The sequence below is a fragment of the Ictalurus punctatus genome, chromosome 27, assembly GCF_001660625.3.
Source record: "Ictalurus punctatus breed USDA103 chromosome 27, Coco_2.0, whole genome shotgun sequence".
Lineage (NCBI taxonomy): Eukaryota > Metazoa > Chordata > Actinopteri > Siluriformes > Ictaluridae > Ictalurus > Ictalurus punctatus.
Window position 1 is genome coordinate 3,266,455 of NC_030442.2, and position 72,089 is coordinate 3,338,543.

The 72,089-nt window shown below is 40.1% G+C and overlaps 2 protein-coding genes and 1 long non-coding RNA gene across 14 annotated transcripts in view; 1 reads left to right on the top strand and 2 right to left on the bottom strand.

Annotated features, from left to right (window-relative positions):
• The first annotated feature begins 3,274 nt into the window (after positions 1–3,274).
• On the top strand, positions 3,275–37,888 carry LOC108259458 (uncharacterized). The gene is made up of 3 exons (XR_008393658.1): positions 3,275–3,834; positions 37,594–37,682; positions 37,756–37,888. It is a non-coding gene; the product is annotated as an uncharacterized LOC108259458 (long non-coding RNA).
• Positions 11,337–37,813, bottom strand: abi3bpb (ABI family, member 3 (NESH) binding protein b). 12 transcript variants are annotated; one of them, XM_017458871.3, is made up of 22 exons: positions 37,576–37,813; positions 33,459–33,638; positions 30,792–30,860; positions 30,565–30,697; positions 28,742–28,923; positions 28,338–28,384; positions 27,835–27,880; positions 27,537–27,617; positions 27,291–27,377; positions 26,102–26,296; positions 24,434–24,610; positions 23,128–23,193; positions 19,954–20,022; positions 18,724–18,831; positions 18,496–18,585; positions 18,092–18,301; positions 17,228–17,333; positions 16,613–16,692; positions 15,647–15,676; positions 14,514–14,672; positions 13,829–13,951; positions 11,337–12,565 (listed from the first exon to the last, which is right to left on the bottom strand). In XM_017458871.3, exons 1-22 carry the CDS (start codon positions 37,664–37,666, stop codon positions 12,450–12,452), a joined length of 2,445 nt encoding a protein of 814 aa, XP_017314360.1. In that variant the 5' UTR covers positions 37,667–37,813; the 3' UTR covers positions 11,337–12,449. The 12 variants fall into 12 exon arrangements, with proteins under 12 accessions (XP_017314360.1, XP_017314359.1, XP_053532724.1 ...); XM_017458870.3 differs by having other exon boundaries at positions 26,093–26,296; XM_053676749.1 differs by having other exon boundaries at positions 26,093–26,296; positions 33,459–33,634; positions 37,572–37,813.
• Positions 37,889–62,353: 24,465 nt separating the features above from the next.
• The window catches only part of impg2b (interphotoreceptor matrix proteoglycan 2b), a 21,094-nt gene continuing 11,358 nt past the window's right edge, over positions 62,354–72,089 (bottom strand). Inside the window, exons 10-16 of the mRNA XM_053676455.1 lie at positions 71,026–71,287; positions 69,072–70,858; positions 68,432–68,651; positions 66,203–66,413; positions 65,565–65,753; positions 64,631–64,778; positions 62,354–63,876 (exon numbers count right to left, since the gene is read on the bottom strand). Of these exons, the coding sequence (XP_053532430.1) occupies positions 63,793–63,876; positions 64,631–64,778; positions 65,565–65,753; positions 66,203–66,413; positions 68,432–68,651; positions 69,072–70,858; positions 71,026–71,287 (2,901 nt within the window). The 3' untranslated portion in view covers positions 62,354–63,792. The remainder of the gene's footprint in view (positions 63,877–64,630; positions 64,779–65,564; positions 65,754–66,202; positions 66,414–68,431; positions 68,652–69,071; positions 70,859–71,025; positions 71,288–72,089) is intronic.

The window sequence follows — 72,089 nt, forward strand, 5'->3', positions numbered from 1 at the left end:
ACAAAGCCCTCTAGTCCATCTACCTCTCCATTGACGTTGGCGTGAACATATCTCAAAGGCCCGTTCCTGCAGTAAAAAAAGAAGACATTTTTCAGGACCTCTGGCCATATTTAGTCCCAAAATATGAAAAACGGTTCAGCTTGCCCAAGAAGAATTCTCTTCAGCGCATGCCATGTGTATTGCTAGCACAGATGTATTATCTTATAGTGCCAATATTCACCAGTAGAATGAGGCTTTGGTAGACCATTTGATTTATAGGTTTTCATCTTCTCTGACTTTTTCAGCAATTTTTGCACCTGTTACCTGAAAACCTTTTTTTCTTTTTTTTTTTTTTTTTTTTTTTTTTTTTTTTTTTTTTTTTTTACGAGAGCCCATGAGAGGATCTGGAAGGTCTGCTGTTTTTCTAACAAGAGCGCAGCACGCTTCCAGGATCGTGGGCTGTCAACACGCCGTTCATCTCCACGCACAAAACATATTTGTCATCTTTAAGCACGCCAGAACTCCTGCTGGGATACTCATCATGTGTGTGTGTGTGTGTGTGTGTGATGGCTTTTAGGGGGGAAAACCACCGTGCCAATTTAATTGAAAGCCCCGAACCACCGCCATTAGCTCATCCCCTAGTCACCTCCAGTTAAACCACCATTCGGGAATGTACGAAAAGTTCTCGGGCTCCATCTCGACATCTCTTCTTTTTAACATTCTAACCATGACGTCTCGACAGTTCTTTCTTTTGCGGTACGATGCCGTGGCCATTGGGCCCAAGACCGAAGTAAGTAAGGCTCACTGGCAGGAGGGGGAAAAAAAGGGACTGGAAAGTGTTCTGTTTAGATTTACACAAAAGGCTCAGTCATGTCCTGGATGGATTTTTTTCTTTTTTTTATCCTGATTTCCTTACAGGCTGCTTGATTTGAAATGCAACCAATGCTAATTTTCTCTACGCAAGTCTACTAAAAGCATTATAAATATTGTCCTTGTCAACAACAACAACAACAACAACAACAACAAAAAAAACACACTGGTAATGCTTTACATTCAAGATCCTTTAACTAACCATTTAATATGTTAATTAATTGCTATGAGTTGTTATTAATAATATAACTGTTTAGAAATATAATCAACACCACCTGACCAATCAGAATCCGTCAAATGATGGACAGTATTCCAGACCAGGAGCAGATTTGGCGGAGTGAAACATGTTTCCCAGTGGGATCTCAGGGTGTTCCTCAGGAATCGGCGTTCTCCTCCATGAACTTGATGCTCCATGTGGTCTGTGCTGGTAAAGCTGAGTCGAGGCCTTGGCCCATCGCAGCCTGCCAGTCGGGCTGCCCAGACAACGCGGTTAAATTCCTGACTGATTATAATTGCTTCCATCTTGAACCATCACTATTTTCATCTCTCTCCTTAGCCATCAGGGCTCAGGTTCTGCGCAAACTCCATTACACAAACAGCTGGGTGAAAGAATGCCTAGACGTAAATCGGTTATAAATCAGATCACAGCTGCTCGGGTTAATACGAAGGGACTTAATCACATCTGCCTCTTTTTTTTGCGGTTTTGAATCGTGTACCTATTACAGAATCCATTAACGCCGAGCCAGTTTAGTATTATATTTGTTCTTGGAGTCTTCAGCTCAGCGCTCACTTTATATTTTGGTTGACGAGTGCAAAAAAGGACACAACTACTGCACACACGGTCATCCTACAACCAGGAAAAAACAAGTACAGTCAGAGGTAAAACTGTAAACGTTACGTTTTCCAACGTCTCCAGGATGGAGAAGTTTACACTTTGCGGTTCTAAGGAACATGACAAGCCGTTTATAGCTGCTATAACGTACCGTAAGCAAGAACAGGAACTAGCTTCTTCAGCAAGAAATGGATAAAAAGTATGAAGTGTCTTAATTCTTTAATAATTGTTGGCGAATTGCTGCGGCAAAAGAGGAATCAAATAGTTCGTGACACGCCGTTATAGGAAAAGAATCGACTTCAGGGAGGCAGCTCTTAAAGCCTGCGAAAGCGTTTTCCCCGTCGATGGAGCATGTGTTTTGGTGCTTAGCTGAATTTTTCAGTTTCCTGTTTGGCCTCGGAAATAGAACGCCTATCAGTACAGCCTTATTACCCACAAGCCCCGGTCCTCTCTTCTCTCCCTAGGTGTTATCACGATGAACGGGTGTTATTCTGCATTTATGCAGTCCTTTATTGTGCGTGAGTCCTTTCCCAGCACACTGAACTTGTCACGTGACCCTCTGGAGTGTCCCAAGGGTTTGGGGTTTCGTCGAGCGGTATGAAAACCCAAGGAAGAAGGCGCGCTCTGCGCCGCAGCCGCTTTACCAAGCCGCGTTTCTGTCGTTAATCTCGATTGCGCTCTCGGTTCGTGACATTTCGGGTCGTAAACCGAACGCCATGGAGAAACATTAAGTCTAGTGGAAAATATGCAAATACCACAAAGCGCACTACATCATCTGTAAGAGATATTGTTTGAGAAAGTTGGTTTTAATATCTGTCCTGATACTGACACGCTTTATAGAAAATATTATTACAAAATAATTAAAAAAAAAACTCTAATCAGAGAATGCGCATCGCTGACAATTATTTGCTTTAATCATCGTTTACATGCCATCAAACATGTTGTATATAATTGCTAGCAGCTATATGCAGGCTGGAATCTGGACTTGAACCAGTCATATGGGTTTTTCAGTGGAAGGGTGGGGGGGGGACAGTACAGCTGTTGAAAATAGCAGAAACATGACTCATGAGACCATATCATACCCTCACACCACACCACACAGCGAGTCTACCTGAATATGTTCTGTAACATTAGCTTTGGATATGAATGGCTAATAAATGTACCGCGTATTACACATTCTCATGTTTTTGTTTCTTAATCACTCAAAACCAGTGTGCTGCCATTAAGTGTGAATTAATTTCTTTCATGATGACATATGTGTGTGTGCAACCTGTTCTCCAGATGTGGAATATTTAATTGAAAGGTCCAGATCCATCTCTCCTGGAGTGAAGCTGGAGGCAGGCTGCACCCCCTGTGGATTTATCCTTGGCTTGGACGAACAGTCATACTGGCATGTTAGCCAGGTTGCAACATCTTCATGGCGTTTCTTCTTTACGTCCGAGAAAAGCCGCTAGGACAGTAAGGAAGGAAGAAACAAGCAAACAAATATACATCCTGTGTTGGCTTTATCTCACGAGAAATCCTCGCACAATGCCTCATATTAAGTGGTTGAAGCAATTGAACTTGGTACATGGTGAAATGTCTAGAGAGTAGGAACCGTTCCTATTAACCCTAACGTTAACTTTATTACCGTACTTGCAAATTTATTACTGTTTATATTGCCATGAATTCAATCCCGATGCATGTTCATGCATTTGCAATGTGTTTTCGTTCCTGTTTTTGAACCCGTCACCGCGTCCCCCATTCCGTCATTGGTTTGTTACCCGACTGTGTTCACCTGTTCCATGTTAGCCCATGTTTGTCCACTTATATCTTGGTGTTTTAGCTTATAATTCCAAAGACTTCTTGTGCATTTATATCTTGTCAGTTTTGTTTTGTATATTCTTCTTCTTCTGTCTTGGATTACGATCATAGAGTATTTTTCACTCTAATTTGCCTGTTGCTTGACCCCTGCTAAAGACAATGAAAATGATTCCTGGATTGCTCCAAAGCAAAAAACAAAAACAAAAGCAGCACTGAGTTCTTGCATTTGTGTCTTGTCACCCGCTGCATGTTATGCATGTGATCTTCTTGATCGCTAACCCAGTCATTTTTCTGTCATTTGCCAGGAAACCATCTGAACATCAATGATCAAGCTGGAGTTCCTCCATTTGGTGTGTACTTTTGCAGTATTCAACCTTCCCTCTCCCTCTGTTTTCAGTACTACTCAACACTAACATGAGCAAAAAAACATATTTTCTTATCCCTTTGACTTTCCACCCAAAGCCATTTTCGGAATAATTACATTTTTTATTTATCACATTAAGTATACTCACCCAATTTTGTTGTCACTGAGTAACAAGGAAGACTAAAGACCAGTCTCTTTACCAAGGCTTTTAAAAAATAAATAAATAAATAAATAAAAATATATTATTTTAATCGTTTTTTAAAAATTCCCTTGACTTACATTTCTTTTCGTGCCTCCCATTCTAACCACTCTCTGTAACCATAATATTGCAGTTTTTTAAATATTTATTTATAATTTATCTATAAACACATTATGAATTTTACCATAATTAAAGTTGACGGAGTTTTATTATTGTTATTTTGTGGTTTTAGTTTTTTTGCTCTGCAGAACAGCAGTGACTGGTTTTTCAGGTCCAAGCACCGCATTCCCTTTAGGTCTGCTATGAGCTAAGACACTTTCAATCATTTGACTCCTTCTTTTGAGGGAACCAATCACTGTCATCTCAAATGACCAGAGAAATGTTGGAGACCTGTTTGCAGTGTTTGGGAACTGTTTCTATGTATGCATAGTCAAGGGTTTTTATCATTTTTTCCTATGATTAGTGCCCAGTAGAGTACAGCTCAGCTCAGTTTCTACTTGGGAGTCCCACATTGAATTGGCCAGAACTATTATTGTATCAGCTCCTACTTTATTTGACACATTGTTGCTGCTGGACTCATAAAGGGACCCCACGGACCTGCTTACGCAAATCTATATCTCCGTGCCATCTGTAGATATGATTCCGAGTTTCCTGACATTAGATACTACATTGTGGAGTATGTGAGAGAGTGTTGGGTCTACACATGCTGCCAAAGTCCTTTTAGCATCTGGGACCTGCTTCTTTTTGAAGCATGTATCAGGTTTTTACTAGTTTTCTTGTTTAAAGTTCAAGGTTTGGGAGATCCCCTGCATCATTGGTTCCCCATCGCTCCACTGGCCAGTGCTTCTGTGGATACAGCTGTGCATGCACGTAGTTTGGTCTTTTATATAAATCTGTAGCTAGAACTGCACAAAGGCAAGCAAATAAAAGTATTTTTATCGGGAATATTTTTCTGACCAAATTCGGCTTCCAGACCTAATTCGTCTATGTAATATCTCCATATCTGATTACTCAAAATAACTCAGGGGTATTTTAGTAAATGATGTGATTATTATACCTAATTTTGGAGATGCATGCATTAGCCCTTTATCACAATTAATCAAGTCTATCAAGCTGCTAGGCCCTTCACTGTTATGTAAGCTGTACACATTTTTTTGTTCTTTTCTTGTACTGTTCTTAATAAGATGCCAGTACTTTTATGTGCAAATAAGTATAGAAGCAATGGCTGCAGTTTTTCTCATTGTGATTCTAATACGTACCTCTTGAGTTGCTGGGTTTCACAGGAACAAGCCCCTATTGGTTAGTGAGTTTTGAAATTTTTTCAACTCGAAGTACTGGTAGATGTCATGAGTTGGTAGCCACACTCTTTCACCCGGTTGGTATTATGGTGCCTCCTTGTAGTAGTGATGACCTGTTGGTCCTCTGATGACTCCACATGTACATGGGCTTAGGCAAATATCTCCTCACTGCATATGTTCCACTTGTCTATCCCCAGAACTTCATCTTTAAAGGTAATCCGTGGAAACAAGTAAGGCTGGTTACTGAGGAGCTACATGAAGGGCTATAGAATGGTGGATGAGAGGACTAAAGGGTTTTGGGCATACGGTATTTTGATCCATTGGGGAAGGCACCCCTGCCCATAAGGTGAGACTTCCATAAAGACCCTCCATAGCGGTGAGGTGAACTGCATACCTTGGTCAGACACAATGCCATCATGAAGACATGCTTGAACGTAGTTTATCCTCAGTTTGTTATATAGTAGGAAGACCTGGGAAGGGTTCAAGAAAAAATACTGTAAAGAACCAGTAGGTCACCACTGGCATTGTGGTGTTATCTTCAGATTCTGGAATCAGTGACTGACAAGAGAGACCAGGGCCTTTGGGCAGCTCTGGGCAGCATTTATAACATAATGGTAGGTAGCTGGTGAGGGGGTCATGGCTTGAACAGAAACAAGACATGACTGTACATACTTATATACATCAGTTTGAATAGTGGGCCATTATAACACTGATGTTAACAACTCTTGGGTGATACCATGGTGCGTAGCAGCTGTCTGGAACATTGCTGAGGAGTTTGATACAGATGGTACAGGGTCACCAGCTGCAGTGATTTATTGATCTACGTACCAGAGAATTTGTTTATATATATATATATATATATATATATATATATATATATATATATATATATATATATATATATATATATATATATATAATCCTGTAGTGAATAAAAAAACACTCTTGGCAAGGAGAAAGACATTGGGCTCTCTGGATCTACTCTACTTTTCAGTGATCTGTGACTGTTGTAAAGGGATGGCAAGCCCACTCCAGTCAGTGTCTCTGGTCCTCCAGGGCCAGTCATAGAAGACTTCATTAAGATGGATTGGAACATTGATGGGGTATTGGCTGAGCCAAATAGCATGACAAGATATTCCTAGTGCCTCTCATAGTAGAAGCCAGCGTTCTACTTGCCATCTAGTCTCTCTGAAATCTTAACAGTGGCTCCTCAAAATACTACAGCAACAACCTTCCTTGCTTGTTCATCCGGCAGGCTATAATTTCAAATATAAATACCCAAGCTCTTGCAATGATTTGAGATTACCCCAGCAAGCCAGGCATTTTGATGACCGGTCTTAAGATCCCATCAGGTAGGACTAAGCCAGAAGATTCACTTGCCCTGGCTTTTGGCTACTACTATCCTACTCCAGTCTGGATTAAGTGTTGTCTTTTGAAATGAGAGTTGGATTTACTACTGTCCTTTACTGTAAATGTAATGAAGCAGGTCGGAGGATATGTCAATGGTAGAAATCTGAGAACTATGACAGTCTTTGACCGGTTTGGCCTGGATGATCCTTTTTGTTGTCACACAAATCAATCATCAGTGAACTTCATTTAGCTATAAGTTGTGATCCTGTCTCTCGCTCTTTTCTGTGCTACCAGACCGTTCTTTATTTTACTGTGCTATCAAGACACTCTGTTTTTAGGGTGACTTTTCATTCTTTTGTTTTATCAAGCTTCCAGACACATATGATGGTTATTTGAGTAGTGTTACACGAAACCTCCTCTGAGTAATTCCAGACTGCCGTTGTTCAAATACATGGCGAGTTTTGTATTTTTGTCTTTTGTAGCAGCGGCTAAACAAAAGCAGAGCAGCTCGGAGCCAGGAAGTGTCTCTTAAATTGCTTCCCAAGAGTATGGACTTTCAACAGGAACTCACTCTGTCTGAACTCGCTCTTTGTTTTCTTTCATTTACATGTTTATCTTAAATGACAAGAATGCTAAACCTCATGTTATTAAACCCAGATTGAAGATGTCCTGTTCAGTTCTGTCAAAAACAAACCAGATGGACATTCATTATATATATATATATATATATATATATATATATATATATATATATATATATATATATATATATATATATATATATATATTTATAAGATTGGGCATCTTGTCTTGAATGTCACATTTGTACATTGGAGACACTTTGCGAATCCTCTAGTAGCCCAAATATCAGCGACTGCGCACTTATTCCATTCATGTATACAGTACATTCCCTTTGCACACATATTCACCATGTCAGTTGTTTCCACTGACGGTTTTTCTCATTAAGAGCACTGTGCAAAAACACCTAACAGAGCCAGAACAAAAAATCTAACATGAGCACATAAAGGTAGTTGCCAAAGAACCTTATAGGATCTTTTGAGAACTCTAATTCAGGTGAAGGTTTATCAGAATTAGCAAAAAAATCTGTTCAGGACATATGCTTAGTGAACTTTTGCTCCCATCTCTGTAAAAGTCTTTATTTGTTTGAACCCCCCTGTGTCCTGCTCCTGGAAAGTTGTTTGGTTTAAACACCGGATGAAAAATTTGTGAAGGAACTATTTGGCCAGTACTTGCTTTTTTTTTTTTTTTTTTTTTTTTTTAAATCTCCTTTAACATTTGCTGGTTTGAAGGGCAGTGTTCCTTTTATAGTGGTGTGTGCTAGAAGCTCAGTGGTATTCAGGGGTCTTGATGCTTGCCAAGTGTTGATTATTTAATCCCGCTTTTGGCTTGTGTTCAGTTCCTGACCACCTTAAGGTCCCTGGACCAAGTCGTTTCTCATTACTTAATATTTGTCACTGTGAGTGAATTTGGGGTAGTTTACATTTTCAGCCACAGAGCAGGGCTAATGCGATTAGCATTAGATTTACTTTGGAATATTTATTAACAGGGAAGCATGTCTCCCAAAACAGATAGCGAAAACTCAATTTTTTCCTTCGTCTTGAAACAGTTTTCCCTCTTGGGGAACAGAATCAACAAAATGCTAATGCAAAAACTTCATGATGGTCTTCTCTCTCATTCTCTTCCTTATTGATTCTGCAAAAAAAAAATTTATGTCTCCTTTCTTGATGATTAATGACTTATTGGACCACATGCTTTGGACTGTTTTCTGGAAAAATGTTCTGTCCAAAATAGAAATGTGTGTGTGTGAGTTGCTGAATAGAGAAACAGTGTTTTTGATTACATCCCAGAGAGGCTCTGTTTTGGAAATCTAAGGTTTGTTAAGGTCTTTTCAGTCTTGTTGTCATGTTTCTTTGGCTGCTTTAGGTTGAATAGAGAAGACGGAACATTCCAGAGGAATCCCCCATCATAAATCCTTAGGAGAATGGGATAGCCCAAGCAAGGGAACTCTGGAGATATCTCATCGCTAGGACACATCATCCAAAAAAAAATGGAAATATTAACAAATAAAATGTGTCAAAGTTACTGAGAAACAATTCGCATGATTTCACAGGTATAATGCTATCTAGTTTATTATTTGGACATCACAAGTGCCACAATCTATTAGGAGGGAAATGGTTTTGTCGGCCATAAAGCATCTAAGAGGTTCAAACATCTGGATTTGAAAGCCGCTGGCAACACAGATTCATGTGTTAAAAAAACTCTTTTTGATGCTAAATATCTGTGATTAATTAAGCATTAACTATGATGAAAAGCTATGAGAACAACATGGGTGTATCAGATCACACAATAATTGACAGTGGTGTCTCCATGGCAACAAAAAACAACTCCTATAGTGCTAGAAAAGTGTGTAGGAATGACAGACTGAAGCTTTCTCAATGCAGTTGTGAGTTTCTGAAAAAAGTGAGGATTTTGTCCATATTTTGTAACATCATGATCCTTAGTGATTTGTGTTCACTCTGGTGCTTTCAGCTTCCTGCTTTCAGCTAGTTGAAAAAGTTACACTGATCTGCAGTCTTCGGCACTGTGACACGGCACATGTCACATCCGGTTTAATCAAATAGACTAGCATGAGTGTTGCTGTCCTCTCATTTGAATGTCTTATTAATCATTTATTAGGGTCGTGAGTTTTGGAGGTGAAAATAGGGTGGTCGTTTGTGACAATTACAGAAAATTGTCGTGACAGTTGAAAAACTGGGACAGTTCTGCCAAGGTGCTTTCTCTAACTCAAGCCCAGCCACCTGCCACTTCATCAGTCTGGCCCTTTCGTTTTGCGCATGATGTAATGAAAGCTTTGAAATCCAATTCCAGGCAAACTTTTCTTTTGGGAATAAACTGAAGATGATTTGTATGAACATCCTCTATTGCATCGATTACACAGTTGCTAACTGTAATAATTGACCTTTTAATACGTGCTACATTAGAAAACGCACAGGCCGGGGGGGGGGTTTCTACTAAATGACACAGTAAATAATTCTCTGGATGTGACTTGAGATCGGTGGTCCTAGAACACATAACATGATCTTTAATTTGACCGAGATTTGATTGGGATCTTGTACAGTGTGACAATTAATATTCTTAAGACTGCTGAAATCACACCGTCTAAAACGGCATTTATGCTTTAAATCTGTATTCGTGAGGGCAACAGACAGAAGACAGAACTATGAATATTGGACAAATGGTTGGGTAAATTACGTCTACAAGTTTTCTGGGCTGTACAGCACATGCAAAAACTCATTACTAAGAGAAACAAACCACACAACACAGACCAAGTCAGACACACACCCCAGCTGGTTTTCCATTCGGTAAACACAGGCAGCTTTCAACACTTCTGATTTTATAATAGATTATTCAAGGGCTCATGGTCACTGGATGCCAAAACAAGCAAGTGTGCGTGTGTGTTAATGACAGACAGACCAACAATTAGTTGAAGATCCATCCATCCATCCATCTTCTATACCGCTTAATCCTTTTCAGGTTCACGGGGAACCTGGAGTGTATCCCAGGGAGCATGGGACACGAGACGGGGTACACCCCGGACAGGGTGCCAATCCATCACAGGGCACAATCACATACACACATTCACACACCCAATCATACACTACGGACACTTTGGACATGGCAATCAGCCTACCATGCATGTCTTTGGACTGGGGGAGGAAACCGGAGTACCCGGAGGAAACCCCCGCAGCACGGGGAGAACATGCAAACTCCGCACACAGGGGCACGGTGGGAGTCGAACCCCCGACCCTGGAGGTGTGAGGCGAACGTGATAACCATTAAGCCACCGTGCGCCCATTTAGTTGAAGATATTCATATTAAATAGATATTCATATTAAATTCATGTGAGAAACTTCTCTGTGCCGTCAGGTACCCATGTGGTATATGCGTAGATCTCCTGTACTATTCCAGACGGACTTATAAACTGTGTCTGATACATGGCCCTATTCGCTTTTACCCACCTGTGATCTTTTCTAATGATAGTAGTTTGATCTATTACCTAAAATATAAAATTTAAAGCACATTGACCTTGGCTAAGATCACTGAAGCATTGCTGAAGGTGATTGAACGATTGTGTGAATGAAGGCATTTCCTAGGTTGATGAAAGTGGCCCTTCTTTGTTTGGGGAATTTCATATCAGACCACCCACATGAGAGTTAAAACTTTTTTATAGGGTGCCATGGGATCCCAGTTTCAATGCCCACCCTCCAGTTCCATGTTAATAATAGTCACACTGAGGTGTTCTGAAGTTTTCATATAATGTTTTTAAAAATGTATTTTTTCCTGGCTATGTGGTTTTCTCTGAGAACATCATTGTCTTAGGTTTGGCAATACTTCTTGTCTCTCCCTCTCTCTCTTTCTTTCTCTGGGGCTGGAAAAGTGCAGTAATGTGTGCATTTCAGTTGACGTTTCTAATTGGCAGGCTCCAACGTTGTAGGAGAGAAGTGAAGTGAAGCAAAGGCTGAAATTCCTCGAGAGGCCTGGGCTTTTACTGTTATTCTTCAAGCAAGCTTTCAAAATGTGTGCGGTACAAAGAGCCAAAAAAAGAAAAAGAAACAATCATCAAAGAATTGGGGTTTTTTTATTTAAAAAAATGGAGAAACAATATGTTCTGGTTTTTATTACTGAAAAATAAAAATAAAAATACACTGAAACATTGCATTCAAATCAACAATGCAATTTCATCTTTTACAGCGTAATTATTTTTTTTTATAGATATATACACTTTAATTGACCATTGGGCCTGGGTAGAAGAATTTACTGTACAAAACATACTTGTCACCGTGAGCCATGAGTTCCTGTTGTTTTCATTGGCCTAAAACCCATTTGATGGCCTTTGCACTGATAGAGACGTTACTGCGTAGTTCAAAAACTCCTTTTTGTTTAATATGTTTAATGAAAAAATACTCTCTCCATATACATATAAATAGATTTATGTTGTGCAAATTGCAAGTGTAAGGTCTTTACAGTCTGGAGCCCCCCCCGCCCCCACCCCCACCCCCACCCCCAACCACCCACACCCCCACACCCCCAGTATAGCAGGGCTCAGGAAGAAAAGGTGATAAATGAATGTAATATGTGTGAGTGAATGAAGGGATGAATGAATGAATGAATGAGGTGAGGAATGGATGGATGGATGGATGGATGGATGGATGGATGGATGGATGAACAAATGGATGGATAGATGGATGGATGAATCTCACTGGTTTGATCAGAATGGAAAACATTGTGTCTTCTCTCACTCAGAAACAAGGCACCGCAGACTTTACACAATAATTATAATAAAAATAATATTACACAAAATACCAAAATACTTTTAGGGAGCCAGCTTCCCAAAATTTAAACCAAAGTCATATTTTGAAACATCCATGACTTACACGAAGTTGATGTCATTTTTAGTATGTTTCTTTATTCTATTTTTTGATGTTTTTTTCCCCTTTGCTTGTTGTTTAATAATGATAAATAAGACAGCAAGGCATGGTTCGTTCATATACAACACAAACCTGCTAATAAGTCCCTGACTCTTCAATACTGTACACCTTTATACATGTTTTGGACTTTGGTGCCGGACGCTGAGGTATCACACACCACCAAGTCATTGGTGAACAATAACCAGCATGTGACCATCTCAGTCAATGAAAGTTACTTCTCTCACTTCAGACATATTTTGGGGCTCTACCACTTTCCCGGGATTGGTGTACCACACTCGTACCATGCTACATAAGTGATGTGTGAATTTCCTCCGATCTGGCCGAAGTGAACTGGTTCTTGCCTCACAGCTCTGAAGTAACCTGAGAAAGACAAAACAAATGTTATTGTTCTGAGTTCACTAGAGAGATGTTCCTTCCAAAAGTAAATTGAACTGGACGCTGTTTTATGTGAGCCAATGATCCAATGTGCACATCAGAGGCCTAGTTAGCAGGGTGGGTTAAAAATCATTGTTCTCATCAGTGTGGTGTGGTTGCTTGGTAACCATATTCACATGCAGTACGGTGCAAGCAGTAAGTGACTGGCGTGTTTCAACTAGGTTGTTACCGAGAGGAAAAAAACACCATGGTACTAACTGTGGCAGCAGCACTTGCATCAGTAACACAACAGTGGCAGCAGGACTAAATGAACAGAGGCAGCAACACTAACTGAAGAGTGGCAGCAGCACTAACTGTGAACAGTGACAAGGCTGCTACGTCTCTGATAGCATAACTAACTGAACAGTGGCAGCTATAACTGAACTGTGGCAACAGAAGGACTAACTGTATAGTGGCAGCAGCAGTAAATGAGTATTGGTGGCATGACAAACTGAACAGTGGCATCAGAACTAACTGAACAGAGGCAGCAACAGCACTAACTGAACAGTGGCAGCGTCATGCTATGTGGACATCCTTTTGAAGGTTTAGCGCATAAAACTGAGCAGACTGAGTGACTTTCATGAACTTTTTTACTGGAAATTTGCACCCACCCCTGATTTCCTCCTTTGTTTACACAGTGCAATGTTAGTGGCTGTCCGTCGAGTTTAGACAGACTGGCATTAGTGGCGGTATTGCATAACAGTTTATCTGACCATGTTCTCTGTGGTAGATAGAATAAAACGTGAATGTTAGCAATTGAAGTTACAGCTTATCAATATTTGGGTGGGGATGGTTCTGTGTTTGATGACTATTAAAAAACCCATTATGATCAATTTTGTAAAACAAGTTTCCTTGATTTGATAGATCAATTGTCTTCGCAAGCAATGTTCTTCATTTGAATTTCAGCTGGTTTAGAAACACATATAAAAGCATAATTTTCCAATGCAGTCTTTTGCATTTTTAGTGCCACGATTCCAGCTACATTTTTTCAAATTTCCCTTGGTTTGGCACAGTGTGGTTTCCCCACACTTGGACAACTTTAAACAAATCAGGGCCGACCCAAAAGTTGAAGGGGTAAGTGTTTTTTTTGTTTTGTTTTGCTTTGTTTTTTTATTTCACTTGTGCACTAAGATTTCTGATTGATATGTCTGAAGGCTGTATGTATTAAGTTGTCAGATTCGCTGAGATGCTGTTGCAAGATGTTGGTACCTGGTCGAGATTCAAGCTGGTCTGCAGGCAGCTGTGTCCCGGTCCTTCCATCCAGGAAGGAGTCTACAAACTGACAGTGGTCCTCTCCATGGCCTGTCTGGTCCCCAATGTTGTAGAATTTACCTGAGTACAGATTGTGAGCTGTTAGCTAAAATTTTCCTAGCTCTCATACAGTTTAGTTACATTTTTTTGTTCCGACCATTGTACATTGTATCTGGAAATATATAACCTTTTCTGCCAATCTGCAAAGTGCAACGTAGACAAGGACACTTCTGCAGAACTGTTACTGGTGACCTAACTTCTTTCAAAGTTAAATTACAACAACGTTCCTAATATGTTACTTCCCCAGAAACAGGGTTTGCGCCCAGTCTGAAGGTATACCTCCCTCCAGAGTTCAGTTTTAGCCTTGTTCTTCCAAGATTCTACTATGGCCCTAATCTTGGAGATCTGCCCTTCAGCAGAGTTCAGTCCCAACCATGTTCCTGGAGAATCTATCACCCAGTAGAATTTACATCCAACAATAATCTAAAAGTCCAACTAAATTAGATGGGCCAGCTGGATCAAATTAGATTCGGAACTAAACCCTGACACATAGTAGACCCCCAGGAACAGAGTTATGCACACCTAATCTAGTGTTGGACTCTCCTAATATAAATATCTTGTAAACTATTTATGGAGTACTGACCGTTAAGAGAGTCGCTCAGGTAGATCTTATATCGAAGTGAGTTGCAGAGCTGAATGCCGACAAACTTGCGATACCATGTTCTCTTAACATACTGCTTGCCATTGCACTCAGAGTATGAGTCCGTCTTGAATGGGAACTGAGTCCAGATAGCGTCTTTGCCTGAGGCAACCACAGAAAGAACCAATTGATTACATTTAAATGCATTCAGTTCATTTGTACTGGCATTATATTATATTCATTGCACTGAAGAAGAAAAAAAAAACCTTTGTCAGTAGTTCCAAAGTATTGCACAGTATACTGGACAATTTAGAACCCTTAAGGATTCTTTACTTACCTCTTTTTTTTTTTTTTTTTGCTTTTTTTTTTTTTGCTTTAATGGTTCTACAGTATCATACATTGAATCCTAAAACAAAGTGTTCCTCTATCTGTTCCAAGTCGAGTCTTTTTTGGAAGCCAAGAAGCCTTGTTTCTTCAATAAACAGAACTTTTTTCTATGGGTTCTGTAGAAATGGGTCTAGGGGAAACCCATAAAGGTTCTATGTAGAACCTTAGATCACAGTGTTACCCTATCAAAAGGGTTCCTAGTAGAAAGGCAGCCTTTCGACTGGAGAATCGTGGGTTCTAGACAGAGGTGTTTTAGTCTAGAATCAAAAGTTCTATGTAAAGTTAAAGCCTATAACACGCTTTAACTTTAACTATAACTTTAACTTCCTATAACAGTTTCCCTTCTGGAAATAAGGGAAAGAACCCTACAACAGAGTGTTCCTTATCAGAAAGGCTTCCAAGTAGAACAGCAGTCTGTTCTTCAGTGTTTTTAAATAGCATTTGTCAGTGGAATCTATGTGCTTACATTTCTACAGCGGGGTCTTTATGTTCTGCAGTAAGGTCTCTCTGTTCTCATGTAGGTTCTCTGGCATGTTGGAGTGTGAATTTTTTTCTGATCTAGAGTCTGACTTTTTCAGTTTAGATGAGGGCAAAAGGCAGTTCTCACATGCTCTCAAATGTTTTGCCTGGACTTGAGACACATTTTAAAGGAAGAATGTGTTTTTGTTTGAAGCGAGTTTCCAAATGCTTTAACATTCACTGTTCTCTCTCAATCTCTCTTCACATCGAATTGTGCTCCAGAGACTTACCTGAAACGTACTCGCTCACTCTGGGATCCGCTACAGAACAAAAAAAAACAAAAAAAAACAGATGAGATATTTGCGTTCACTGGTTCATTTGAAAGCAACCACGTGACCGAAGCCATCAAAATGATGTGTAGGCTATAGGAAAGTTAGCAAGACTAGCGTTCCAGCTCTATGTTGGCTAAGCAGAGGTGGGCAGTGTGCCTCAAGTATTAAACTACAATAAATTCCATCTACTATAAAGCAGGGTAATTTTTTCCCCAAGATATTCTTTGAATCTCCCTGTTGAGGACAGATCCACTGGCATGGACAAGTCAACTGGGTTTTCCAAAGCTTTAGGAGACACTGATTCAGGTGCAGTAAGGGCTGAAGGTAGAAATACATCACTCCTGTCTTCATGAAGTCTCTTTCAACATCTCCTTACACATAGGGACAATTGATCATTCTGTTTATTCCTCTCTTTTGGTCTCTAGCTGGCACTGATATTTCTTCTCTCCTCACTTCCACTCCATCCCCTCCCTAATTCCTTTCCTCCTTTTTGCAGAACCAAGAGCTAGAGTTCTCCAAGGTTGCCATAAGTCATTTGCAATGAAGTTATGTTTTGTTGTTAATAAGCTTGGAAGGTTTTGAGTCAGGATTGAGTATCTCAGCATGATAACGGGGGGGTCCAGTGGGGTCTGAGGTTATAACTAAAGCAGGGTTTTGTTTATTGTTGTTTTTTTTAAATTTTTTTTTACGGTTTTAAATATTTAGGATATTTGATTTTCTGACAAATCCCTTAAAGATGCATATAACACCTGGAATCGCATAAGTCTGTTTTAAAAGTGCATTACATCATCTAGATCGTTTAATTAAAAGGAGAAAAGACTCATAAGTGACATGAGTGTTAGTATCGGAAAAGAATGCCCGGTCATAGCTTGATTTGCCTTTATGGTGTAAGTGGTGCGTTGTCCCGTAGTTTAATACACATACCCGACTCTGTGTTAAAGGTCACTGGTTCGCTGGGTGGCCCCTCGCCCAGTTCATTCTTTGGCTTCACTTTGAACTCATAACTATGTGGTAAGATGAACAGAAATGTTATGAAGAATGGTAGATGAGCAAATATAATCTTGTAAACTTAGCTGAGCTTCCAAGCAGTTTATCTCAAGAGCCCTACTTCCTCCAGAACCGTAACTCCACTTGATCTGCTCTTATTAAACTGGATAAAGCATCTAATCTCACTGAAATGTGCTGGTCTTACTCTCCATCCACTAAGCTGTGATACTTGAGCCACATACTCTGCAGATGGTGAGGCCTCTTTAATAGATCCTCCATGTGTGAGGTGCTGATGATCTCCACACACACCAAAGTCCCAGGTTATATGGAGACTTGCTTAATACTCTTTCGGGCAAAAATCAGGCCAGATCTCATTATTGCTGACATTGGTCATAACTCTACATGTCTGTCATTTCTCAGCTCAGAGTGTATTATTTTCCCTCTGGATTATGACTGTGTGTGTGTGTGTGTGTGTGTGTGTGTGTGTGTGTGTGTGTGTGTGTGTGTGTGTGTGTGTGTGTGTGTGTGTGTGTGTGTATGCCATGAGTATACCTGGACTCAGGTTTGAGGTTCTCCACAGCTGTGTGTGTTTGGTTGGTGGTCAGGATGGAGACCTTTTCTCCTTCAGGTCCCTTTGTGGTCGAGATGACCTCGTACTCTGTCAACAAACATGGTTAAAAGCATTCAGAATTTTGTTAGTGGTCAAGTCAAAGCAACTTGAAAGAATAATCTTCATTTATAGTATATTTCAGTATATGCTCGAGATGGGTTATACCGCTTCAGAAGATCAGCGAGATATGCTATATAGAGCTTTATATATCATTAGCAAACTTTTTAGTCAATATGAAACTTAAATAGAATAAAACTGCAGTTATGTGACCAGACTTTTCGTAATACTGAATTAGCTGAAACTTAATTAAAGAGACGGGCAGCTAGCAACATGTTATAGTGCATCCGATCTAGAGGTTGTAAAAGCATGTACTAGCTTTTAGAATGATAAAGCACATGCTGTGGTTTGGTTATGTTTCCTGATCCTGAGGAATAATATGCAATTTTACAAATATCTTGGAATCAAATGATAAACCAGGTGTAAGTGTTACACCAAGGTCTTTCAATTGAATTCACAGAACAACCATCGAGTTCTAAGGTATGATTTAGTACCAAACGCTAATCAATTTTAAAGCCCTCATGCCCTTTACTCAAGGAGATTCATCAGTTCTTGGAAAAACAAACCTCCGTCAGGTCTTGAAGGGACGAAGAACTGATAAATCCCTCTGGTAAGCAGGAGAACATTGTCAGAATTTTACCATGTAGTCCATTTAACCTGATGTTATACCTTTATAATGATGTAGATGACTGAAAAGCACAATGCACATCCTATATAAATGGTGGGGAAATGGGTTTATGTCTACTTACCTGTGGTTTCGTTGTCGGTTTTATCCCAGTCAAGGATGATGAAGGAGGGACAACCTTCCACAGTGACCACGGTAAGGTTAGACGGAGGCGTACGGGGAGGACCGGTCACTGTGGTTTCCCCTCCTTCATCCTCTGGGAAATAACTCAGAGACTTGGTGATGGAGCATGGCTCATCTGGTTTCTTATCCGTTTTATACACCACGTGAGGAGCTGGGACAATAAAAATTGGATTTGTTCACGCTTCCAATGCCAATCTAGACTCGTTTTAAAATGACAGTGGAGAACTTCAGGAGCAAAATTAAACATAATATTAAATGGGATCATTTGCATGTTACATGACCAAGCACAGCTGTCTGCTGTTAGATTTTATTCCTCAATATGAAGTGCTAGAGATATTTCTTTACCAGTGAAGCGCTCTTTGCCCATGGCATCGATTTTGGATGCCGGAACAGAGCTGAAGGCAGACGAGTTCTCCCATGTTTCAAACTGTGTTACTGTGAAATCGTGTGATGAAACAAAACATAAAATAACACAAGTCGCAACATTTCACAAACAATTCATAAAATTATAGCCATAATGCTAAAAATCTTCAAAGGTTTGCTCTTCTTATACTACGATTTTTTTATTATTACCTGTCACTGGAGAAGTGGTTGTTTTGGGTTTGACTGGTTTGGCAGTCACAAGGGGAACTTTTGGCTGCAGGAATGTTGACTTGTCCTTTTGTGGGTCGATCAGTATGTCTAGTAATAAAAAAATATATATATAGTGTATCTGGTTCTAAAGTATATTTTAATGTCAACCAATATACTACACACACATATATATATATATATATATATATATATATATATATATATATATATATATATATATATATATATATATATATATATATATATATAATTATTGTTGTCCATAAAGAAATGTGCGGAAGTCATTGTATCAAATAAACATTGTAGACATTTATTCTACAAGCTCAAACATTTCCTGTTACTTTTAAGCCCCTGGTCTGGCTCTTGCTCTGAACAGATTGATATTATTATATTAGATAAACTAATATTTTTCCTGTAACAAAAACATTCTCATAATTTCTCCGTTTTAATATAGTAGTATTTGGCATGTAGCAAAATAGCTGCTATTAAAATAATCATCCTTGGAACAAAACTTTCTGTGAAGATTGATATCACAAATTCCACAAAGTACCATGATCATTTTAGCTAATAATAATAATAATAATAATAATAATAATAATAATAATAATAATAATAATAATTAAAACCAGTGTTTTTGCAGAGAAAATGCACTACTTAAGAATTAAGTCTTGCATTTATTTTCCATGGAGGGTGCCAGTATTTCTGAGGCTGATTCTACAGTGTGAGCAAAATGTAAATAAATTGTTATAAAGAAAATAGTCGAACATTTGATAAGCTTCCAACATGAATGTCTGTGTAGTTTTTAAAAAAAACAAACATGAATGACAAACTTGCACGTGTGTAAATATTAAAATGCTCATTGTGTTTCGTATTCACTGTAAAAATGTACAGTGTGTATTGTAGAGCGAAATACCGTGTTACTATTCAGCAGGATTGTACTGTAAACGATTGGGCGATTAGAGCAGTGCATTGGGTTATAGTAAAATACGTGAAAACGCAATGCATAGTGGGATATCTAAAGTTTTAGGTGGGAAGAACTGAAAAAGAGTTACTTACAATACTTTACTTACAGTACTTTTAATGACACCTAATTTTCTGCAGCAAATTACCTTATATTTTTTACAGTAAAGTTTTGACAGTGTTGGTTTCCAGTGATTAGATGCTAAAAATCAGCAAGGAGGTATTAAAAAACAGTGATAAAGAACTCACCTTTTCCAGTGGATTCACCAACCAGGTTGGGCTTTTTATTGGGGTGGAAAGAAGGTCGAGCAGGAGAACCTGAAGAACAAAATCAAGCAGTTATAAGTAAAGATTGAGGTTTTTTTTTTTTTTTTTTAACTTTGAAAATAGTTGAACCAGATCCAGGCAATGTGCCCAATCTTTCATACATCGATACATCTACAGGATACATGAACAGGATCTATGGTGGTGTTGCAAAATTAGGGATTGGATTTCCTACATCTCTATATTATCTTCAAAATGGAAAACAAAACAAAACAGTGGAACACTTGTACTATTTTGTGATTGTTAATTGCTTTGACAAACCTCAAAATTCCAATGAGACTTTTGAACCAGCTGATAATTTTTTGAAGTGTTTTATTCCTCTTATTCCTCTTAATCTCCTGTACAGGAGTTTGCCAACAATTACAATTTCTGATTTATTAAAGAGCAGAAAGACACTTTTTCATTTTGTTATGGAACGTCCGCAAAACAAGTTATTTCCTGCTATCGCTTCCGTTGTAACAGCTATAATAGGTCATCCTGCCATGTTTTCTTGAAGTTACTAAGACAGAAAAACGTAGCCGAAGACTTTCCCTTGTCGGAAAACATCACCGTTCACGTGTCCCTCACCATATCCACGATTACACATGGACTTTAATCAGCAACTTTTGCAGATTTTGAAATATAATGTGTTTTCTGAAAAATATATAGATTGGCAGCCAAATAGTAATGGATGTGCTGGGCCAAGTAATTTAACAATCAAAGGAGTCGATAGAACTCTTTTTACAACATCAACTAATATGTGAAAGTCTAAAAAGTTAATTGAAAATGAAATAATTGGAAATAGAAGACTACCAGCAACATGACTTCAAAGAGAACAATCTGGTCTGGAAATTGAGCAGTCTTTGAGTTTAAAAGTTCACGATGCTTTGTTTTCTCAATCTGTTATGACTGCTCAAAGTTCAACTTTGCTGTCGAGTCAAAATGTCTCATTTAAACAGAAAACGTCAGTTGGTGTTTGAATTTGCAGAATTTATCTTGCAGATCTTGCCAAATAATAGAGACAAGCCGAAAATTAGATTTATGGGAAAAACAAAGACTGACGGGTTTAATTCCGAGCGAAAACGAAACATTGTTGGTTTAGTAGAAATTTGTCCTTTTTTGTTCAGGACTTCTGTTCTTCCAGTGTAGCGTACGAGCAAAGCAACGCCTAAAGCAAACTGGCTTGATGTAATGGACTCTAGCGTGGAAAATTTGTTCAATCTGTTTCAGAAGCAGCAATAAAATCGCTTGGTTCTTAACAGAGTCCAGCTCCTAGCATGTTGTGGCGAGAAGAGAAGAAAAAAATGGTACAAAAAGCCGGGCACGAATCAAGTTAAAACTTCATTTTCCTAAAATAAAGTTGAAGACCAGCCGACGCCATACGTCCATGAGGAAATATTTTCCAAAGACTCAGCCAGGGCACACTGAGCAGCCGGCCTGATGGTTTTGGACCGAAGCGTCTGTGGGTATCATGCATCTGGTGGTAAATTGAGGGCGACCAGAGTGGATTGCAAATGAATCTGTCTGTGCCTTTAATGTAGAACTGTTCCTCAGCAGAATGACCGGTATCACCATGACCAACCATGGGAATCTGTAAAAAAAAAAAATTTGGTACAATTGTCTAGTCCACACTAATATTGATTAATTTTATTTACTACCAAAAAGGTAATATGGCAATTGTGTTGTAATATGGATGTGGAAAAAATGCAGCCTTTTGAAAACGCTGATGTGTGATTGTCACGTGATTGCCACAATTCTAAAAAGATATACAAATTGCGTTCCTGCTTTCATTATAGGGTATTTTCATTTCTTGTTTCAGTTGTACAGCATGCAGAAACTCAGGTTAGTTTCTTTGTGGAGTTTCACATGTTCTCCATGTGTCTTCGTGGGTTTCCTCCAGTTTCTCCGGTTTCCTCCCACCTCCCAAAAACATGCTGGTAGGTCGATTGTGTACACAAAATTGCTCCTAGGTGTGATAGTGTGCGCTGGACCCTGCGATGGATCGGTGTGGCATCCAAGATGTATTTAGGGATAAAGGCTTAGAGAAGATGAATGAATGAATAAGTAGTTCTAATATAAAAGCATCACTGTGTTATGCTCGGTCTAAAGGTCAGGGGTATCATTTTCGTGGTTCGTCATGGATGGCAGACTGAGATCGCAGACTGTGTGGCGCTTGAACAAGTATTCCACTGTTTACTGAAACCTCTCGCAAGCAGATAACTCCATCATTTTCTGAGCACTATTTATCTACATAAATATATACCTGGAAATAACTTAGTCTTTGCTTGAATACTGTAGATTATGATATTACACAGTATAGCAAGGCGATACACAACACATTGAAGCTCATAAACACTACATGGTAGTCATGCAGCTCCATGCAGAACAATAGCATGAAGGACCTTACATTTATTTTTTACAGAGGACAGGATTCCCAGCGTATTTGATGAAACAAACCCATACATAGGCGCCAACTTCTGAAATTCATTCAGGATGCTTAGAACTGGTGACAAATGTGTGACGCCATATGATTTCGTAAACGAAATACCTAGCTACTAAAATTAGTACATTAAAATTGCACACTGCTGTACATTACCAGAAAAAGGGTATTGTAGTATGGCTCTAAAGCTTTCAGTCTTAGGTGAGACTGAAAATGAACACTGCAACATGTAATATTAGTGTCTAAATGGGCCTAGGATTTTTTATTTTTTTTTAAACTTGAAATACTGTGAAGCATCCACAGAGCGGGCGCCTATGCCCAAACATGTTTGGTAACCACAGACAAACAAGTTGACAAAGTTATAACTCCAGGGGCCGTTATTGCTAATTCCGTGAAGGACTAGTATCCATGGGGCAGAGCACTACATGGTAACATCACAACAAAGATCACAACAGCAGCCGCACCATGAAGCATATGCATCTGCTGAAGCTTGCGAAAAAAACAAAAGCACCAACATTGAGTCGAGGACGTATGAGAAACATGACAGGGCGGCGAGCAAATGGGCTTAAAACACTTGAATTGACAGAGATAACCAAACAATGGGTAAAGACACCAGCATGGAGAAATGCGGGTTAATGGTGGCTGACAAAACACAGGAACACGGGGTCGGCTCATTTTACCCATTCTGGCTCTGGACCACATGACTGGTTTGGGGAAAGACATTCCTTTATGATGTTGTCCGTTCACTGTTGGAGGGAAAAAAAGGGATTGTTATGCAGAAACAGGACAAACAAACTGGTTCTTGTGGCAGAACTCTTATTAGAATGAGCAACCTAACAGGACTGAGGTTTGAACTGGGGACTTAAGGACTTCAATAAGAAACAAAGGCGGCTGGTGGGGAGAAAAGGAATCTGTACAGATGGCAGGCCGGCAGTCGGTCTGTGCCCATCGCTGTAAATCACACACACTTGCACTCTGTGTAAAACTGTCAGAGAATAGGCAAGCGTGACGGTTGGTCTGCACACACACCACATGTTGCAGAGCGGAAAAAAACTGGCTCGGAGGCAGCATTCATCACTTCCAGCCTTTAAGAGTCGCATTACTGCGCTGGTTTAGTGTTTCCCGTCTTACGCTCCATCCAATTCATGACTGCTTCGGTACAGTAATTAGTAGGAATGCATTGATACCGGTACTCATGCTCGTTTACTTGTACCGCTCTGATACAAAAATCCGATCCTGTGTGACATGATACGAGTGCACGATGCAACGTTAAAGAACAGATTACATGAAATGACAGCGATCTGGATGTGATGAAAGCAAAGCAGACTGCAAACTGTGAAAATACCGAGAGCCGGAAATGCAGCATCTTCCTACAATACAGGTTACCTTATTATCGCTAAGTTCATCGCTAACAGTAAGCTCTGGCTCTAGGGGAAAAAAATGTCTAGCAGATGATGCTAGCTGAGTGAAAAGAACTCTTGCTCAGGTGTGTTGTTCTTGTCAATCATCTGCTATTGGTCTTTGGCATAACATAAATGCAAGAACCCACGCGTGTGCCACCATATAAACCAGGGAAACATTCACCGATCTAAATAAAAATGTTCCCTGATGTACCTCAGTGGGTCTGAAACATTGGTATTGATGCATCCTTAGTAATTAGTTGATGAGGTGAACAAGATGGGAAGTGGCACAATTGTATTCTTTTTCAAAGGTCAAAGTCATGCATCCAGGATTGAATATCATTGCTTTAATAGGGGCCTGGGAGCAATGCATTGCCAAATGTGCACAGGTGTGTGGGGCTTGCTGCTTTTGGACACCATCCAGCAGCTCAAGTCAACTAGACAGGACAGCTCTGGTCTCAAAGAATGCTAACGCTAGAGAAAGGGAGTGTGTGTGAGAGAGAGAGAGAGAGAGAGCGAGAGAGAAGCTGAAAGGAAGGAAGCGAGGCATTAATATGGTGCAAAGGGGTTAGAGTGGTTCCTTTACCCCCGTATCTTCTTGACGAGTCGTTGGCCCTGGGGAAAGAAGGGTGCCGCATGCCGCTATAGAAGGGATAGAAAGGAGTTCTGCCCACAGTCGTCCGGTTCCTGCTGCTCACTGTTACGACTGAATCGAAGGGTTTGGGTGGAACAGACAAGCTTGGGTCTCTCAGAAAGCTTTTACCTGGATAAAGAAATACAACAGCACCTCTGGTTACTGTGTGTGTGTGTGTGTGTGTGTGTGTGTGTGTGTAAGTAGTATAAAAGGAAAAGCACTATGGGCAAAATTCCAGGTCAACAAGTGTATCTGCTTGTCCCTTTTGGATAAACTGTTAAAGCTTCTAAGTAGAACCCTGCAACGAATTGTTTTCCTATCAGAACGAGTTCCAAGTAGAACCCGTTTTCAGGAAGGTAGAAATCCTTCTTTAGAACTTTGTCAGGCATTTCCGATTTCATTAAACTGGTGATTATAGAACATGACACACATCAAGGGTTCGTTGGATACTTAAAGGTTCTTAGCTTCCTAAAAGGAAACACTCTCTTGTAGGGTTCTTTAAAGTTCTTCAAGCGACAAACATAGAGTGTGGATGTGATATCACGAGACACAATCAACCAAACCGGATTTCGCTTCCTAAAATGATTAGAAGGAAAATTGTATTGGTCTCGTCCTTTGGCAATGTAGCTAGACTCAATGTCAAAGGCTAACGCAAACCAGAACCATCAGAAACCGAAATGTTTGTTTGTGTGTCATGTTACAGTGAAACCACCAAGCATAAACTCCTGAATGTCACGAAGATGTCAGAAAACGTAGTTACAAAGTGCTGACACTGGAGACTTCTTCCTTAAATGTTAGAAAACCTCACTACATCAACAAATAAAAAACGAGTGCTTTAATATAAACCTGTGATTTGCAGCTGCACTATAGAACATTAATGAAGAACTTAACAGTGCTGTGGTATAATTGTACCTAGTAAACTGGTGATGCAGTATAAAATACATCTATATAGCTAAGAAATTGTTATTGTTGTTTTTTGTTGCTTTTGGTAAAGATCAAAACATAGGTACATGGATGTGATTAATGCTTCAGTGCAAATTTTGTGGTGTAGACGTGGCCACAGTAAGGTGTATTTGGTGCCGTTCCTGTGGAAGCAAGACACAGTGAAGTGAAGTGAAGTGAAGTGAGACTCCTTGAGAATAGATTAGTATAACTGTGAGGTCACATATTAGTCCTGGCGCGAGCTACTGTGGACCTCTCAGACAGTCACTTGGGTGGCAGCCATTTATCTGACAAAAAGAGAAATCAGCAAGAAGATTACTGCAGTGAGGTCAGCCCTGTACCCGTTATTGTTACTGGCCGTCTCTCGGATGGTTTTATCTGTATTTGGAGGATGAATTAAAGGGATTACAGGATGTAGATTTAAAAAAAACAATGATAGATCAATGGTCACCAATGGGGCGTTCTGTAAAGCCTAGAGCAAATTTGTCTTTTTTTAATTGGAATTCTCGGTGCTGGGATGGGAAAATGCCTCCAACTACATAGGTCTGTCCGATTCAGGAAAAAAGAGCCACATCACGAACACTGTAGTCGTTGTATAGTCAATAAGAGACATCAATCCTGCAATTAAACCATTAGCATTAGAAACAAACCAACGTAAAGGTTAATTACCAGAATTACCAGATGAACTAAAAGTCTTGGGAGTGGCACTTGGTGCCTTGGTCTGGGAGAGGCCAAGTCGCCGGTCGCCTTCGGAGAGGGTCTGAGGGGTGACAGTGGTTGTCTGGCGAGGGGGTCGAGTGGACAGGAGGTGTGGCAAGCCAAGAGAAATCCCTCCGGCTTGAGAAGAGGTATTTCTAGCAAGGCTGCCTGTGTCTGTTTCAAGAGAAAAGGAGCAAAGCAGCATTGACTATTGAGACCACGACCTCAAGTAGTCCATATGGATTCATTTGTTTTTTTTGCACCCTCACCCTGCTATCCTGTCACTATAGATTACAACTGATTCCCCAGCATTCAAATCAACTCCATCAATTCCAGATGGCACTGGTGTTCAAATGTCTGACAAGAGACAAATGACTTCCCTCTGCCTTTCATCCTGTATCATTTGGACCCGTGTTATTCAACAGTTTTCTTGGGTTTAAATTTTTTTTTTTACTGTTGTTTTTTTTGTTTTTATTTGTTCGTGGTCTCATCATCTAGCTGGTTTGAGTGAGAAGAGAGAGAAAAAAGCTTGTTGTTTTATCCTGAGTCTGGGAGACAGAGGGAGACATGAAAGGACTCCTGATCACTGCCTTTCTGTCCTGAGACTGGAAGAAATCACTGCGGGGTTTTTTGGCATGCATGGGTCTCATGCAGACTGAACCATTGCCAACAGATGAAATGCAGCATAATGAATTAGATCTCTGTGGAATGTGGAAGATGAATCAAGGTATAATTAGGATGTAATCTGAAATTCTCTGAAGCTCTGTACATTTTCCTTAGTATTTTGTGAATACTCTACAGATGGATGGAAGGGTGGATGGATGGGTGAGAAGGGTGACACATATTATCCTAGATGGTGATCACAGGGTGAAGAAGTGCTCAAACATTTTGCAAAATCAAGACATCATGCAAAACCAGTACACGTTCCTCTACATGGCAATCTGGAAAAAAAAAAAACTTACACCAACGAGGACTCCTTCTCTCCAAACAGGAATCACGACTTTCTATCTCTTCACTGGTTCATATCATGCCAACATGCAGCCAAACAGAGAGGGGGGGGGCAATCTCAGTCTCCGCCCACCCCACACTTGCTTCCCTTCCCCCATCCCAGCAGCAAGAGTGAGCACAAAGCTGAGTGACTACAAAAATAAAGGGCTCGCTATTTTACCCAGTGTTAGCTGAGACTGTTTGGGCTCACTGGACCCAGGGATAAGTGCAGTTTCCTGCTGGACCAGAGGAGGAGGAGGAGGAGGCACTGTGGGAAATAATGCATTGTTTCATAACTGGGGAATTAGAAACACAAATGAAGGTGCTTGAAGTAAAAAAAAAAAAAAATTAGGGTAATACATAACTGCAACCAAACTCAGAAGACAGTGAGTGGGAGAGAAAAGTTCAAGAAAGAAAGGAAAATTACCAAAAGATGTCTTTGGAGCTCCAGGAAAAGCAGGATTTGTGTGAAGAGGTGGGAGTCTTGGCTGGGTCCTGTTGTGCACAGCTAATAGAGCAGAATAAATAAATTAGATAGATAGAAAGAAAGAAAGAAAGAAAGAAAGAAAGAAATGGACAGTTGGATGGGTGGATGGTTGGGTGGATAGATAGATAGATAGATGCACATTTAAATTAATACACTGTTAATTCTTGCCACTCTAAAATGATGGACAGACCCACACTCGTTCTTCTGCATTTAGGAGAATAAAAGTCGAGGAACTTACCCAGCCGAGGTGGAAACACTGTACGTGGTCCCGGCATCGGAGGCTTCTAAAAGAATTTTTACAAAAACAGTTGTGGTTTCCGTGCATTGTTTTGCGCTTTAAAATAGTGTCTTAATATATTAATAGATCACAACACTGTTGAATACTAGATTCTGATTGGTCAGAAGGTGTTGATTCATTTTCTACGACAGCAGTTCTGACAGGTTTATATTAACGTCTTGCGTTTAAATAAAAAAAATCTACGTAACTGTTGACAAGGTGAGTTTTTCTTTAAGGAGTCTCCAGTGTCAGTGCTTTGAGGTAAAGCTCAGAGGTAAAAATGTCAAACTCTAGGAATCTTGATGTGTTTTTTCCCCATCATATCGCCAAACCCTGTCCTATGGTTCTCATCGCCTATTCCTGTATCTATCCCTTTCATTTGCACCCATAAAAAATAGACACGAACACAGACATTTTAACAGATATAACCCTCTCTCAAGGTGAATGAGCAGCGGAGAACATACCTCAGGCTTGGTCTGACTCGGTTTGTAGGGATTGTGCATGATTTTTTCTGGAAGACAAGAGCAAAAAGAGATTAGAGCCAAGTGCCTCGGAAGTTTCAGATTTGCAGCACGTGCCGCGTGGTCATTTGGTATTCTCTGCGGATTTTCTTCCGACATTTAACGGATCAGCTGTGGTTTGTGGAGTCAAAACAGTTCTTGTGGGTTGCTCAGATGGGATTATATCACGTCATAATAATAAAAAAAAAACAACAACAATGTTTTCCTCAAACTCAAAAGTATAAATCAGACATGCTGAAGGCTGGAGGTAAATTACAGGGCATTTCGGCAGTTGTGGTTAGCTAAGATAACATTTGTGGACAGGATTGGGACAACTTGTTGCAGGATAGATTGGTTAGCATGCCTACCCCCCATGTTGGTGCTGTGGATGACGGGTTTGCTCCACACGCCATTGCGGTCATCTTTGTTGGGTCGGACGCCAAATTCGTAGTGGGTATTGGGTTTCAGATTGTCGATGACCGTGTCACTGGTGGGACATGTCTGATAGATCCACTTCCTGTTCCTTTCTCTGTAACGGATTGTGTAGTACCTACGAGAAGATTTTTACACATGATGAATGGAGGAGGAAGAACAGACGGGACTCTTAATGACGGGGTTGCCATGGTCACACCTTCATTTTGTTTGTCCTTGTTATTGTCATCCTGCCGCACCAAAATTCTATTATCTCGATCCTCTGCTGCCAATAAACACCAATTACACGAACCTGAGAAGCTAAATTGATCAAGTACTGGTTTAGGGTCAGGTCTCCCCTGCCAAAACTTCTGTATTCTCCAGGATGTGTAATGCTAACATTGTCCTTGATGGTCACAGGAATAAAGACCATGAAAATGTGTAAAATATTACTACATCTGACTGTTTTTCATTAAGATTTAAATTCAGGTCTAGCTAACCCTCTCACTCGGGTGCAGTTACAGCCTGGGTAGAAGTGCTGAGTCTGGCAGATTAGGTTTCCTCTGCAGGCTCTATTTTCGCCGTGCCCGTGTTTGGTAATGTGCAAAATGGCAGCCAGGACATGCACGACATTAGGTTTTAATAAGAGCCCGGCTCGTGCAAAAAATGCACTCCTCTGCCACATTGGTGCGGATCATGCTTTCCGATATTTAGTCCAACAGTTCTCCATTTCCATTGTGCCAAAGAAATATACTATAGCAGTGTATGTGAGAAACAGAGAAGGAGAGATGTCTTGAAGACACACCTGCAGTGGCAGGAATCCATATGCTGCATGATCATTTTCCACTAAATCGTGCGCCTCTCAATTGAGAAGTCATGCATCATAAATCGCAAAGTTCTGTCAGGCAAAAAGAATGTATAACAAATTTATATGCCTTTTCTTTCTGAGCACACTGGTCCAATTGGGTCTCCTTTGCATTTCAAAGCTACAAATGATTAAAACACTTGAGCTGGGAAGAATAAAGGATGTCAACTGTGCACTTCAGGTTTTGAGGTTGAGCACATAATTACCCTTAATTGTGTTCACAGCAACACACAACTTGAAGGAATTTCAACAAGGAAGAGCAAATTTCATTGAATTAAGGCTTTGTCAGTTGTCCCTCTGGTGGAACCTTTAAGGATTCTATGTATAGTAGGAAACCCAAGTAGAACCTTAAGCTAAGAACCCTTAGTTATCCAATGAACCATTGAAGAACACTTTTTTTTAAACTTATTGGTCCTTATATTCTTATTAATACTTAGAAACTGTCAGGCATTTGAAATTTAGCTCATGTATGTACTTGGTACAACCGGGAATTTTTAATGGTGTTTCAAGGGTTCATTGGATAATTCATTAATTGGATAATCAGTATCTTTTTGGTAAGGGAACACACTAAGGGTTCCTCTGAAAGGACACCCAATTTTAGAACGCGTACTGTTACTAAACTACGTCCACCAGGGTTGTACCCTAAAGGGTTATGTCTTGATTTATGTCCTATGTCTTGTGTACCTTTCACCTGAGAACATCATTATGGTGCAGCTTTAAAATGAATTTATGGGACAGCTTTATTTAAATGAGTTTAAACCCAGGATGTACACTTGAGGGCACCAGCCCAGTGAGTGCTCTCTACTAACTCTACTAACTCTATCTCTAACTGATGACAAATTTTGCTTTGGCAAAATGCAATCGTGAGCCCATATTAGTAGCTTGTGTATGAGAGCATATGCACATGTAACACACCCATCTTCCAGGCAGTCATTCATGATGTTGCCCTCATAAGGCGCCTTAGTATATGGCCCCCAGGACAGCAGAACTGAGGTGGAGGAGACGGTCCCAATCACCAGGTTAAGGGGCTTGTCCAGGTTGACTTTACCTATAGGAAAAACATCATACAAAGATCACAATTCATAATCTAGATTTTCATCATGCTGAGAATGGACTTGCAGGTCACTACTGTGGTATTTTACCTGTGCATTGTTTCTTCACATCATTGGGTTTGATTGGCTGGACGGCAACTAGGTACTTTGGTTCAGCATCTAAGAGTGAGAGACAAGAAATATAATCCTGTCACACACGATTTTCCAAGCCATCCCTTGTTACCTTGGGGAACCAAATAATGGTAGTATAAAGTTCTGTTTGGTGCTACACCGACTGAAGTTATTATTGTAATATCTTAAGCCAAGAAGGGAAATGTCACAAGTGCATGTGGCATATCTTATCCCTCAAGTCCAATGAACCGTTCCTTCACCAGAGGGCCTCTCCACATGAATAAGTGGCTTATCTCTTCAGGTACAGTGCCTCTTTCATTTTGGTCGGAAGTTTTAAGAGATTTGACATTTGATATGTGCATTAAGCGAAACGGCATTTTAAGTCATTCGAGCTGCTAAGCGCTTCCATGCATTTCCATAAGTCTGGCTCTCAGGGAAAGAAACCTAACCTTCGGTGAAGTCTGTTCAGGGAGTACAGATATACATTAGACTGTGGAACAACAGAAACTTTGGCAGCTCAGGTACAAGAGCTGCTGTTTGGCAAGAACCAGGCTGATTTATGTCACAGGTTGATTCATGTCCAAGCAACTACAAAATGAGGGGAAGCTGTTACATTTCTGGCATATACTGCTCAGCAATTAAGTTTAAATACCTCTAAGTCTAACAAAATGGCCGATCCCACTTATAGGGAATTATTCTGACTTTTGAGCTATGTGGTTGTTTTTGGATCGAAGCCACATCAAAGTCTGACTTTAATAGCAGTTAGCATGATATAAATTTTGCCACTTTGCAGTTGGGGTCTATAGAACCTTCTGTGTCAAAGGCAAAGCTGTTTCGACCATCTGCGCTACACATGCATCTGATCTTCACTTCAACCTTATGGATCTATTTAGATATTCTAGGCTGCTGTCTGAATTGAATAACTATCCCACTGTGTGTTTTTAGATCAGTAATTGAGCACAGTCCGAGGGTCAAATGGTCACAGGGTACCTACTGTTCTGTACTTTTATTCAACGTCCTAAGGGATTTTTTTGCTTTGTTCACTCCTGGAAGGAACATAGCAGAACCCCTTTAGAAGCCTATCAAAAAGAAATCCTTGTGGAACTCATTTCCAAAAGGTTTGGAAATGGTTCCAAATAGAACCCCTTTAGAAACCTAAAACCATTAACCATCCAAAGAATCCTAGAGGAACTCTGTTCGTGAAGAGAATATTTCAGGGTTTAGTCAGTTCCTCTTAGGTATCCATGAGCCTTTCACTACTTGAAAGTTCAATGTGGAATTCTCCAACCATGGGCTTTTCCTTTAGAAAATGCTACAAGTAAAACCCCTTTAGAAACCTAAAAACATTAACAGTGCAAAGAATCCTTAGCAAACTCTTTTTCCAGGTTTTAGCTAGTCCCTCTCAGGTACCTTCACCCCTTAAAGGTTCAATGTGGAATGTCTTTTCAGGAGGAACCCCTTTAGAAAGCTAAAAACTTTAACCATCCAAAGAATCCTTAAGGAGCTCTTCCAGGCATTTAGCCATTCCCTATCAGGCACCCATGGTCTTTTTTGCTTGGGAACCTTAAAAGTGATTTAAAAGTTTGGCCTAAAGGTCTTTGTCCACCACAAGTTCTGTCATGCCTTTGCTGAACCCAGTGTCTACGGATTGAGTGGAAAAACACGGCAAGGCAGTGACCAAACAACGGTGAAAGATAACCACACTGAGGTAATGTTCTGGAATAACGCCTGGTAGCCTGAACTGCCTGCAGGATCTTGTGCTTGTCCACACTCGTATATCAAAAGCACTGAAGTCTTGTAAGCTCTGTATGCATTAACGTTTGGGATTTGTCAAATGATGGAACCTGGGCAGAATAGACGTTGCTGAGGAAACATCGAACAGAGAACCAAATAAACAATGAGAGAGTTAAGCATGCTGTTGAAAAAAGGGTCCTAAAGAGATTTGTGGAACTGCATAAAGAGTGCTTTAAAATGCTTTAATATATCAACCCCCCTGGAAAGGCCTTCAAATTTGCAAAATCATTTCTCCTCAGAACTATTAAGAAGATGTTGCCTAACTTTTGGTCTGCTTTTTGTAAAGAAAACCACCACAAATCATTAATCACAAATATCAGGCCAAGAGTGAACTCATGGGACAGATCCTTTGACCCATAGCTAACCCTGCATTAAGGAGATGCAGATAATGAAACAAAATGAACAGATGTCATGAATGGGTTCAGTCGTGGAATATCTACTGCTCTACAGAAAAATATCTAGAGGGAAACAGTAACCAATGCTTACCATTCGGCCACCTGACCTTCTCAAAACATCTACAAAGCAAATGTGGGTTGCACTGAACTATTGCAACCTCATTTATCTTGCCGTTCTCCAAAAATAACTAGGTCCATTCCTAAAGTAAATGTTTGTGGCTTCAATCGGAGCATTTTCCAACTTTGGGAGCCCAAAAGACAGTTGTTTTAAAGTCCTGCTCGACTAATGCGTTGTGGTTTTGTGCTTTTGCAGCATGCTATTTGAAGAAAACCTTACTATCCCCATTCTGTGGTTTGTGGTATTTTTCTGACCCTCATCTTGTGAAGAGTGAACACTTAAACACCAATTCCTGACTGGGTTATTTTGATGGACGTCATCGTGAGGTCTAAGACATACCGATCTCTGTCTCATAGGGTTGTCCATTCTCTGGAAGCTGGATGAACTGCTTGGAGAACATGCTAGAACCGTAGCCCAGAATGTAGCCCTCAAGCTTGATATCAGGGTTGGGTCGGAGGAACTTCAGGACAATGGTGTCACCAGTAGCGTTAATCCGAACCTTCATATTCTGTCTTCTGACTGTGGTAGAAAAAGAAAACATTCACACAGCACTATGAGTGAGCTGTTTATTATGCACATGGATCCGAAAAGAAATGGCAGATTTACGGGCTTGTGTTGATACACCACAGTGTAAATGAAAGATATGGTTTATTATGTAAAGAAAAATGTAAGCAAATGTGGATTCCCTTACCACAGGACTGTTTGTTTGTTGCCTTTTGTATTGTTGTTGATGTATTAGATTAGGAAAGATGGTGAAAGGAACTATTTGTCATGAATAACGTGTTTATACAACTTTCTACACAACATTTTGGATAATTAAGAGTCCATTGCCTCCTAAAGAAGGTTTACCTGAACCTCTTTCTGAAACCCTACATAGGTTCCTCCACAAGACCAAGCCAAGGAACCTTTTCGGATTCCAACTACTTTCCTTATCGACCTTACTTTGGAATTATGAGCCACCCAAACCTGGTACAGCTACAAATAAAACACGTTTCCTTGATCCTTCTGTCGATTCACGATTTGACTCTGATTTCTTTGACAGCTACAAGCTTAGTGTCTCTAAGGCTAATTTGCAGCATGGAGAATGTTTGGACTCACTCTCACTTCCCCTTCCGAAATCCAATAAGCTTTGGTGGTTGAGTGGAGATTTTCCTTCTCCACCACTTTCCCCCATTAATCAGAAGCCTGACTGATTATACTGGGCTAAATGGGCCAAAAAATATCTTCCTTAAGCTGATGTGAAAGTGGCCCAATACCGGGTTTTCGGGAAGTGTTTTGGAGCGAAATCTTAAAACGAGCAGTTCATTACAAGCTTGGGAACTCTGCATCATCGGTCACATCAATCCTGCTGCTCTACACTTTCCCAGTCATTAAATGTGTTTGTTAGTGTTAATCAAGATCAACATCTCACACTGGACCAATAATGAGAGTAGATGTGGGGAAATTCTTTAACCGATATGATTAAAGCAATGGTTTGGTTTAGGGAAGCATCAATACCGAGTCCGAGTACTCGTTTTTTTGGTACTTGTCGATACTGATGTGTGTAACCTACTTAGTATTAAGCAATTGCGCTATTTATAGCGCTTATGATGTAAGTGAGAACAGGAGTGAACTTGTCTTTGTGGACGCTCCGCAACTTAACATACAACATTTTGCAGTCATTTTTTTTTTTTCACAAACTGCTGTTGTATAAGCACTTCGGAACGTGCCGTTAGTTTAAAATAATCAACGTATGTGTGGTAAGTTCTGTACAGTAACTCAGCTGGACACCGAGTGTCTTGTTCCTTCCATATGGCGTAGCACTTAACGCATCATATAGGGCTCAAACGAACGTTTAGTACTCTCAGGAATGGAAATGAAGCTTACAGATTTGAGATTCAACATTTCGCCGGTGCTTGAGTTAACATCCAAGCTGCACCTGGCTGCCTCCTTTGGGGGAAAAACACAAACGTGCCGACGACGAGTTGTTCGCGTTCCAACAATTAACACCAATAATGGCTTGAAAACAGAGGCCAAGAGTAACGTTCAGTCATTACACAGATCCTGGCTCGTGCTGGGTTTAACGAGTGCTCGCGTGTACATGGTTTTGGAACAATTCAACAAATTACATCCTTCTTTCCTCTTTTTATTTATTTATTTTTATTTCAAACCACGCTCATTATTCTTGTCTTCCTATTTCTTAACATATAAATCTTTTCTCTTTTTTCTAACAATACAAATTCTTCTCTCTTTTTTTTTATTCTTGCTTAACATTTCTTTGAGTTTTCTCTTTTTTCTAACCATGTTCATTTTTCTTTATTATTTTTTTTTTTTTAACTATGTTAATTTTTTTTCTTTTTTAATTATTAGAAACACGTTGAAAGGTAAACTGTTTTCCTTTCTGCTCAATTTCTCACGCAGTGTAGCTTCATCATGCTGCAGTGAAAATATTTATTCAAGCCCTCACGTTTTGGAGCCTTGCATATATACGTCTCGACTCCAGATGCAGTTCCAGATTTAGGAGGAACAGTATGACAAATCCAAGATCCCTGACAGAAAACCAGATTTGGTTACGCTTGTTTGGCTTCGGGTGATAAATATCCATAAACATCCCATATATATTCCAGGAATCTACCAGAAATCCAGTATAACGTCTTGCTCTATGATGCGAGAGATGATTTTAACAAGGACAGGGTGTGTGTGTGTGTGTGTGTGTGTGTGTGTGTGTGTGTGTGTGTGTGTGTGTGTGTGTTATGACGTTCTCTCTTTTTACCACACTCCATTTGGCCAGAACACAGCATGTGAGCAGCACAAGTGTACTTTTCCTCATTTCTTGTCCATCTTTTAATTCCTTGTTCAATGGAATGAAAAACACAGGGGTTCTGAACACTTTGCCTTATCTTCTCAACACACACATATACATGCACACATACACACACACACACACACGTTCTCCAACGCTGTCAAGTTTTCCAGGTTTCTAATCCTTTTTTTCCTCCTCTTTTGAGCAGCACTCATCCATGTGACACATGTAAGGTTCCTGTTGCGTTTCTTCGAGCTCTTCTCTTGTCTCCTCTAAGCTATCAGCACTCGCACTTCACATGCACTGACACTTTCACACATCCGTGAAGAACAGTTTTCAGACATTTGCACTGACTTTCTGTTTTTGAAATATTTGAAGACACACACACACACACACACACACACACACACACACACACACACACACACACACACACACTTCTAAACACTTCTAGACCTTCTGGGACATATTCCAAACTCCTAATCAGCAGACAGGGTACCGGGACACCACTGACCACTGTAGGCGGCGATAATGCTGAGATCAAAGACATACACACACACACACACACACACACACACACACACACACACACACACATTTATTTTTAGACATTCTCATGAAGTAAGGATATACACAAACACACACATACACACACACAAACACAATATTCTTATATGAACACATCAGTTTCACACATAATTTTAAGACATGCATATGTAAGTAGGGATATACACACATGCACATAAATGCACACACACGCACACACACACACACGCACAAGCATTTTTAGACATCCTCATGAACTAAGGATACATACAAGCATGCAAACACAGACAATATTCTTATATAAACACACATCAGTTAGACACACACACACAGGAATGCACACTCAGACACGTGAGGAAACAGATTTGTGGACACTTGGCAAACGTGCATGCACATACACACACACACACGAATGCACACTCAAACATATGTGAGGAAACAGATTTGTGAACACTTGGCAAACGTACACACACACAAACACACACACCAGTTTTCATGCTCATGTGCATTAGACACAGCAATCTTGGCTCAGCCTGTACATTCTCTGCTGTATTATTCTAAACCTCGCCTCAAATTGATTACATTTGTTAAAAACGTTTAAAAAAAAACAAAAAAACTTGAACACTCTGCTCTAACACTCGCAGTTTTAAAGCCGCAGAAGATTTTTACACGCTTTTTTTCTGCTTTGTATTGCACTTGAGCCAACCCACGAACATCTGGACGCTGGACGTGCTGGCTCTGCGAAAATGCATTTTTATTTACAATTTTATCCCACTGCAAAAATAAATAAATAAATAAATAAATAAATAAATAAATAGATAAATAAATAAAGCTGCACTGTATTGTCGTCGCTGCAACCTGGAGCAGTGAGTTGTGCAAAATCTCTCACACACTTCTGAATGCACCTGCAAGGCCAGAGGTGTGATGCTTCTTAATGCATACTTTTAATGCACATACATGAATTCGGGAAAGATTACACACACACACACACACACACACACACACACACACACACACACACGTCAATGCTGAACATCTGCAATGCCGGTTAAGTGTTACCCAGAGTGCATTTGTGCTGAAAATGAAAATTTGACAAAATGTTTAGAAAATTGACTCAAGTGCACTTGCCTCTGATTCTCCTTGCAGAAGAATCTGAGAGGAGTAGAATCCCGGCGATGGAGAGCAGGAGGATGCAGTGAAGGAGTCCTGGCATGGACATGGTGCTCTGAGCACAGGTAAAACACGCTTCACTAAAAGAAAAAAACAAAAACAAACCCAAAATAAAAACCCTTCTTCTTCTGTTTGAAGTGTAAGACTCAGGAGGTGCTCAGCTAACAGACTGATGGACCTTGAACACGTCCGTCGTAATCTATAGTGACCCAGAGGAGGGAGGGGAACGATGATGTCACAGCACACACACGGAGACATGCTTGGACACACCCACACACACTTTTATACAGAGAGAAAGGGGTATGGCTTTCATTTCCCCTCTCTGTCCCTCACTCGCTGGCTGTTGAACCCCCCCCCCCCCCCCCCCCTTTTGTTTCAGTAAGGGCAAGGGAACAGGCAGCTGGTTGGGGCAAAAAGAGTGAGAGGAGAGAAGGTGAGGGAGAAATGGGGAAAGTACACAGCCATCATGCCTTACTGAACTCTAGTCATGCAGATAGGAAGATGTCATCAATGTATTTAACAAACCGTCATATATCAAACAGGGACAAAAATGTCATTGCGTCACTGGGTCACATTGGAAAGATTTTTGGAATAAAATAAATAAATGGTGGTGTTCTGCATCTTTGCTTGGCCCCCTTTTGACTTATATTTTTTTTGGTAGTTGGTAGATGGAAACACACAATATTCCGTTTTTGCTGACTTCAGAAGTTGTGAAACGTTTGGATGAAATCATATTGGCTGGGTGGAGAAGTGGGGGAACGCTCCTTGGGCGCTTGACATCATATGGGACAGGAAGAGATGAAGATGGGGAACCACCCATGCAAGTTCCAATGAGGAAACACCGACTCGAAGCCAACATCAGGCCGACTCGTGAGTCATAAGGGCCAAAGCTTGTTCCAGAAATGCAACAAAGTCATAAAACCTGCTCAAAAGTCCCCCATGCTTCACAGAAAACATCTGCTGAAACAGAAAGAAGGAACTGAAAAAAGATGATCCTGGAAAAAAAGACGAAAGAGCACTTATTTCCTGCGAAGTCCATGGCAGGTTGATGGGGAAAAGGTGATTCAGATGAGCAGCATTGCCACCTCACAGTTCCAGGGTCTTCGGTTTGAGCTTCATGAGCTTGGGTTTCTGTGGAGTTCCCTCGGGTTCTCCAGAGGCTATCTGAGTTGCTCAGGAATTCAGCGAACAACGAATCTGTGTCATATCTCTGTGTCTGACAAGGTCTCAATGACGTCCTCAAAAAGCTTGGGAAAGACATCAGTGATGAGGTTCACCTTTGGCGCTAGATCGATCAAATCTCAAATTGTTTGTCGCAACCTTTCCAACAAATCTGTTCATTAAATGTCTCTGCTGGTCAACCCTGGTTACAGCTTCCCTGATGTCTAAACATGACCCAACATGGTGGATAATTATTGCCTCAGACTTTGTGCCAGAGGGCATTTTTAGTTTGTAAGTACAAAGCTCTTTTCAGAAAGTTTCTGAAGGCAGAGTGGAAGAACTTCACTGGCCTGCGCAGAGCTCTGACCTCAACCCTCATCAAACCCTTTAGATGACTTACAGTGCCGTTTATGCGCCAGACTTACTTGCCCAACATCGGTGTTTAAGTCACTAATGCTTTTAAATGGAATTGCGTTTTAACAGCAATGTTTCAACATCTATTGGAAAGCCTTCACAGAGGCGTGGGGAGTTTTTCAATTGTATCAAGGGTACAATTGTATCAAGGGTTCCCTATTAATACCCCTTATTCTGGAAGAAAAGGTGGGCAAGGAAGCCATCCAGATGCTTTGTGTATCCATGAGAGGGCGCTGGTCATATGTAGCAGGTATATGTTTTCATAAGTGTGGCAATTTCTTGAAATGAGGTGATCATGCCAGTTAAAGCGATTTCTCATGTCTCATATCATCCTACCTCTTTAAAACATGCCAGTCACTCTAAAGTGCCCCATTAGGTGTGAATGTATGGATTTCTCATGATGGACTAGAGGATGTATTCCTGCTTATCACCCAGGTGTTGCACCACTCTCATTGTGCTTGTGTAATAGATCCTAACCTTCAAATCATAACCGGAAGTTGACGATGCCTGGTTACTACAATGAATACTATTATATTTCCAGCGCTTTGACATATATTGAATACCACCATCACTAATGCCTTCTTAACATGATAAATAAGGGCTCAGGATAAGATGTTTTAGTTTCAGGATAAAAGTGCTGGAATAGGATCTCTTCAGTCTTTATTATATGGCGGGAAAAACCAGGCCCCAAACCAGTATATGTTCTGCAAGATCCCGTATGTATCGTCTGTCGAGGAAGAAGACTTGTGGAACATGGTGAGTGAGTTTAGTTAACTTTGGCTGAGATGTTATTCAGTACCCTTTCTTTTTTCATTCATCCAAAGCAGCTCTTCTGTCAGCCTCAAGTTTTCCTTAGAATCCCTCACTTCCTCCGAGGTAGGGGTAGAGTATAGTACTCATAGGACATGGTGTACTCGTAAATCAAGAAACACTCGCAAATTCAGAGAAATGTCGTCTTCTTTGTACCTATTAACTAGGGGGTTGTTTTGGTTATTTTGCAAAAGAAGCAGGTTTAACCAAAGCTTGTAAAGTTGCAACAACAGTGCGTGTTTACAAGTGTACAACAAGCAACATGGTGCAAAGGAAATGAGAACATTGTAAGCAGTAAGACAGGCCAAGATGATGTGAGAACAAAAGGCAAGCAGGCAAGCATAACCATTCCTCCCTGGTCTTCACATCTTTCCATCTTCAAGTCATTTCACAATAGTACCATTTTCCTTCAGCTCGGGGCATTGAGAAGACGTGGAGATGTGAACAGAGGAACTGAGTAAACTTATGTAGCGCATTTATTTATTTATTTATTATAAATCTAGCGGTTCTAGATTGCGTTTTACACTGTTTCTCATTCAGCCATTCAAACACACACAGAGCTAGCCTGCCATCGGGAGCAAGTTGGGGTTCAGCGTCTTGCCCAAGGACACTTCGGCATGTGGGCCAGGAATCGAACCGCTAACCCTGCGATTAGTGGACAACCCGCTATACCACCTGAGCCACAGCCGCCCATGAAGAGAAACTAAATCTGTGGACAGTCCTTCACATGCTGGCTGGCTTGCATAAATGCCATATTCCGTGAGCTCATGGGAAGGTGGTATTTCTGGTTCCCTTAGATCACCCTCTTCCTTCCTCTCTGGCTTGGCTTGGAATTTGTATCAGCCAGCTGGACTGCAAATTTATTATCGCACACTCTGTAACTCACTGTTTTTTGCCGAATAGAGCTGCAGGCTGTACCTTTCTGGAGTACAAACAAGCTTGGATATAAATCTAAGCTCCTTCAGGCAGTTAAGAGAAACTAATGTAATCGGTCAAACAAGGGTCCATTATTCTTCACTGGTACAAAATTGTCCAAAAAACAGGTTGTTCCTTTTAGGGCTGTAATTGAATATAGGTAGCACTGTTACGTGTGTAACTGCGTGTTATACAGTGATGCTTGAAAGTTTGTGAACCCTTTAGAATTTTCTATATATCTGCTTACAGTATGACCTAAAACATCATCAGATTCTCACACAAGTCCTAAAAGTAGACACAGAGATCCAAATTAAACAAATAAGACAAAAATATTATACTAGGTCATTTATTTATTGAGGAAAAGCATACAATATTTCATTTGAAGGTGAAATTAGAGTCAGGTGTTTTCAATCAGTGGGATGACAATCAGGTGGGAGTGAGCGCACTGTTTTATTTAAAGAGCAGGGATCTATCAGAGTCTGATCTTCACAACACATGTTTGTGGAAGTGTATCATGGTGCAAACAAAGGAGATTTCTGAGGACCTCAGAAAAAGAGTTGTTGATGCTCATCGGGCTGGAAAAGTTTACGAAACCATCTCTAAAGTGTTTGGACTCCACCAATCCACAGTCAGATAGATTGTGTACAAATGGAGGAAATTCAAGACCATAGTTACCCTCCCAAGGAGTGGAGACCAACAAAGATCACTCCAAGAGCAAGATGTGCAATAGTCCACCAGGTTACAAAGGAACCCAGCGTAACTTCTAAACAACTAAAGTCCTCTCTCACATTGGCTAATGTTAATGTTCATGAGTCCACCATCAGGAGAACACTGAACAGCAATGGTGTGCATGGCAGGGTTGCAAGGAGAAAACCACTTCTCTGCAAAAAGAACACTGCTGCCCTTCTGCAGTTTGCTAAAGATCATGTGGACAAGCAGAAGGCTGTTGGAAAAATGTTTGGTGGATGGATGAATGAAACCAAAATAGAACTTTTTGGTTTAAATGAGAAGCATTATGCTTGGAGAAAGGAAAACACTGCATTCCATCATAAGAACCTTATCCCATCTGTGAAACATGGTGGTGGTTGTATCGTGGTTTGGGTCTGTTTTGCTGCATCTGGACCATGACACCTTCCCATCATTGATGGAACTATGAATTCTGAATTATACCAGCGATTTCTAAAGGAAAATGTCAGGGCATCTGTCCGGGAACTGAGTCTCAAGAGAAAGTGGGTCATGCAGCAAGACGATGACCCTAAGCACACAAATTGTCCCTACCAAAGAATGGTTAAAGAAGAATAAAGTTCATGTTTTGGAATGGCCAAGTCAAAGTCCTGACTTTAATCCAATAGAAATGTTGTGGAAGAACCTGAAGCAAGCAGTTCATGTGAGGAAACCCACCAACATCCCAGAGTTGAAGCTGTTCTGTACTGAGGAACGGGCTAAAATTCCTCCAAGCCGATGTGCAGTACTGATCAACAGTTAAGGGAAATGTTTAGTCGCAATTATTGCTGCACAACTGGGTCACACCAGATACTGAAAGCAAAGGTTCACATACTTTTGAAACTCACAAATATGGATCATTTCCCTCAATAAATAAGTAACCAAGTGTAATATTTTTATCTCATTTGTTTAATTGGGTTCGCTTTATCTACTTTGAGGACTTATGTGAAAATCTGATGTTTTAATAGTTGCTACTACTTATATTTCTCCACTAAGTAAGCACTTGGCATTGTTCTGTTATAGGAAAACAATCAACAACAATGTGGCGTGATGATGGTACTGCTACTGACCAATCAGAATCCAGAATTCAGCAGTGCTGTAGCAATGTACTTTGTAGCTCTACCATTAGCCTATAAGTCATCCCCTGCTGTTGGACTCAGACCACTTACCTTAAATCCAAAGAATTTATTTATTTATTTTCAAAATTGTGCTAGACCCATAACGAGGAAGTACATTAGTATGACAAGAGCGAAGAAAAGAAGCATTGTCAGCACCATCTGTAATACATTTCATGCACATATTAACCCACTGACTTAAATAGCCCTAAATTATACCAGTTCACATCTTCTACTACTCTGTCTGCTCTTAGACTGTCTGAGTTACGATTTAACTCACCACACACCATTATTTGCTTCTTTTCTTTCTTAGCCATGTTAGTACTGAAAACACTCGGTTATCTTTTCCGAGGGATGCCAACTGAGAAAAAAGGATTTATAGTGTAATTTTTCATTAATACCTATAATCAACTGGTGGTGCCTAACAAAAGATAAAAGCTTTTGGAAATCATCTAGCATGGTTTAATATGTGTATTAGCTTGCATTCATTAGTAGCAATGCTAATAAATAGGGTAAGGTTGAATGTCCTAACAACTGTCAAGATAAAAGAAATACTATGCCCAAATGATTTAATCATGGTCAACTGTAAACAGACGCTAATAACGTTATGTTAACATCATCTCATAATGCATACTGTTCCCTTTCATTCACTAATAGCAATATTAGCTTTTTTTGGATAAGGTCTGCAAGGGTCAGCACCTGGTCTATGTTATGTGCTCAACATGTCTTGGTGTTTTGGCCTCTAGTGCTGCTTCTTATGCCCCAGCCCCAAGTGCATGCTAACCCCTGAATATTCCAAACATGTGCTTGCAGTAATTAACTTGCAGTAAAGCCTCATCCATCACCATTACTCCCACCTATACTTTATCTGAGCAAAACATCTCTGTTATGTTCTTCTGGTTCACCGGAGAACATCACTCAAAACATCAGGCAAAACAGCAGGGAATCACATGCCCATGGCTGAATTTATATTTGGATTAGGTACAGGACTGAGTGACCTTCCGCAAAGAGCAAATGTGAAGGTACTAAAATCCATATTATTACTATATACCTTGTATAATGCAGGTTGACGTAAAAAACTTTGCTAAAAGTCGACTCTTTTCGCTCGTGCCACCCCATACTTCTCTTCGAGTAATAGCACATAAAGAGGTACTTAGACAAGCATATCAAAACAAATACCCTAGTGTACTTCTCTGAAAAAAAGGTATTTACAACTAGCATATAAAACACACAACTTCTTTTCAAGTATTCTTACAAACGCTAGAATATAAAAAAGTATATGGATGACTGTCTCTCGAAGTGCTTAAACTAGCATATCAAAAGTCTACTTAATGTACAAATGCTAGCATATAAAAAGCAATGCCTGTAAACTTGGTAGGATATTTAAATGAACTTAATATAATTTTCTGGGCTGTTCTGAGAACAGTATAAGACTTTATTGAGATCTCTTCTGAAACTCAAGAGGACACATCTGAGAGATTACTGGCGTGTTTTGTCTAATGAGAACATTCTGAGAGACAGGAGACTTAAGCAGACGTCTCCCTTTTTTATTTCCATTTGATCTCATTGCTGTCCAGGAGAAATGATAGAGATTATTAAACAGATCTCGTTAATTTTTTCCTTATGGGACAGACTTTCGAACACATGGGATTCATTTGTATTTAAATTTACGACGCTATATTGGTAGCATAAAATATGGCTACCGTGTGTTACCTATTAAATAAGGATATTTGATTTTCTTTGAAAATCTAATTCTTTCATTGAATGCTTATGAAAATCTCCATCCTAAAAGATTGAATCTGGCTGTTTAGGTTAATTGAAATGAGATGCAACATAATGTATTCCTTCCATTCCTGTCTGAATATGAAAGGTTTGCATTTTAGAAGGAGATTCTGCTGTATGCTGAGCTTTGCAGCGCTTCTTCATGGCCATTATTGTTCAGTGTTCTGATGGTCGACTCATGAACATTAACATTAGCCAATGTGAGAGAGGCCTTTTAGTTCCTTTAGTTGTAGTAGTTTGTCTGACTGTGGATTGTTGGAGTCCAAGATTTTGTAACCTTTTCCAGCCTAATGAACAACTATTTCTCTGAGGTCCTCAGAAATCACCTTTTGTCTGTGGCATGGAACCTTTCCACAAATTTGTGATGTGAAGACCAGACTCTGATAGATCCCTGTTCTTTAAATAAAACGGGGCGCTCACTCACACCTGATTGTCATCCCATTGATTGAAAACGCCTGACTCTATTTTCACCTAGTATTAGGTGCTAATCAACTGATAATCTTAGAGACTCACATACTTTTGCCACTAACAGATATGTTAATATCAGATCATTTTCCTTAATAAATAAATGGCCAAGTATAATATTTTTGTCTCATTTGCTTAATTGGGTTCTCTTTATCTACTTTTAGGACTTCCAAAAAAAAAAAAAATCAGATGATGTTTTTGGTCATATTTGTGCAGATATATAGAATTCTCACAAACTTTCAAGCACCACTGTAAGTGCCTGTAGACAGATGGTATCCATTCCACACAGCTAGGTGGATCTGGTGCTTGGGCCAACAGAGTAGAAAAGGGAGTGTGTTAATGGGGCTTTATATCCACCTGGAGTCGAGTAAAGAATTATGGACTGGGCCTGGGAGCAAGAGCTCCGGCCTAGATCTCTCTTTTTTCTTTTTCTTTTTTTTCCACTGCGTGTGTAGGCTGAAAGATGAACGCTGGCTATTATAGGTCAGAGCTTCACTACACTCTGCTTTAGCAATACAGTTCATTGGAATTTCCATTTATTTGATCATTTATTCACAATTGGCTCACTTTTTAGACTTGGGGATTTATTACCTTTCACAGTTAATCAAGACCTTCAGTAGCTTTTGGACATTAGCGCCAGGTCTTTTGCAGCTAAACACAGCAAGGTGGTAGATCTCCAGGCATTCTATGTTAATTTCATAACCTTATTTTATATTTTAATACTTTACCTTTTTTGAATTTTTATCCTTAAAACACAGCATAATAAACAAACAAACAAGTAAAAAAAACGTGCTGCTCCAGTAAATATTTCCAAATATGAAATTCTAAAAGCTAGATTCCATTTGGGTCAACGGGTTTTGTGATTTGAAAAGAGCTCGCAGATGTAACCCATATGGGCCAGCCCTTAGCCTCAAGCTCAAGCTCGCTCCGCCAGTTGCACCATCCACCATTTGGATGACTGGAGCAGAATAGAGTTCAGAGTTTTTCCACTTCCTAGTAGAAAGTTGTTAACTCATTTATGGACGGCTGCTGTGAAATTACTATTGCGCTGATGGACAAAGCTTGATGAGAAAGATAAGAAACTACACCAGGATTTTAAAAACCCATACGCTGGCACAATGACCTGGCAGCGGTGAGGCTTCTGAAACATGGACTCAGTGACAGGGATCTCTGGCTTCTCCTGTTCTTCGCTTTCCACCCTTCATTAATTCCACATTAAAGTTGAAGAATATTTTTCTAATAAAAGATAAACAATGTGAGTTTAAGGACGCAGGACCTAAATCAGCAGTTATGTGTGAAGCCGTTTACTATAATAAATTCCTTAAAAACGTGTGTTAAAAACTGCTTATTTAACATGTATAGAAGGAGTCTCTAGTATCAGTGCTTTGTAACCATCAAAGGTAAAACTATAACTTAGGGTTAGGGTATAAACTTTTCCAACGTGTGAAAGTCTTCAGGACCATGTCATTCCTCAGTAACCTCAAACGTGAGTGGAACAAGAGAGAGAAAAAGTGAGGGAACGACTGTTTATAGCTGCTTTAACATAACGAAACTAACTTCTTCTACAATATTAAATGTAACCATAATCTGATTTTTTTTTTAAAAACCCATAGAATTCTTTAGTTAATAAAAATGCTTTGCAAATTGCTGTGGTATAAAAGGGATAAAACACTTAGGGACACGCTGTTATGGAAAAATAGCAATTTTCACAAAATTACTAAATAGTGGGTCACAATTTTAAAAACTACATGGGAAAAAAAAAAAACACATGGAAAATTGTACCAAATCACCAAATAAAGACAGCTCTACATAGGCTTTACATTTAGAAGTTACCCTACAATGGTGGTGTTTATTTATTAGTGTTTTTTTTTAATCACTTTTATAAATAAAAACTAAAATGAATAACAACATAGCAGGTTTTACTTATTTTCCACGATGACATCACTCATTAGGGGGTTCATTTAATAACCACTCCCTTTAATATCTTTAACCTAAGCACCAAGCCCTTCTAGTAAATTCTGTCAACTCGTCCGCCATTTTGTTAAAGCTGATTTGTACTTCTACTGTACATGCAACTGCGGTTTCTTATGAACTTGAAAGGGAAGCCACTTATAAACCAGAAACGGACTAACAAGATGACACTTCAAACGCGGATTCGAAACGGCTGTTAAAATCCGACTAAAATGACATAAATAACGCGTATATAATATATAATATATAAATAATGTGAATAACTTTCAGATAAATAATACGAAAAAACGTATTTTTCAAGTCTCTCCGGCTTCTGCGCATGCGCGTTTATCCGTAACGAATGGAGCATTGCGTGTGCGTTAGTATAAGAATCTGATTGGTCAGCCATTTTCTAGTAACGTCTTAACCAACAAGCTCATTGGCTCTTTTTATTACAGGGGCGGGATTTACGTACTATTTATACCGTCTCTGCTAAGCGTCACCTGAATTTGATTGTCATTCCTAGTTAGCCGTCTGCTAGTCGTCTTGCTAATTAAGGAACACAGCCATTCATTTGTAATTACCGTTTTCTTTGAACTATTTCCTTGAATTTACTCTTGTATAAATATACATACCAAGGGAGACTAGAATTCTACACTTCAGTGCTATTTAATAAGCATCCCCCCTCCCCCAAACTCAGGTGCCTCATTCCAGTGGTGGCAAAATGCTACTCCAGAATAAATCAGAAAAAGATTACCCTGCCTTTCTGTAGGCACTTGTATAGCACAAGTATTAGAGAAAGCTAATACTACACTGGACTACTGGATACTACACATTTGACATGTGGACATCTCACTTTAAATATGATGTAATGTCTAAATATTTACTCCTCCTCATTACTTTAGACAGGGCTACTTGTAATCTTCTGCCAGAACATTCCCTCCCTTAAAAGTAGTAGCTCCTGAGGAAGCTGTAAACCATCAAGGCCGATGACAAGGTTAAAACTTGTTGGCCTGCTCTTTTGGATAGTCTGAATTTTCTTTTAGATTGTTCTCCTTAATTTCTCAACATGCTTGCAAATTGAGATTTGTGTGTGTGTGTGTGTGTGTGTGTGTGTGTGTGTGTTTTATCAGCTTGTGGCTGTTGATAGCCTGAATGACACTACTTCAGGCTGATGGAGAACCCAGTTCCTATTTTATACACCATCTGGACTTCTTCATAAGTAAGAGTAATTAATACAGTTTTATCTCCCACTCTGATGCATCAGATGTCTTCCGGTGACAACCCTGAGGATCTCCGTCACTATCAACTCTGCTGACGCACAACCTCAGCTCAAACGTATATGGCATAACTCCAAAAAACACATTGCATTTTGTTTGTCTAGGATATCGTAGTGGTTAAAGTGGACAGGCGTGGGTGAAGGCAGCGGTGGGAAATCCTCCACAGCTGAAGAACGCTCTTTACTATTCTCCATACTTAGCTAGATCAGTAAGCTACTGTTAAGTTTGTTTAGATACGGCGGCAGTGTTGCGTGTCTCAAACGCTATCGGCTGTCGTACATCAACACGCTGCCAATCTGACTTCCTGTTTAAAAATGAAAAAAAAAATGTTCACGTGCGCAAATCAAATCATGACTTGCAAGTGATTAAACAAAATGTGTGTTTACTCACACTGATTTCAGCTGAGGGAATCCGCTGTCTCTTCAGCAGTGAAGAACAAGCAGTTCTTCAAACCTTGTCAATTCTCAATGGTCTGCTAATAAGTTATTTCCATTTCCAACCCCACAAACCACCAGACTTTCCCACAAATCTTTCAAAACGTAATAACCCCCCCCCCCCCCCCCCCCCCCACACACACACACACACACACACATAAGTAATCACCATTATTCTGTATATTCTAACAAAATATGCGATTTTTAAAAAGTTTTAAGGAGATCAAAAAGTACCTTCCTTCTTGAAAAACTGGACAGCTGACAGTTTTCCAGTAGTGGGACTTGACGTTCAAACAAACGCAGCCATGACTTGCAATGATGAGCCATCACTGTGAGTAATATTTTGATGTTCCATGAAAAATAAGAAAGCCAAGGACAAAACAGTCTAAACCATCCCCGTTGCCATGCAAATCTACGACGTGTGCATCTCTAACGAGGGTCTGCGCATGTTGTTACGGCAAATTAAAACCTTTCCACCCGTCAGTGCGAAAGCATAAAGTTCCTGAACTGTAATCCAATTTTTTTTTTCGTTTGCTCAATGCAAAAAGAATGCTGTTTGATGTAAACTATAAAAAAAAATTGATAAAAATGTTCCTCTATAAATGATCAATAATAATTCTAATAAAGATTTATTTTCAACATTTAGTTTAACTAGGGCAAGCTTTGGCTTGACAGCATTTCAAGCGCTGTATGCAGCCAGAGCTAAAGTGAAACCAGTCCGTGACATGGGATACCAATAAACATCCTAAAACTACAGAACTACAACGGTACCTGAGAACTGATGCTACTGTGTGGCATTGGGCAGCGCTAGCTGATAGCTCTGAACTGTGGAAGTGTGAATAACAGCATTATCCAACAGTTACATTACACCATTTTCCACTCTAGCACACTCCTTGTGCCACTACTTCATGGGTATACACAAACCAACCACTTTTTTAGGAACACCTGTAAAACTACTGTTTCATGCAGTTATCCAGTTTTTGGGATAACACCATTTTTACCGTGTTTCTCTGCCTCTTAAAGTGGCTTTTCACCTGGTTTACAAAAGCAGGAATAGTATGAAAGACATTGGCCAGATCCCTTTTTAGGCCTTCTGTTTGGGTACACAGGTTTTGGTTTTGGACTTCATACTTCATACTTCATACATAAGACGTTTAGCATTGTGCAAGATAAATGAACAATGTCTGGAGAACATATGGCGAGACTGGAGTTGGAGGCTCTGCGTGCCAAATGGCAGACAACCAACATGAGATTTCTCCTAACATGATCATTCCGTGATCCTGCTTTGGCTTGGACAGAGCAGATATTTGGATCGTACGTAAAATATACAATTTTAAAAAAGAACGGCAATGATTAACGAGTTTCCTGTATCTGAAGCCATCGTTGTTATTCGATTTACGTTTGCAGAAACATGGCAGAGTAATTGGCGGCAGGGTTGTAGTGACGTTGATGTGCCAACAGGGTCACTATGGTGTTACTATTGCGAATTCATAAGAACCCAAGTTGTTTGAAAGCAGAAGCAAAGTAGAGTCGCCAAAAAGCTCGAGGAACAAAAAAAAGAAAGCGTAACACCAAATAGATTTGAGAGCTCAACATCACTGTGGTATGAAACAGAAAGAAGAAAGAAGCAGTATCGTCATTATTATAATTTTAGCAGAAACTTTCAGGTATTTTTTTTTAATTTACCTACTGAATTCCACTATATTTAATTTCATGCATATTTTAAAAAAAAAAAAACAACAACAAAAAAAACTTGAATCCCCTCAACAACAAAAAAACACACAAAAAAAAAACAGTTAGGCCCAAACCCAAATGCATATTTATTCATTAGATATAGAGGGTAACATGATCTTTTACTATTTTGATCATATTTAAGATTTAGCCATAGAAAACTTGTAGCTGGAAAAATATAGCCAAATGTATTGATGTGAAGTTTCATTTTTAAGCAAATGAAATTTATTTTACAAATGCAAATGATTTTTAAAAAATGATCATGTGTATATATAACAGAGTAAATTTAGTTAGTTTGACTTTTTTTTTATTTTTACATGAGATTCAGCATGACAACAGCTGTCACGTTCTAACTCGCGGTCCTGGGATTAGAGCCAGCGACCTTTTCAGGTTCTATTACTGATCCTCAACTGCCGGAGCCATAACCCAATAGCTTGAGTGAAGTCCAAACCAAACACTCCTGTATTGTATCTGATTTAATCCGTAGGTTTATTCTACATGATGGAACCTTCAATGATGATCCTTAAAAAGCAGCAGCAACAGAAGCACAGCATACATGCCAAAGTAGCTCTCTCAATGACCATCAAAGACATGCACTGGCTTGCATATTCACCCCTCAAACCTTTGTACATTTCTGTACTTTTACAACCTGGTGGATTAGTCAGACAAGTAACCATGGGAAGGTTGAATCTGAAGGAGCTCAGACGGGAGAAGCTGTTCACAGGACAACCGTAGCTGGACGCTCTATAAAAGAGTGGTGAGCTATAAGAAATCCTGTTTGGAGTTTGCAAAAAAAAAAAAAAAATATATATATATATATATATATATATATATATATATATATATATATATATATATATATATATATATATATATATATATATATATATTTTTTTTTTTTTTTTTTTTAAGCATATTACAGGCTCAGCAATCATGTGGAAAATGGTTCTCTGATCTGATGAGACCAAAATTGAACTTTTTGACCTTGGCATAAAGCACTAGGTCGTGGCAGAAAACCAACACTGGTGATCACCCCTGAGAAAACCATCTCCACTGTGAAGCATGATGGCGGTAGCATCATGTTTAGAGTTACCCTTGGCCTCTTGGTTTGCTTCTCTGACTAATCCTTTTCGTGGACCGCCTCCTCTAGGCAGAGTACTAGAGGTTGTACTTGTTTAATAATGGATTAATGGCACTCTGTGAGATGTTTAGTTTAGGAGTTTGTTTGTACAGATTCATGACATAAAATCATAAGTATTCACCCCCTCGTCCATTTCAGTCCATTTCAGAACCAGAACCAGGTTGTAACGATACATAATGTGAAAAAAAGTTTAGGGGAGGGGGGTGTGGGGGGTATTTAAACAAGCCACTGTAAAGGAGGAGAGTTCGCTCAAAAACAGAAAGAATAATCAAAAATAAATACCTCACCTTTCCAAGAAAAGACCCCTGAGGGCAAAGAATGCTAGTGCTATTCAGATTCTTAGAAAAAAGACAAAGGAAAAGACAGATTTGTACTTCTTTCAGGCTTCCAGTTTGACATCTGCTTTTTGACACTAATCCTGAAGCTGTGCTTGATGAGGTTTCTTGTCAACGCTGGGTTATCCTTCACATTACTCATCTTAGGTCTGCAGGGAACCATCTCCTCTGGGGAAAAGAACGAGAATCTATAAGCTTTTGGGAGATGATCAGCACACATGCATTCATACTGAATGTCTCTTTTATTTAAAAGATCGTTCATTTCTTTCTGTGAGGAAGTTGCCAGTAAATTAAACATAAAAACAGTATAGTTGTTGTTAGAGAGAAGTGTATGAGCCAATCCCTGCTTCAGTAATTCACCAAGCTGCATTTTTTTTTGTCTTATTATAGTCAAAAGAGAGAAAAAGAAAGGCTGACTGTATATCCACTGTAACGTAAGTGAGAACATGAATTCAATTGTTTCATGGCATTTAATTATAAATAGAAAAAGTCTGATGTACCTTAATTTAAAAAAATGTAATCAATGGCAAAAATGTAGTATAAGAGGAATGAAACCCCTTTGAAACATGCTGTTCTAGGAAAATAAGCAACTTTGCTTTACCATTGATTAGTTTCCAATAAGACCACTCTCCCAAGTTATTAGCTTGTTTAAGTGAGCTGAATATATTTACTCCCAAACCTCAATAACTCAAAAACAATTGGGTGTATAAATAATGTCAGAGGACCAGATGTGTTCTGTAGGAGGACAGTTCAGGAACAAATAATAATTATTTTTTTCATCTTAAATTTTGAGAAAGTTTGATAAAGGATGTCTGAAAGACGGCACCTTTCGCAGAGACGTTGAGGTTTCTAATTAAGGAATATATAGTAGAAGTGATGACATTTTTAAACTTGCATTGACAATCGTCTTATTCTTTGCGGTTAGAAATAAACCTACACTGAATTTTCACTGAATTGTTAAACCACTATGGCTTTCGATTGGTGCTATTGGTGTTTCCCGTCCTGTAGAAGTGGTCTGTAAGGTTTACGCAAGGTAAACCGGTGAAGTATTAATCCGAACCCCATGGCAACACAGCTAGCCGCAAGCCCCGCTAACCGCTATCATAAAATGCGAACGCCAACAAAAACACCTTGCTCTTGAGGCGAAGACGCAGCGTCCAAAGGAGAAATTCAGTATTTTCTCAGCTGTCAGATTTTGGTTTTCTCTTCAGTGTTATTAGAAGCTGATTTATCTTTCTATTACTGTACTACATTACTTGTAATGCAAGTGAGCTGATGCCAGTTTGTAAAAGTGCATTGAGCATGGGTTTCAAGAGAGATCAAAAGAGGCTGGTGAGGGAAAGATTGTTTACGATAAGTGAGAACTTATATTCACGGACGCAAATCACATCATCGTTGATTATTTTCCAATGACAACAAGCACCATCGTATTGTGTTCCTTACGCGTTCTTCTTAGGTCACAAACTGAACACATCTCTGTAACAGGATTTTTAAAAAAAAATTTATGGAAGTCTGATCTATACACATCTGTCTCCAAAGTGGATACACAAACAGTCTAGAATTTTGGCAGCACTCAGGATACGCCGCTGCTCATAATGAACCTAGCAGAAAATCTCAACACCGTCATCCATCTCTCCGCTCTCTCTGCCTTTTCCTCTCTCTTTCCTTCTTTCACACTCATCTTTCATTCCTCCCTGACAGTCCAGGGTGCAGGCAGAGCAGGCCAGTTTTTACAATCGGCTGAGCCCATGCCGTTTATAGAGCCGTCTGTAGGAACCATTACGGGCACAATGGTGCATTTCTCTCCTTTACACAAAAATATGGATTTTTCTTTTTTTTCTTTCTTTTTCTTTTGGTCCTACTGTTCAATTTCTTACAACCTTAATTACTGCACATTATACGTTTCTGGTTTGCCAATAATGATCCTGGTTCCAAAGTGCCATAAGGGGACACTCAAGCCCTGGAAGGGGGGGGGGATAAAACACATAAGTCTTGACAGTCTTCACTGGAGCTGCTTGGACCTACAGTGAGATCACAGCTGAGGCACGCAGGGATACCGCAAAGAATCCCAGCCGTACACACACATACACACACACACACACACACACACATGGAGTTTCACATATGATCCCATTCCTGGTGTCCCAATGGGGGAAAAAATAGTGCGAGTAAAAGAGAGAAAGTGATACAGTAAGCAAAGAACTTTATTCACTTTGGTTCCACCCTGACGTTTACATCGAATCAGAGTCTGATAATAATCCGTTAACACGTTAACTCCAAACAGCCACAGAAAAAAAACAAAACAAACAAAACTCATGAGGTCTGCGTTTCAATAGTAACACTTCTCCAAACAATATCTCGTCTCATTTCATCTGTGCTGGAAAAAACAGTTATCCACTTATCACGTCACTGTTATACAGTACGTCTCTTAGAGAACATGTCCATGTTTTATACCAGGAGGACCGAAGAGTCCAGTTGTCTGTGGCTCGCTGTGTGATTCACCGCAGGGTCATGGGGCGGCAGAAAAGGTCTCTCTCTACTACACGTCTCCCAGAAGAGAACCAGATTCGAGATTGGCAGCTCAGGAAAGACGTCGTCGTCATTAGAATTCCGATGATAATAGCAGCACGTTTGAGCCCATCATATTATTCCCAGTTAATATCAGGCACTCCTTTTGTATATTCCAATGTTATGCTAATTTTGATTCTGACCTCTATGTTAATCTTTGCACTTTGTCTTATACAGCATTATGCTCGTTTTTGTACTCAGTCTGTTCTTACCGCTATGCTAGTCTTTGAACTTTGTCTAATAGAGCATTATGCTAGGTTTGGTAATCTGTCAATTCTTAGCTCTAAGCTAATCTTTGAATTTTGTTCAGTAGTGTTATGCTAGTTTTGTACTTTGTTGATTGTTAGCTCTGTGCTAGTCTTTGAACTTTATATACTGCAGTTTAATGCTAGCTTAGTAACTTTTGCATATATATGAGGTACACATTCACCTTGACATTTGTAAGCAGTTTATCAGCTTATATAACACACACACACACACACACACACACATTAGAAAGTTGCATTCAGCACTTTACCGCTGCCTGGACACTATGGGGTGCCATTTCTTTTGAGCACGTGATTATTATTTTTTTGTCTCTCTCTCCTGGTTTTTGTTTGACAGGATGACGGTACTTTGTTTCTGCATAATTCTGGTGTCATTCACTTCTCTGCTAATTCTCCAGAAGCTTCTTTTTTCCATATTTTTCAGTACATTGGCATCAAACCGGCATCTGATTAACGTCACAACTTTTTTTTTTTTTCTTCACGCTGGCACATCGAGCATGATTTGAACTTGTTTTTAGAGAGATACAGGAGTGAGGTTTTCCTGTTATTATGAGTTCATCATGTGTGGGTTTCATTACAGGCTACCGAGCAGCGGAAACTGCGCAAGAGTGGAGATGAAGCAATGGAGATGTTGGGTGGGGAAAATGAGAATGTGTGGGTCTGTGTGCCATGTCCAAGTTTCCAGTTTGTTTTTTTTTCTTCCCGGCAGAAGCTACATAGCGTTAGCTGGCAAAACACTAAGTTGGAAAAATATGATTGGTGAAATGATGAAGTAGTAGGAAGTAACAACATAGACTGATGCTCTTACTGTACTTGAGTCTGTTTTTTTTATCTATTTGTACTTGTCCCTGAGTGTACATGTTCTCTCACCAGACAGAGCCTATTTTGTCCGGACCATTCTGTCAGCTGTAATTACAAAACCGTTCAACTAATAACGTGACCTGCGACAGTGGAGGACTGAATAACTGTTGTATTTGTGATCGTTTTGTTTTCCATAGAAAGTTTGGTTTTGAAATTTCACTTCGTTTCTGTGGAGGTTCCACTTCACTCATGTGCGCAAGTGAAATTTAAAACAAAAGCAGAGCATATGGTGCATAAACTCCAGTTTGACGCAACTGGCGTGAACTGAAACTTGTTAAAATGGCAATTAATGAGGTCTTGATGCAGCACGTGATGTTACACTACATTCACGCTTGACGCTACGCCGCCGCTGTGAATTGATCTTACGTTTTAGCTAAAGTTTTCCCACATTCCTTGGTTGCTTGGTGAATTTTGCATTCATTTAACCTCAGGATCTAAAATCGTTCTGGTTTGAAATTGTGTCTTTTTTTCTTCTTCTCTTGAATCTTTCTGAAGTCAATTGCAGAGTTTTTAACTTTTGTACTTTGACTCGAGTGAAGAATTCCAAGCTGTACTTCAACTTTTACCAAAGGATTTATTTCGAGTAGAGATAATGGGGACTTTTTAGGACCTCTGTGTGAGACAAACTGCTTTTAGTCTGAGCAGGGTAATTGCGAGTCTGGTTTAGAGCTTTCAAACGTCTGCTACACATGGAAGTGTTTGCTTCTCCAAACTTGGCAGCACAGCACACAGCTATGGTCCTGATCCCAGAAACTCCGTTTGTTAACACAAACAGCGCTCCAATAATCTCCCTGTCATTATTTGCATTCACAGGAGGCCAAGAATGAACGATCTTTCAGCTAATCAACAAGAGCAGCCAAAAATGGAAGTCACAGTCGATGAGTGAGAGAAAAGTGTTAATCTTGTGTTCAGGCTGGAAGATTTCAACGACACCTCGGCCACCGCTGGAAAGTAGAACAGAAATAGACTAACGGGCTAAAATCGCCGGACTCGCGCTGGAAAACTAGCACGCGTTGCTGGATGAAGTCTTTTCACACATTTTGAAACGAACCAGCCGAGCAGCGAAAGCCCCAAAAACTTTCCACCGGCGCACAGAAATGTAACTGCCGTGGAAATAAACATTAGCTCTGTACAGCAGAAATGGCAGCCAAGCTGCTGCCATGTAACAAGATTGGCACTGCCAGCTGCCTGGAGCCGCCGTCCGTCCACACAATGTGCTTCTGGTTAGCTGTGTGTTCATGTACAGGCTGGGCCAGAGTCACGAGCAAAGTGCAAGAGGGACGGAGGTTCAGATTTCAAATGTCAGACACTGATGATGGCCCTCTTGAGAGCTCAGCAGAGCAAAATACCACCGGCAAAGGGGGAGATCCACACACGGAGATATAAAAGCAATAGGACCTCCAGTAGTCCAACAGGATCTTATGATTAGGTTGTGAAAGTGAGCAAGAACAGTTCTGCTTGGAAGGCCAAAGATTTATGAGGAAACTATTGAAATAATAATAATAAAATTTTAAGAACCTTAAGAAATACTTAGTTTCAGCTCTGAATGAATAAGTGAAAGTCCTCCAATGAGGGATTCATCTTGCTAATGAATTTCTTGTGAAATTTCCATTAAATACAAAGACGGCCTGAACACTGGACTTTTCCGTTCTCCATTTCTCTCTGTCTTTCTTTCCTCAGCACCTTCTTTCTCGGTTCCACTCCAAGCCTCAGTTGCAGGTTAATTTATGTGCTTTCTTTTGACAATAATTCAGTGTTGCTTTCCTAGGCTGGTTTGCCTTCCTCGGGTCATCACCCTAGCAACTTAATTCTCCCATAATTCAGCTCAGGCCTGCAGAGGAAAATTCCAATTGTCACAATCACTTCATATCAAAATTCACCTGCTCGAAATTTAGTATGGGGCACGTTCGCCTCACACCTCCAGGGTTGGGGGTTTGATTCCCACCGTGGCCCTGTGTGTGCGGAGTTTGCATGTTCTCCCCGTGCTGCGGGGGTTTCCTCCGGGTACTCCGCTTTCCTCCCCCAGTCCAAAGACATGCATGGTAGGCTGATTGGTGTGTCTAAAGTGTCCGTAGTGTATGAATGGATGTGTGATTGTGTCCTGCAATAGATTAGCACACCGCCTTGTGCTCAATACTCCCTGGGTTAGGTTCCAGGTTCCCCGCAACCCTGTAGGATAAGCAGCATAGAAAATGGATGGCTGTATGGATGGACATTTAGTATTGAGGAGTAACCATGAAGGGTTAATATGATTACACATGGCATCATACTGGCTGCCCTTGCTAGCTATCTGACACAAAATTTGCAGACGTTTTATTTGGATTTGGATTTCATACAAAGCTTTCAGGCGTGGACAAATCCACTAGCTATCTCACCAGACAAGTAAAAGCTCCAGTATGTGGCTCAGTCCAATGGCCTGCAATTGGTCATTTTCTAGGTTTTCATACAAATGACTAGTAACCCGGTTTCCTTGAAATAAAAACCAGTATCCATTTGTAAAACATTTATCAAACGGCTACAGATTCTAACAATTTTCATTTGTGAGACCTTGTTAACACCAAAAAAACCCAGCCACCTGCATTTCAATGAGTGCTTCTCAGAAATATGTGCCATATTTAGGAAAAGTGGCATTCAGATTTGTCCCCTGTTCTGCTGTCTCCCCTGTGTACTCAAGTGTTTGTGTGAACTGTATCAACACTCGTTCGGAAATGCCCAAGGCTCATGCATGCTTCCTTCGAGATTTTAACTGATGGAAAACAGCTTCCTGTTTAGATGCCACTTGCTGTCACTGTCCTTCTTCATATTTAATCCCAGCTCATTTTTCCTGGATCCAAGCTTCATGATGTCCACAAATGTATGTTAAAATGATAGAGTGACCACATACCAATGCAAGGAGATGCATGCGAGCCTCCTTGTCACCTCTGATAGCCAGAGATGTGAAGGTTCTCCTGTATTAGGACTCCTGTGTGCCTCCACTAGAGAGCAAGCCATTCAGGACAATCTCCTCGCAGAAGAACTCTGTAACACCAAAACCAATCACACGGCGTAGAGCTGGATTCCGTGAGCTTGACAGACATCACAACACTCACCAGAAAGATGTGAGCAGACCTACTGAGGATGCTGGAATTGTTGACTGCAGCCATGGGGTGATGGTTCCCCTGGACCTGTTGAAACTAAGGGACTTTCAGAGATGGGTCAGCCACCAGTGATGTGTTCTAATCTCACAAAAAGGGGCATGTACACTCATCCAACATGGACTTCAGGCCTTTCTCATGAAAGGGATAAATCAAGGAGCAACTCCTTGTCAGAGAGTGACTGTGAACTTGGACATCTCCCTTAGATGGTACTGGAAATTAGAACATCATCTAGAATTTTTCCTATACTTCTACCTACATGATTTGAGATGTCCGTACATCCTGATCAACCAGGAAGCATCTTTGTAAACTTGGAAGCTCCTCAAGTGAACTCACTGATGACGAGCCTTACTGAGCGCAACTGAGAGCAATGGTGGCTTAGTGCATGAGGCTTTGGGATACTGATTGGTTGTAAGGTTGGAAGTTTAAATCTTGGTGCTGCCAATGTTAGGTCTTTGAGCAAGACCATCAAGATCATTTTTGAAGGGAGCTAGGAACCTCCATCCACCAAGTTTCCCTAAGTTGGAGTCCCTTAATTCCTCTCTGGACAAATTCATACAGGATGTTAATCTGAAATGGGTATCATTTAAGACAGCTTTTTTTTTTGTTGCTGGCAGTCATCTCATCGAGAAGAGTAGGACAAGTGCATGCCTTGGCACTAAGCTCACCCTGGACGAGTCCAGAGTGATTGTGTGGACAAACCCTGGCAGTCATCTGGAGCTCATAGAACCACAGTTGCATGGAAAACTAGCTAGATTTCCAGTCAAACCTTTGCTAGGGTCAAATCTCCATAAATCACCAGCATTCAAGTGGGACCAGTGCCCCTTATCAAAAAGCGCACCACGGATGCCTTGGAGTTTTACACAGCCCTGTAATAACTGCATGGATCCTGTTGTGAACATGTGTTTATGTTTTTTTAAGGTCTTTTCTCTGAGTGGGTTTTGTTTGGCGTGCAAAACTCCCAAAGGGTTCTGGAAGATCACAGTCTGTATTTCTGAAAGATACTTTCAAAATTTTTACAGTTTCCCTCAGCTGGAGGCAGCTGGGGAAATCCATCTACACATGGCATCTTGTGCAATCTACTCAAATATACATGCCTCTCTCGCGCTCGCTCGCTCGCTCGCTTTCTCTCTCTCTCTCTCTCTCTCTCTCTCTCTCTCTCTCTCTCTCTCTCTCTCTCTCTCTCATGATGGAGGAAACTGCTAGTGAAGCACTGTTAACAGATGAAGAGATGCTCAGTCAGTGCTGCAGAGAGAACCACATCAACCACACACTGTCTTAATAACTTCATACAGCTTAAATTTAATGCAGATGTAAATTCTTCCAAAACAACATATAAAAGCATTCTTCGATGCTTTATACACAAACAAACACGCACACACACACACACACACACACACACACACACACACACACACACACACACACACCAGGTGCTGTAGGTTGAGGTGGAGCTCATAAACAGAATTGTGTCTCTACTTAAGGAGAAATAGAGCAGTGATCCAGATCTCTCTCTTTCTTTTATTCTCTCTTTCCCTCTCATCTTCAAGTCCTTATAACAGAACACTCTACACTTCTATGTTCTGTATGTTCTCCTTGACCTCTTACCTTAAAATTCTGCTTAGCACATTCTCAGCACCCACTGGGACATAAAGCCATTGACAGGAATGAGTCAGTACCAGCTAGTTAATATGCATCCACTGTGCGTCATTACTATAGACACATTCGCTTCAAGGTTCTGGAACTTTCTGGTACTATCCCGAACAAAAATCTCACAGTTCCTGGACACTTTCAAAACCTTTTGAGGAAAAAACGTTCTTTGAAAGATCTAGAACAAGAATTGCACAGTTGCTGTACAGTTTAAAGAACCTTTGAAATAACAAAATAGTTCCAGAACTATTCTGAACAAGAATTACATAGTTCCTGGACAGGTTCAGAAAGCTTTAGGAAAATAAATCATTATGGAACTATCCTGAACAATAAATTGCTATCCTATCCTGAACTGTCCTGGAAGAAATCAGTAAGGACCTGATGAGTTTTGGAACTATCCCGACCAAAATTGACACGGTTTTTGGACAGATTCAAGACCTGCTGAGGAACTAAACTGTTCTTGAACTACCATAGGCAAGATTTTCAGTTCCTCAACAGCTTCAGGACATCAAAAAACAGGAATCTTTAGGAATGAAACAGGTGCAGCACTATCCAGAGTAAAATTTAGTTTCTGGATAGTTTCACAATTTTTCTGAGGAACTAAACAGTTCCAGAACTATCCTGAATTAAACAAGATTTATACAGTTCCTGAACTGCTTCAGAGACCTTTAAGGAGTCTTTGAGGAACACTAAACTAAAATGCAGTGCAAAGCAAAATATATCCACTTCAAATGCCCTTATTTATAGCCATAAATAAGAGCATAAATAGCTGGACCGTTAGAAATTTTGTATTAAACTTTCGTTTACTCTTAATCTAGAGGTACGTCTCCAGCATCTCCTCAGCACTCGCTAAGGTCAATCAGGGAAGTTAGAAGTAGTCAGTGATAAGGATCCAGCTAACCTCTGGATAACCTGAACTGGCAATGTCCTTACACTTCCCGCCAATTGCTCCGATCGCAGCATCGCCGCCTCATGGCTCCAGGATCCGGAGTTTGACACTGAGCTCAGGTTACTGTACGTGTGGGTTTTCTCCAGGTTCCAACCACTATCTATATTATGTAAGCTCGGCTGAGGGGCTCGAGGGAATGATTGTCCACTCCTGCCAGCAGCTGGAAAGGGACAAAGCCATGTGCTAGAACTACTGTCGAGTGACTGGAGTTGAATAAATATATATATTTTCCAGCTAAAAGATCATTTTCTACTGCCTGAGTTGAAATCTGCTTTTGTCATTTGCTTCCTTGTGGTCAGAAGTATGTTCCTGGACACTGGACACGTTAGTGTGTGTGTGTGCGTGTGCGTGTGTGTGTGTGTGTGTGTGTGTGTGTGTGTGTGTGTGTGTGTGTGGGCAGCATAATGCCTGAAAAACAGCTATATATTTTCTTTCATAATTGGAATTGATGTAAATTACATAAAGCATTTTTTTTTTTTTAAATGAACTCACTAACTTGCTACTTTATCATAACGTTTCCTAATCCTGGTCCTCAATACGGGTTGCATAGACAAGCAAACTAATACATTCGCTAGTCACTGCTGTACGATGTCGACTAGTCCAGGTGGTGGAAAAAAAATGAGCCAGACGGTAAAGAAAGCAGCTTTGTTGAATTAACTGCGCAAGACTACGCTGGGAAACTGGGGGGGTTTTATTGTTTGTTTGTTTGTAATTGTAAGGTGCACATGGGACAAGGTGTGTTAATCTGCCTACTAGTATTCTCTGTTCACTCTGTAATCACCGGACACGACCGTCACTAAAAGAACAGTCTGGGCTAGAAAGAAATCAGCCCCAGACTCATGTCTTGTTTCTTTATGTCGTTGTGAGGGTTTCTATGAATGCTGTTAGGCAGCGTGTTTGTATAGCAGGCCCTCAAGCATGACTTGACCGAACCAGCATGGAAAAATATTTGACCCAAGAGTAACGTAAAGCGGTGTCAAAACCAGTAAACAACAGAATAACCAAACAGCACAGAAATCACAGCGAAAAATATAGATGCTATTAAACATGGCTTTATTAGACCATAAAACCTGCATGTTACCACATTATACTGCGTTCTACAATTAAATAAGGAATAAATAATGCCTGATACTCGACAGATAAACATCTTTAGTTGTTAAAGGAAAACACTTCACAAGCCAGAAGAGTGCAAGCGAGCAGCCTTTTTTATGGTTTCGAAAATATTTCACAATTTGCCAGTGACCAACCCAACACACTTTTATTGACAAGAAAAGATTACTTTGGTTTGTAGTTATGTACTTGTCAGGTATTACAGTCGTGTGAAAAAAATAAGTGCACCCCATGGAAATTGTTGTTGTTTATATATTTGGACAAGCAAACATTTGATCCTCTTTGAAGCAGTGTTTATTAATAAAGTCGATGCGCTCCATCAAATGACACGTAAAATTCACATTTTGTAATCATTTTCACAATTTAAAATAAAAAATAAAACAACAGATCAGTCACATGGAAAAAGTAAGTACACCCCTACATTTATCACAAATTCAGGTGTTGAAGATCAGGTGCCAGTGATTACACTGGGAACAATTTCCATGGGTTGTACTTATTTTTTCACACGACTGTGTATGACTTTAATACGCAACTCAGTTAATGAAGTTTCCAGGAGCATCTTTAGTTTTTTTTAAAAGGACTGTATTGCTTCCAAACCTTTGGCTTGTGTTGTGCATGTTCTTTATATCTGTTCAAAAGCACAATACACAGTAAACGCAACAACAAAATCAAAATATGTTTTATCCGTTACAGTAAATATCAGCTACAATAAAGAGCGTTTCTTTCTCACGTGTATGCATCAGATCAAACGCAAATTCATCTCGCTCATTTGTTGTTGCACCACGTCACAAAAACAGCCTTTTAACTAAAGTCCTGTATGAAAAATGTGAGAGTTTCATGAACAAATCTAAATTTGTCTAAACATGTCACTGTTCATCTCATGCTATGACAATAGCAAACAATGACAACACCAAAAAAAAGGAAGGCACCAACAAACCCCCAATTAAAGTGTACCTGGCCCTGAAAAAGTGTCTACAGTAATAAATAAATACACAATTAAACAACCAAATCAATAAACATATAGAATCAAATGAGGTACACCAGTGTAGCATTTGCCGTACACATCCCTGCGAACGAGCTGTTACTATAGAAACAATAACATAAAAGAACAAACGCGTTCATATAAACTTGCACTACCGTCCGAGTTGCTGTTATAGAAAAATGAATCAACACCTTCCGACCAATCAGAATCCTGATTTAAGCAGCACTGTGGTGTATATAGATTTAAATGCAAAATGTAAACCCAGGATGTCAGATAATGTGTGATGATAGTCTGCGTTTGGACTCTTCTGGTGTTTACAGAGGAAATGATAAATAAATAAAAAAATAAATAAAAACCCATTAATAACAGTCTGGAAAACTCCGGTAATCCTGGGAAATCTCAAACTCGAAGCTGCTGTGCAAAATCAGTAAAGTGGTGGTCTCTGGCGGAGAGCTCGAGGATCCGAACACGATCCGGGATTTCCTGCAGGAAGAGAAAGTGGGTGAGAGAGAGAAAGGAGGAAAAGGTTAGGCTGTTATATAACCTCAGGCATGTTTTTAGCCTTGATTCGATTGCCTTTGTCTCTAAAGTAAGGTTGAACAAGGCTTGGATTAGAGCACAAGTGTTACATATGGGTCTGTGAAGCTGAAAGGCATTGGCACTTCATACATTTCAACTGTTGAAATGTTGAAATACTAATCACCTAATTTTCACTGCCCCATTTAACTCCATAGAGTTATTATTGCACCTAGTGGTCAAAAATGGGAACTGCAACGAACACTAATAGAGGCCCATTGGGACAGGAATCATGCTGGCCCATGCTCTCGCGAGGAGTAAATAATGACAGGGTTGCCATGTTTTTTATATACCAAATTTAACTAGTTTAAAAATACTCTGCAGAGGTCAAGGTCTTGTTTTATAGTCAATAATCAGAATGAAATCTAATCAATTCCACCAACAAAGGCAAAGTGTACATGCAGCCAGTGTGCGTGCGTATGATGTACAGAACCATTTCTGTTGTAAGACATATTGTAAAGATTGAGATCCTGGAGTGGATCCTTGTTTCCCACGCAAAATGGCTGAGAAAACGATTAAAAATGTGTCTTCCTTTTTACAGTGCTGAAATGTTTTGGGCTAGTCTTTTATATCTTTCATCCCCCCCAAGTTATGCCTTTCTCCTTATCGATTCCGACTATGTCATTGCTTCTAACCCCTATAGAGTACACACACACCACACCTCTTGAGTGTTCTCGTAGACGTGCCGAATCTCGTCGCCGGTGTTGAAATCCGTCTGCTGATATCTTCCACGGTGCGAACTTCCATCACTCTCAAACGTGCAATTGAACCTGTTCCCGCTTTCCAAAGACTGAGCGACGTCTTCATAGCTGAGAAGGAGAACAATTAGTGAAGAAGAAAACGTCAGGACATGATGTTATAGGGGAAAAAAATACCACTAAAGTTCATTATTTAATTTCTCATACACCACAATAATTTAGCAACGATTAATATTGTACAATTTATTAAAGAACAACACATTGTACTTTTCATTGTGACTGTTTATAGTAAAAAAAAAAAAAAAAAAAAAAAGGCTGAGAAACCTGAAGCAATAATGAGCTCCACATGTCCTCTGAGAACCATAATATTTATCCAAATTAACACGTACTGCTGTAATTTGAGTGTGTAATGGGACCATAAATTGAGCAAACAAATAGTCCCTGCTGAAACAAACAAACCAAAAAAACAATAGAAACTATCACAGAACTTCTTAATGGTTTACACTACAAATACCATTACAAACCATGAGCTAACCATTAAAGCCATTACCATTATTGGTCCTTAATGGTATCCACTAAATATAACATGCCGCAAACAGAAGGCGACAAATTACCAGTAGAGACCCATCGGGACCATTACAATACAATTCCCATTATAACCATTAAAACCATTACAAATTCCATGAGGGTTTCTATTGTTTGTTTTCAGGGTTTTTTCAGCAAGGGTGGGAATGTTGCAGGTGATTAAATAAAGAGTAAACTGTATAAATTGTGTAAACATTTAAAGCATGGAAGTGGTGCTTTTACTCAATTTGATCATACTGAAGATTGGTTTGTAAAATGTTTTTTGTTTGACGATGGAAGATTTCCTCACACTGCTTCTACACATTTATTTACCGCAGCGGATCCTCCGAGTCGTCTTTGTCGTATTGGTCTCGAAGCGTTCTCGTCAGGAAGAAGACGACTCCCGCGGCAATGAGCAGGAAGCCAGCGACGGAGCTGATGGCGATGCTAACCACGAGAGGCTCCGAGACGTATTCCTCGCAGTGTTCACCACGGTACCACCAATTCTCCCCAACACGACACCTACACACACACACACACGGGTAAAGCAGAACACTCACACACTTCCACAACTTCAACTAATCATGTTTTCTTGACATTTATATTTATTTAGTAAAGAACAAAATAACTTAGCATCATGAAAAAAACACTTTAATTCATTAAATAAAGGAACTATTACACACTTTGTATTAAACTATAAAGTCTTCATTAAACTGAAATGGTATTACAATACGTTTAACCTGATAAACATTAATACATCATAAAACGAGAGTTCTATTCAATACTTAATTCTTAATTCAAAACTTTAATTCAAAACTTAATTAAAACTTAAAAAAAAAAACATCCTTATCGATATATTCTTTACCAATCGCTTGCTTTTAAATGTGTGTACACTCTTAAACGTTCACTCACCCCTGGATAATTTGCACCTAAACTCATTTGGACGCGCAGGTCAAAGGTCAAACTCTCACCTGCATATGGCCCCTTTGCCAGGTATGATGTCGCACTTGCCATCGTTGAGGCAGAAGTCTTCCTTAATGTCGCAGATGCTTCGACACGGCAGGCCGTCCACGCTGAAGTAGCCGGCGTCGCACACACACTCCGCCTCGCCTGACCACTGGTTCACCGTACACTTCGAGAACTCGTTGCACGCCTGGAACTTACACGGGTCTGCCCTGTCACCTATACACGCAGGAGATAAATGTTCCCAATCTCGATTCTGGCATTGTCGTTTCACAAGCCTGCTTTACTTTACATTCACGTTTCTAACGAATACGTACACATTTGTTATATATATGTTACAATGACGGTAAGAAAAACAGAGATCGTCATGTTACGGCTGAAACTACGAAGCGAAACGAAATGTTGCAAAGCGCTGACACTGGAGACTCCTTCCATAAATGTTACATAAACGTCTCCTCACAGAAAGCATCACCGTATTAACAAAGTACACTAGTTTTTTTTTTTTCATTCTGTTTATGAGGTGAACTCCTTGTGAATGAGCTGTTGCTATAGAAATGATATAATAACGACGTATTAGAACACCTTCTGTCCAATCAGAATCGAGAACTCGCGAGCGCTGTGGTTGATATGTTGTTGATATCTTCAGAAATAGCCAATAAAACAGTATTCTGGTGACTAAAAGGGCACCAATAATTGTTGCACACCTATATTTAACAAAGTTGTGTTTGCAATTGTTTGATACCCATGAGAGCAGAGTACGTTTGTGACTATTTTGCACAAAAGGTTAAACAATAAAGACAGTTTTTCACAGACTTCTTTGCTCTTTTTTTTTTTTTTTTTTTTTTTTTTACCAAGGGTGCCAATATTAATGCCCCTGTATGCCCAGTGTTAATGCACTGTATATATCAGTTTATTCAAAGATCTACGCTGTTGGAAGCTTTGAGTGCTGAAAGCAAAGTGCTCGGTATGATGAGTCGTTAATCCGCTAAAGGGAAATGACTCACTGTTTGGTCATTCAGGTGAAGTGTGTGTTAAGCACAAAGGGCTCAGACAGATTATACATGGTCCTAGCTCAGCAAGAACACACACTCACACACACAAACACACACACACACTCAGACGTCTAAGCTGAGAGGATGGTGTCTAAGGCAGCATTCACGTTGCCAAACAATTCCAAAACAATTCTTTGCTTACAGATCAGATATGGCCGCATGAGAATAAATAACTCAGATTAGATTATTTGAACATATTTGATATCTGGGCAGTTGACGCGTATCTAAACGCCTCACGTCGGCGTTTCCTGTTCGTTCTTCCCGTTGTTATGTGGTGATTTTTCTTTATTTCGCAATTCGTTATTTGGCCGTCGGAGAACACATGTGATTTGTGGAGAGTGGTCAGATTCAATAAATCAATCTGTCAGGGGACGCAACCATTCAAAAACAAATGCTGCTGGGTAGCAACAGAAACCGAGCCGTCTATGAGGACGCAAGAGTAGAGTCGGTCCTGACTCCAATGCCAGCATGAAATTAAAGGATTAAAGCAAAAATACAAACAGGCTAAATTGCAAGAAAAACAACAGAATTACTAAAACCACCATGATGCTATTGGTCATGTTGTTGTTTTCAGCTGAGTGCATTTTGGTCAGGGAAGGTTGTAAACATGGAAATCGGATATACATAAATATATGTAAAAGGTAGGAGGAACCTAAAATCAGATCTGTGTCAGAATTGTGAATAGTTTACATCATAGATTCACTCGGTCCAAGCCTATTTCCCCTCAACCATCTAATTTACAATATCGAATTAGACGTCTATTTATCAAACTAAACAGAAATGCGAGTGTTTTATACTGAGGCGCAATCTGATAACAAGTGCATCTGCTACCAGTTATGTTGCGACTGCTGCAGAGGGTAAAAACAACTCGGCCTGGCCATGATTTATGTTGAGCAATTACACTACACAAGAGTTTTCCAGAATATTCCTGTTGTGCTCACACGTGGGTGCAAATTGGGACAGAAGTGTTGTTTTTTTAAGAGTTGATCATTTATACACAGTTTGATCACCTCGTAGTCAATCATGGAGACGCTAGCATTCGAGCAGGACGAATCATAACAATCGGTGCCTAAAGACGTTTTTTTTTTACCTTGTCAAACTTGTGAAAATGTGTCAACTTGAGAAATGCATTCGCTTGCCTTGTATTTTTTTATTTTTTTTAAAAAGGCTCCTGTTGGAACTCACCTGATTCAACATCCAGAGAATATTTGTCTATAGCGAGGTTCATCGTCTGGTAAGCCGTGTTGCAGAAATTTTCTAGGATAAGGTAGACCGCAGAAGTCACTTCATGGGGAACCGGCTTCTCGAATTTCATCCTGCTGTTCACTACAATGCTACCGTTCCTGAAGTTTAGGATCTCGAGGTGCTGGAAGTTGCTAAGATTGGACTGTAGATATGGTACCAGCTGGAGAGACAAACAAACATGACGGAGATTACTCATTAAACAAGATATTTCCTACAAAGTCTCTCAGTTGCTCTTGCAAGAAAACCTACCACTGCCGCTAATCACCCTCTAGAGCAGGGGTGTCCAATCTTATACGCAAAGGGCTGGTGTGGGTTAACCTGATTAATCAGTTGAGCTTGGCTTTCAGTAGACTCGGGTGTGGCTTCTGCTTGGTTGGAATGAAAACCTGCACCCACACTGGCCCTTCCCAGATAAGATTGGGCACCCGTGCTCTAGAAGATCAATGTATAGCTTGATCAAGTGTATACACATTTTGCCAGTGATATTTCGTAATTATTGAAATTATTAGGAGAACCTAGATAGTGACAAAACACATATATACTGGAGATCATTAAACAGAGCTCCTTGGTGATATCTTACCAAGTCCAAAAATTGTCGTTCCAGGGTTTTGTATTCAGAGGAGCTCTTGTTGAACAGATCCTGTGAAAACTTCATGTTGGTGACTCGAAGACTGAAAAATACCATCAGAGCACGACCAGGACTCTCTGGCATGGCAACACTAGCCATGTCGTTACCGTGAAAGAATCCACTACCATTCTCATCATCATACTGGATAATGTCAAAGGACACATCAAGGTCGGTTATGCTGGGGTTATCTGGAATGTGAGACTGTGCTGTGCTGCTATCATTGTCTTTGTTTCCATGGAAGAAAATGAGATCAGAAATACTAGGGGTTGATATAAGATCGTTCTTGGGTAGATGATCATCTCTGGAGACTCCGGTATCGATTATCCTGTCTGTAGGTCGGAAGGTCGGTTGAAAGCTTGGGAGTGTCATTGTAGATGGGAGGTCTCTCTTAGAGATATCGGTGCCATTGGGAGTGACTGAAGTTGTGGAAGGTTGAGATGCTGTGGCTGGTTTGACATTATTGGTGCTTGTTTCCTTCGGTCCAATAGCATCATTTTGAATAGCTGTACCTACAGTTGAGTGACTTGGAGCCTGTGATGTCATCTCTTCAGGAATAATTGGGTCAGCTGGATGGGTACTGGGCACAGGCTTCGCAGTTGAACGTAGTAAAGATGTGTCCTCTACTGGGGTATAGTCAAATATTCTGGAGAACGGAGACTCCTTTTCAGGTGAGCGTGGGGTTGACACATCTATATTTGTGGCTTCAGTGACCAATGCAGAAGGTTCTGTGGACACCACAATGGTTTCATCTTTGGCAAGATCATTGTCTGAGAATTCCAAAACTGGAGCTTGAGTGACTTCAGATGTAATGTCATTGATAATCTCCACCCCAGCATTTGATGTCTCAAACTCAAAAATCGCTGGCAGCTGTGTCACAGCTTCAATTAACGGTTGTTCACTAGAACCAGGGACAACGGGAGATTCTTCTACAGTATCAGTCTTAACATTGATAATAGCAGGAGGTTTTGTGGCTTGTTGTGTTTCTGTTGTGTCATCCGATGTAACGCTGGTAGATGCTGTAGATGCCTCTGTTACCAACATAGCTGTTGGTGTAGTGGTACCCTGGAAATCTTCATTTTTAGGATTAATCTCTGGGCTCTGGACTGTTGATCGTTCTATGGCAGGACTCTTGGTAGTAGCATAGACCTGCCCTGGTAGTTCAGTTACAGCATAAACAGAAGTGGAGAGTTCATCTGGGTAGTCATCAGAAATCTCAGGAGCTTCTTTGGTCTGCATTGAATGGTCCACCATCAGGGTCTTCATAGTAAAGAACACTGGGGTCTGTTCTGTGGTTGTGTCTTGAGGGTGAATGTGAATGTCTTGAGTCGTAAGAACATGGTCTAATAATGGCACTTCAGTTGTTTGCTGGACAGGAATCTCTGATTTCTCCTCTTCTTCTACTTTTTTCTTTTCATGGTCTTTCTGGTCTTCCTCGGCTTTCGGAACGTCCTTCTCTAAGCCTACCGAAGGACGTTCTGTTATCCATTGCCACGTGTCAGGGATTTGGTCATTGCTGGAGAAGCCAGATCCAGATCCCATATTTGTATGCTCATCTTCTACTGACTCTTGAACTCCTGAAGGTCTCAGAGACGGTATTTCTGTTGCAGTATTCTTAGCCTCAAACTGGGTAGGATGGGCCTCCTCAATCACAGTAACAGGAATAGGGTTAGCAGGGGCTGTGATTTCTAGGAAGCCCTCTTCTTCAATGGTTATATCATCTAAAATGGAGGGAAATAATATTTAAGCACAGGAATAAACATGTACAGCGACAACCAGGGTAGTCTGGAGAATGAAACCTATTGGCAATTTAAGCACCTGTGTAAACCGACTCTGAATACACGGAACTTTCACTGCATAATTATTGACATAATGTTTGAGCACAATATAGTGAGGAAAAAAAACTTACTCTCAAGGGTGGGATCTTTGCTGGTCTTATCAGTTTTGGAGATCATTTCTATATCTGTTGGTATCTCTGTAAGTGGTGTAGCTGGATTGTCTTCAAGAATGATGATGTCATTTTCACTAGCCTGTTCAGTCTGAGTGCTCATCCAGGGGTGATACGGGTGCACGGTATCAAACAGTAAATCTTCGTTTTTGATGAAGACATCGTTACTGGTGAATTCCAATGCAGGAATATCGGGTGGCTTTTCTGCAGCAAGCACATTGTCCTAAAGTGAGGAAGGGAAAAAAACAACAATACAGCTCTTGCAATCTTTCCGGTGTAAATTCAAACCAAAAATTCTGATCTTTATGTTTTACATAAACATGTAAACTCCAGTTATTCATTTGGACATGGGTTTCATACAAAACGTGAACTAATAACACATCTAAGGCACGGCCGGTGATTAACACAGGAACTTGCCAACATACAATCAGCAATAAACGTGTCAAAGACTTCATTGAAAGTCTGCACATATTCACAGTTCACAAATCCCGGCACATGCAGAGGAAAAACAGTGCTCTTAAGGCCTAAATGGAATAAAGTTTCCTTAATCTCCTTAGTGAACCGCGGTGGAAAGATATCTTTCCTGGAGTAACTGTGGAAAATACACATTTAACCATAAAGGATTTCAAATCTGCAGCCAACATGAAACCTGATTCGCCATTAACTATATCAACAGCAATTCCTCTCGACCACAGATGCCAAACAGGACATAAGTTAAATCATAGTGTAATGCTTTACTTCTTCCATTACTCAACATACTGTCAAGTGTGTTAGAAAGGTGTTGGGCCACCATGAGCCGCCAGAACTGTTTCAGTGCTCGTTGAAATCATTCTGCATCTCTGTGGAACTGTACTGGAGGGCTGAGCGACATTCTTGCGAAAGATTTTCCCTCAGCTGGTGTCTGATGATGATGATGATGATGATTATGATGGTGGTGGAAAGTGTCTCTCTAAAAAGTCTCTCAAAAGCCCCCCATACTGTAGGTGTTGAGTTGAGATGTGCTGAGAGTGAAGGCCATACCACAT

Bases quoted from the DNA above. Each gene is read 5' to 3' on its own strand.
- abi3bpb (XM_017458870.3), bottom strand. From the start codon at position 37,666: ATGTCCATGCCAGGACTCCTTCACTGCATCCTCCTGCTCTCCATCGCC. The intron at 30,861-33,458 runs GTATGTCTTAGA...TCTCACTCTTAG, and splicing joins ACCCTATGAGACAGAGATCG to ATGCTGAACCAAAGTACCTA. The intron at 17,334-18,091 runs GTAAGTAGACAT...GTTTGTTGACAG, and splicing joins AACCGACAACGAAACCACAG to AGTACGAGGTCATCTCGACC.